Source organism: Anolis sagrei, chromosome 1 (genome assembly GCF_037176765.1).
Source record: "Anolis sagrei isolate rAnoSag1 chromosome 1, rAnoSag1.mat, whole genome shotgun sequence".
NCBI lineage: Eukaryota > Metazoa > Chordata > Lepidosauria > Squamata > Dactyloidae > Anolis > Anolis sagrei.
Window position 1 is genome coordinate 265,865,299 of NC_090021.1, and position 72,089 is coordinate 265,937,387.

General features: G+C 39.9%; 1 protein-coding gene across 2 annotated transcripts; it reads left to right on the plus strand.

The window, feature by feature from the left end:
• The first annotated feature begins 2,754 nt into the window (after window positions 1–2,754).
• Window positions 2,755–44,349, plus strand: TPCN2 (two pore segment channel 2). Of its 2 annotated transcripts, XM_060765492.2 has the most exons (26): window positions 2,755–3,067; window positions 11,260–11,321; window positions 12,559–12,635; window positions 14,109–14,286; window positions 16,095–16,211; window positions 18,044–18,097; window positions 19,577–19,683; window positions 20,415–20,487; window positions 23,369–23,468; window positions 23,925–23,990; window positions 25,179–25,243; window positions 28,004–28,101; window positions 28,235–28,316; window positions 28,444–28,530; window positions 29,659–29,778; window positions 31,200–31,259; window positions 31,352–31,480; window positions 32,028–32,077; window positions 32,632–32,731; window positions 32,825–32,896; window positions 36,003–36,076; window positions 36,982–37,072; window positions 37,208–37,290; window positions 38,094–38,175; window positions 39,771–39,856; window positions 40,643–44,349. In XM_060765492.2, the coding sequence occupies exons 1-26, from the start codon at window positions 2,944–2,946 to the stop codon at window positions 40,719–40,721; spliced, it is 2,316 nt and encodes a 771-aa protein (XP_060621475.2). In that variant the 5' UTR covers window positions 2,755–2,943; the 3' UTR covers window positions 40,722–44,349. The 2 variants fall into 2 exon arrangements, with proteins under 2 accessions (XP_060621475.2, XP_060621481.2); XM_060765498.2 differs by lacking the exon at window positions 18,044–18,097 and having other exon boundaries at window positions 2,803–3,067.
• Window positions 44,350–72,089: the final 27,740 nt, after the last annotated feature.

Below are 72,089 nucleotides of genomic sequence, written 5' to 3' on the forward strand. Positions count from 1 at the left end.
GGGTTTTTCAAGTTCTAATGCAACTATATAAGCTTGCCCTCAATGCTTCAATGTTTGGCACACAGTGGCCTACATGCATTTGTTGTGGACTGTAGTTCATGAAAGCTTGTGCTAGAAATTTATTTTAGTATCATAGGATTATAGAGTTGGAAGAGTCCTCGTGGGCCATCCAGTCCAACTCCCTGCCAAGAAGCATTCAAAGCAACCCCGACAGATGGCCATCCAGCCTCTGTTTAAAAGCCTCCACCACTCCAGGGCAGAGAGTTCCACTGCTGAATAGCTGAATAGCTCTCACAGTTAGGAAGTTCTTCCTCGTGTTAAGGTGGAATCTCCTGAATGTTTTATTACAGGTCTTTTCACATTTCTCAAGTATAACACTATGATTTCACTTTTACTGCTATGCTTTTCTTCTATGGAATCCTAGGCTTTGCAGTTTGGTGAGGTGCAGCTGCTGAGCTTGAGAACTTTAAATGCCACTTCCTAAACTGGAAATGTGAGAATCAACCTGGTGTAGTGGTTTAATCATTGGACCAAGGTTTGCTTCCCTGTTCGGGTTTGAAAACTGACTGGGGATCTTGGACAAGTCAAACTCTCTCAACCTCAAAAGAAGGCCAAGACAAATCTCCTTTGAACAAATGCAAGACATTCCCATGATAGATTTTCCTTTGAAGTAGCAAATGACTTGGAGGCACACAATAAGAATGAACAACAAATCCCAGGATTCCACAGGATAGAAGTTTTTCCTAATCTTGTCAGTCGAATCTCTTTCCCTGCCATTTGAACCCATTGCTCCTTGCGTCCTGGTCTCTAGAGCAGCAGAAAATCAGTTTTTCTCCTCTTTCCCAATGGGACACTCTTTTAAATCTTGAAATATGGTTCTCATGTTCCCTCTCAACTATCCTTTTCCCAGCTAAACATTCTCCAGGAGGAAGGAAAAAGAGAAGGAAGGAAGAGAAGGGTGGAAGAGAGTGGAGGGAGGGAGGAAAAAGAGATGGAAGGAAAGGCAAAGGGGAAGGAAGGAAAAAAGGATGGAGATGGAAGGAGGAATAAAAGAGGGAAGAAAGGAAGGACAAAAGGGTGGAAGGGAAGGAAGCATGGAAGGAGAAAGAAAGAGATATGGAAAGGAGGGAAAGAAGGAGGAAGAAAAAGAGGAGGAAGAATAGGATGGTGCGAGAGAGGAGGGCCTGAGGAAAGAGCCCAAGGGACAGCATCCGGCCCTCAGGCCTGGGTTTGCCTATACCTGGTTTAATGCTATGGAATGACGGGATACTACATACAAACTACAAACCCCAGGATTCCATTGCATCGAGCCATGGCACTTAAAGCGATGTGAAGGTGCACTCAATCTAAAGCAGGCATGGGCAAACTTGGGCCCTCCCTCCAGGTGTTTGGGACTTCAACTCCTACTGGCTGTTAGGAATTGTGGAAGTTGAAGTCCAAAACACCTGGAGGGAGGGCCCAAGTTTGCCCATGCCTGGACTAAGAGAAGAGGCTGTGATTGCACTCAGCTCAAGCTGGGTTCTTGCAAGTTTTCCGGGCTGTATGGCCATGACCCAGAAGCATTCTCTTCTGACCCACAACTATGGCAGGCATCCTCAGAGGTTGTGAGGTCTGTTGGAAACTAGGAAAATGGGGGTTATATATCTGTGGAATGTCCAGGAAGGGAGAAAGAACTCTTGTCTGGGTTGTTGTAGGTTTTTCTGGCTCAGGGCGGTTTACAAATGGCACAATTCAATGCCTACAAAACAAAGAACAATTAAAACATTTAGCATAAATAACATTTGATAAAATAAAATAAAACTGATAAAAATATAAATCCACAGCATCTCATTACTAAAATCATTACTCAATCACATTGTCCAGTCGTTCCGAAGATCAGAGTTTGTCTGTTACATTGCATTTGGGAAAGCTTGCTCAAAAATCCAGGTTTCAACTTTTTTAAAAAAATGTTAGGAGGGTGGGGGCCGATCTGATATCCCTAGGGAGGGCATTCCATAACCGAGGGGACACCGCTGAGAAGGCCCTGTCCCTCGTTCCTGCCAACTGAGTCTGTGAAGAAGGCGGAACTGAAAGCAGGGCCTCCCTAGAAGATCTTAGGGTCCTGGGCAGGCATGTAGCCGGGGGGGGGGGGGGGGGCTTGAGGGGCTTCAGCTCCCCCCCCCGAAATTCTCATGGTGGTTCACGAAAAGGCCTTACTAGTGCATTATTTAAACTGTTCATGATCTGATCACCATACTCAATATATCCCATATGCATGGGGGTATTGGGGTAACGATACAAAAGGTTTGCTAGGGTAGACTCTCTTTCACTCAGACTCAGCCCCCCCGAAACTCAGCCCCCCCCCCGAAACCCTCCCTGAAAAAAACTCAGCCCCCCCCCCCCCCGAATCGAAATCCTGGCTAGGGGCCTGGTCCTGGGGTTTATATATCTCTGGAATTTCTAGGGTGGGAGATAGAATTCTTGTCTGGGTTGTTGTAGGTTTTTCAGGCTATATGGTCATGTTCTAGAAGCATTCTCTCCTGACGTTTCACCTGCATCTATGGCAGGCATCCTCAGATATTGTGAGGTCTGTTGCTCCGTTGGAGCTAGGGGTGAATGTTGCACTTGCCCACCTTGATTAGCATTGAATGGCCTAGCAGTGTGGCTTCTTACTACCTGGGGTTTCAGGGGTGTGCATGAACTGCAGTCGCACGCCCTTGTAGGAGCCTTTCCAGGCTGGCCAAGAGCTGACCTGCGCCTCAGCCAAGACTCCCTCCAGCCGGCGCCGCCCCGTTCCTGGTTTGCAGGCGGAGCAGAGCTGGGCTTCGGGCTGAAGGCGGCGGATGCAGCAGCAGCAGAAGCAACAGCAGCAACAACAGCCCGGCTCCGCCTCCGGGGAGGCTCCCGCAGCCCTTTTCACTCTGGCCGGGCCCCGCTTCCGCCTGCCGGCCGCTGCACCAAACCATGAAGGAAAAGAAGAAGGAGGAGGAGGAGGAGGAGGAGGAGGAAGGCGGCCCCGGCGCCAAGGAAAGGCAGCCCTTGCTCCGTCCGAAGCCGCCGGCCCCCTTCTCTCGCCCCGCCGGGAACGGTGAGCCTCCGGGGAGCCGGGAAAGTAGGGCGCCTGGAGCCCCCGGGCTGGGCTCGCTCCCTTGGCCCCCCTCCCCCTTTGCCCTAAAGGACAGGTTCATTCCACTGCGTTCATTCCAGAGTGTAGACCAGTGTTTCTCAACCTTCCTAATGCTGCCGACCCTTAATCCAGTGCCTCATGTTGTGGTGGCCCCCAACCATAACATTATTTTTGTTGCTACATCATAGCTGTAATTATGCTCCTGTTATGAATCTTCATATAAATATCTAATAGGCAGGATGCATTTTCATTCACTGAACCAAAGTTGAGGTGGAGGATTGATTTTGCCGTTATGGAATTGTAGTTGCTGGGATTTATAGTTCACCTACCATCAAAGAGCATTCTGAACTCCACCAAGGATGGAATTGAACCAAACTTGGCACACAGAACTCCCATGTCCAACAGAAAATACTGGAAGGGTTTGGTGAGCATTGACCTTGATTTTTGGAGTTGTAGTTCACCTACATCCAGAGAGCACTGTGGACTCAAACAATGATTGATCTGAACCAAACTTGGCACGAATACGCAATATGCCCGAATGTGAACACTGGTGGAGTCTGGGGAAAATAGACCTTGACATTTGCTAGTTGTAGTTGCTGGGATTTATAGTAAACCTACAATCAAAGTGTGTTCTGAACTCCAGCAATGATGGAATTGAACCAAACTTTGCACACAGAATTCTCATGATCAAAAGAAAATACTGGAAGGGTTTGGTGTGTATTGACCTTGATTTTTCAAGTTGTAGTTCACCTACATCCAAAGAGCATTGTGGACTCAAACAATGATAGATCTGGACCAAACTTGGCACGAATACTCAATATGCCCAAATGTGAACACTGGTGGAGTTTGGGGAAATAGACCTTGACACTTGGGAGTTGTAGTTGGTGGGATTTATAGTTCACCTACAATCAAAGAAAATTCTGAACCCCACCAACGATAGCATTGGGCCAAACTTCCCACACAGAACCCTCATGCCTTGGGGGGACACTCTGGCATGAGCCTCCCTCGCCTCGCATGCTCTCCCTCACCCCGCACATGTGCATCATGCGCTGAACACGCCTGCTCTCCCCTCTCCGCGTGGAGTCTCAGAAAACCCTCTCCTTGGCTGAGAGGCCGGCCAATTACAGCCAAGGAGGGTTTTTGGTGGGAGGATTCAGCCTTCTCTGCCAAAGAGGTTCCTAAGACCATCAGAAATACGTTTTTTTCTGATGGTCTTTGGCATCCCCCCTGAAACCTCCTTGTCAGCCCCCCCCCCCCCCCCGGGGTCCCAGCCGCCAGGTTGAGACATGCTGATGTAGATGCTGTCCATTCGAGACCCTGCCATTGTACTTTTCCTGCTGGAGAAAAGATTGCGAGGCAGCCAAGGGAGTAATGTGCAGATCTATTCAGAAGCAGGTCTCATTGGGCTCTGTGGGAAACAGGGATGTGCATGAACTGCATTTGTACACTATGCACCTCCCACTACGCCCTGTTATTGGTGGAGTCTTTGCCTTGCAAATAGGTGGAGGGGTCACCTCTTCTTGCTGAGGGTCAAGGGCTACTATATGAAAGGGGGCTCTCAGCAAGGTGAGTGTGACTTGCTCAGGGTCACTCAGTGGGCGTTGTAGCCAAGTGGGGATTTGAACCCTGCTCTTCAGAGATGTCTTCCAATACTCAAACAACTAGGCCATGCTGGCTCCCATAGAGTGCATTTATGCCACCGAAATATTGCTCCCTTTCTAATAGAGGTCAGTAAGGTTTTAGATCAGGCATGAGCAAATGTTTTGGACTTCAATTCCCACAATTCCTAATAGCCTCAGGCACTTTCCTTTTCCCCCTCAGCTGCTTAAGTTGGCCCATGTCTGTTTTAGATGATCATACTGCACTGTTAAAGAGTTAGTGGTTGTTTCCTGTTGAATCTTGGGATTTGCAGTTTATGGAGGGGCCTTTAAAATTCTTTGCCAGAGAGGGCCTGGGCCTCACTGGATAATCTGCAAGAGGCAACCACAGGATTTAAAGTGTCATGCCAACTCTTTAAAACGGAGGGCCAGTTCACGGTCCCTCAGACTGTTGGGGGGGGGGGGGGGGGAGGCTATAGTTTGAAAAAAACATGAATTCCTATGCACATTGCACATGTCTTATTTGTAATGCAAAAACACAAACAAAAACAAAAAACAAACCCCAACAACAAAAGAACAATACCATATTTAAAATGGAGAACAATGTTAACTAACATAAACATATCAGCATTTTAATGGGAAGAGCGGGCCTGCTTTTGGCTGATGAGATAGTCATATTAATTAGGATTGTTGTTATTGTGTGCCTTCAAGTCGTTTCAGACTGAGGGCGACCCTAAGTCTAAAGTTTAGGCCAGGGGGGCAGGTAAATTACCATCGAGCCCATAGATCTTAATTTGAGGACCCCTGTTTTAAATTGCAGTGTGATAGGGCCGTACTGGTTGGGGGACTTTGAGACGTGTACTCCAAAAGTAAGTTTCAAAGCTCTGTTAGGAAACTTCCCTTGGTGACTTTCTCCTTGGTGACTTTCAGAATTCAGATTCCAGTGATTGGGGAAGTCATAAAAGTTTAGCATCACTCAGGGGAGCCTTAAGTGATAAAATGAAAGACTGGACATATAAAGTCCATTGTGGTGGACTTTATGTGTCACACTTAGAGTCAACAGTTGATTGTCTATCCCCACTACCAAATCAAAGGCCAGTTTACCTATTATCTCCTCAATCACTTTGTTAATTGTTTTTCTTAATTACTTTATGTTTGAATATTGTACTTTAAACATGACAATGATAGCAATAGTACACTGCCATTCAGTTCCCTTTTTGATAGGTTCCATCATTTCAAGGTAGCACAAAAGAATATTCTGTGTGCTGGTTCAATCATTCCCCAGTGGGATAAGGTTATCAATCACAGGCTTGTTTAGGGAACAGAGCCAGTTTGTATGGTTCTGTCCTCAAAAAGGAACCACTGGGGAGTTCAGGAGGGAACTGGTCAGGGAATTAAAGAGGATGATGGTGAGCTGTCCTCCACTTGGAAGCTGCTCCCTGAGGTGGTTGACACACCTTGTATTAATTGCAGGACCACTCCTGCTTATAGTTAGGCTACGTAGGCCTAGGCCCTACTTAGACAGGCTGGCATCACGCTAAAGTAGTGGCACCAATGGGTGGGAGGATTCCACAGCAGCAATGAAAGGCTGAGCATGCTTTGTGGCCACAGAATGCAATAATAATCATAATGAACTTTATTTGTATCCTGCCCTATCTTCCCAATGGGGACTCAAGGTGGTAAGCAACATACAAACAGTAGCAAACATTCAGTGCCGTAAGGTGCAACCAACAACTTATAAGGTAAAGGTAAAAGTTTCCCCTTCACATTAAGTCTCGTAGTGTTCAACTCTGGGGCGGTGGTGGTGGTGGTACTTATCTCGGTTTCTAAGCCAAAGAGCCAGCATCCATAGATGCCTCCAAGGTCATGTGGCTGGCTTGACTACACGAAGTGCTGTTACCTTCCCACTGAAGCAGTACCTATTGATGTACTCACATTTGCATGTTTTTGAACTTCTAGGTTGGCAGGAGCTGGGCCTAACAGCGGGAGCTCACCCTGCTCCCTGGATTCGAACTGCCGACCTTATGGTCAGCAAGTTCAGCAGCTGAGTGGTTTAACTCACTGCACCACCGAGGGCTCCTAACAAATAATAAGACTATCATAAATTAAATAATAACACATTGCACATTGATATCAGACAGTAATAAAACATTATATCGAATTAGACAGCACACAGCTAAAGATTACATTTTAACTGAGCTATTAAAATAGATTACGAAAAATTAAGATTAATAAAACACTAAAAACATTAAAATTGAAAAAAGATTAGAACCAGAGTAGCAGTCATTGCCATATTCTAATCCATTTTGTTTACGCCAAATATTTCATATGTTCTCCTCTCAACGTTTGTGAGCATACAAAAGTTTTTAATCGTTTTTAAAAAGAGAGCAAGGAGGGAGCTGTTTTAATCTCCTTAGGGAAGGAGTTCCAGAGGTGGGGGCGATAATGGAGAAGGCCCTTTCTTTAGTTCTCACCAGCTGTACCTGGAATGGGGGTGGGACTGAGAGCAGGTCCTCATCCATTGATTAAAGCGCCCGGGCAGGCTTGTATGTAGAGAGGCAGTAAGCCAAGTAGTCTGTTTCCAAACCATTTTGGGGCTTTAAAGGTAATAACCAGCACTTCGTATTTCACCTGGAAACTGACTGGTAGCCAGTGGAGTTGCCATAACATGGGAGTGGTTCTCTCTCTATACGGGGCCCCAGTTAGTAACCTGGCCACTGATCTTTGGACCAGCTGAAGTTTCAAAGGCAGCCCCACATAGAGCACCCTCTTAATATTTCGCAAAAAAGTTAAAACCTGGCTATATGAGCAGGCCTTCCCAAATGCAGTGTAGCTTTGAAACTCTGATCTCGGAACGGCTGGATAATGTGACTGGACAATAAGTGATTAATGAAATGCAGAGGACTTATGGTTTTTTATTATGTTTATTGATGTTAATTGTAATGATTTTTTAATCTATGTTAAATGTTTTTAATGTTTAAACTATTTTTGTACTGTTGTGGGCATCAAATTGTGCCATTTTGTAAACCGTCATGAGTCGCCCTCAGGCTGAGAATGGCAGTATAGAAGCGTAGTAAATAAATAATCAATAAAATAATCTAGACAGGATATAACTTAAAGCATGGAGTACTGTGGGCAGATCTGACGTCTCAAGGTACAAGTGCAGCTGGTGCACAAGCTTTAATTGTGCAGACACTCTTTGTCACCGTCGACACCTGGACCTCTAGGTCAGCGATGAATCCAGGAACATCCACAAGCTGCCTACCTATGTCTTCAGGGGGAGTGTTATCCCATCCTATACAGGTTGCTAGAATGTAGGCTGCTAGAAGTGGTCTAGCCAATGTAATTGTCTTTATGAGCACCCCAAATAACCAAACCAAATCTAAAGTTGACCAAAACCTGATTTGTAAACCTTTTGGTACTGATATTGGAGAGTGGTCCCTGGTCAAAAAAAAGCTTAGGAACCACTGTTTTAGATGATTCATTCTTGGGATCGATCTCAGTTCCATACTTTGAGATGTCACTTTCTCGGAATCTTTGCTCCACATACAAATCCACTCACAAAACCTCTTTTATTCACGAATGTGCTGTTTGGAAATCATTTCATGTATGTCTCTGAGGTGGAGACAGATGTCATGTTTTTGTGTTAGTATGGGATTGCTTTTGAAGTGCCTCTCTCCATTCAGTTGAAACATATCTGTGAGGTTTGTTACAGTTACAGAAGGCAGCTTGCATGGAGCCAGTTAGCTGTTGCCCATTAAATATATATAACTCAGCTCCAACCCACACAAGACCTCAGAGCTTATTTTGTACTTACAAATGTTTCTGTGTAAAATATTAACTAGGCCCATGAGATATGATGTTTTAAAAAGCCAGACCGCTTACAAACAGCAAAGTGGCAGATGGATGACTGAGTCAGCATTTGCTTTGCGGGTCTGCACACCTGTCACTTCAAACACTGAAATGGGAGCTGAATTAAGTTGCACTGGGGAACATTGGCTGAGAGTGAAGTTTTACCTGAAAGGGGGGTGAGAGCAGTGTGTGTGTGTTTGTCACATTGGAAGATGTGGAAGTGTATGGAAACCTCTGTTGAGGATGATATTGTCATATTTAGTAATCTCATCTTTAATAAACAAACCAGTTCAAAAGGATACTGGATATATCCCAGCCCTCTTGTGGGATGCACAATGGGCCAATTTCTGTGCAAGAGGCATATTAGATGTGTCAAGTAATAAAGCTATCTCTGTGCTGGTGGACTGTATGGTTGATGTCATTGTCTTTTTCTGTGCTATACAACACAGGCAAAGACTGTTGCTGCAGACTTCCTGCTAGCAATGACTTTGTCTAGCATATTTGTAAATGTTACACTGATCTGGATTTTCAGTGTAAATATTGGGAGGAGTGTGATCAAAGTTTGCACATAACATCAATAAATCAAGTTGACTCAGATTTATGATAACCCTATCCTAGGGTTTCCTTGGAAAAAACCTTATTCAGGGGAAAATTCCTCTAAGCTTGAGAGAATTGACCACTCCGTTTTTCATGACTGAGTAGAAATTTGAATCCAAGCCTTCCAGAGTCCTAGTCCAACATTTAAACCACTACAGTGTTCCCTCACTTATTGCGGGTGTTCCATTCCAGGACCGTCCGTGATAAGTGAAAATCCGTGAAGTAGGGACGCTATATTTATTTTAATATTTATATATTATTTTAGTATTCAGGGGAAAGCCTTTTCCTTTACAAAACCTTTCAGTCACTTTAGTTGAGCAGCAACTTTTAGAAAGTGCTCCACTTCCATTGGGCATATATAAGAAGCGTGCATGTGCAGTCTATCCCTCGTGCTTCCTTACCTGCTTCTGCTGCAAGTCCGCCCAATAAACACCTCCAGAGCCACTTCCGGGGACGTGGTAGCGCAGTAGACCACTTTGAGTCCCCCCAGGGGTGAGAAAGGTGGTATATAAATACTGTAAATAAATAAATAAATAAATAAATAAGACCACACTTTGTGAGTAGCAGGCCTTCCCTGCCACACGTTTGGTCCCCCCCCCTCCCAATTTTGGAACTCCCTTTCAGAGTGCTGTTTGTGATCTATAAAGCTCTGTAGGACTTGGGTGCAGACTGCTTAACTGTCTGCAGTGAGCCTGCTTGATTTTTGAGATCTGCTTGATTTTTGAGACCTTAAGGGAAGTACTGGATTTACTCAAGGCTAATGCACAGCTTTTTTTAGCTAAATTACACCACCAAAATGGAGGTGTGCATTAGATTCGATGGTGCATTAAAATCGAGCACATAAGCCTGTCTGCACCATTGGGCCTGTCATCAAGGAAGAAAGTAGCAGAACACAGAGAGGTTTTGAAGGTTTTGTGAATGAGACCAATTAGGAAGCTACACCCCTCTGTCTGGTGAAGACTAGTGAAGGAATAACTCTCAGGCAGAAGTCGAGGCTGAGGAACAGTCCACCTCCAGGCATCTTGGTGGCAGGTGCTTTGGAAAGCAAAGCCCAAGGATGAGTGGCCTTATCTCCTATGCTGGGCGGTCTAGAAAGCTTTGCTACAGACATCATGAAGTGGCTGTGGGGCAGGAGATGCTGGTCGGGGATGGAGGAGGGACAGCTTGTAGTGGCCATGAAAGGACTGGTAGAAAGCCAGCTTTGCACAGTTCCCAACTGACCTTATTCATGAGGCTTTCAAAATCGAGGGGGAGGTTTTGAATGTCTCATGAATTGGGCCAATTGGGAACTGCATGAGGCTGGCTGACGGAGGGGCATGTCTTCCCACCAGCTTTTTCACAGCTACTGCCAGTTTTCCAACAGCCTTTTTGCAGCCATTGCTAGCTTCCCACCAACCTTTTGGTGGCCACCACCACCTTGCATTACATTCAACAGCAAATCCTATTTTTTTTTTTGTAATGTGCACCTATTTCCTTTCAATGGAAGGCTATGCTGTCCATTCTTGTTCCTCTGCTGGAAGATTTGGCCATCAGCTGACTACTGTGAGGGGGCTATTTTAATGAGGGCATTATATCTTCCATGTTTTCTGTTAGCTCATTTAATTGGTTCAAAACTGTTTTTCACATAGTTGGTTTTTACTTGAATCATGGTTTAAGAGCAGGATATAAAATAAATAATTATATAAACAAACAGTAGTAAGTAGTCTTAAGTTTTTGTTAGTTATTGACTAGGGTTGTAAGGGATTAGGTTTCACTGATATATTTTCTCCTCCTAACTGATGTGTTGTGTTTTTACTCTTTGTTAGTTTGTTTATTCCAAGTGCTTTTCTTCTTGCCTTGAGCTCTTCAGCAAAACATACTTTTGGATGCTTTAAGACAGTGGTTCTCAACCTGTGGGTTTCCAGATGTTTTGGCCTTCAACTCCCAGAAATCCTAACAGCTGGCAAACTGGCTAGGATTTCTAGGACTTGTAGGCCAAAATACCTGAGGACTCACAGGTTGAGAACCACTGCTTTAAGACATCAGAGTTTTAAAAATGATTTCTAAAAACACGGTAACAGTATTGATGAGAACACACAAACGACTGTATTACTTTGAATCTTTCAGTTAAAGATGGCCATGAGCTCTACTTCAACCAAGCTGTAGTATTCATTGAAGATGCAATTCAGGTAATTTTGGCATGTGTTTTCTCTACGGGATTGTAAACATGACACAGAATTCTTTTCTGGAGAGCTTAGGAAGTTATTTTATGTACAGAATTGTTACTTTTATTTGTTACAGTTTCTACATATGGAATTCATCTTTTAAAAGTATCTCATTAGGGTATTTGTTGTATTGTTTTGTTACTTTCTGTTCCTTCTCTTCTGGGGGAAAGGGATTTTTGGGTAAAAAACAACTCAAAATGCCTCCCAAAGTAACACACAAAAATGACAACTAAATATTATTTGTTGTACTGAGTGAGCAGATTATGCTACAAAAGAAATATGTTGTTTCCCCCTTGTTAGCAAATATAAAGTAGTACGTTGCAGGCAATGTCATTAATTATAACATCACTACTTCTGAATTGTTTATTTATAAACTTAGTCTTATCACCTTGTCATAGCAGAATGCCTTCAATGTTTGTAGGGAATCTGAATTCATATACACTCAAATTTTAATCATGTTAATTCTAAATATTTTTAGTATCAGGACATTGAGGACAAAGAAGCCCCCAGTGGCTCAATGGGTTAAACCCTTGTGCCAGCAGGACTGCTGATCAAAAGGTCAGTGGTTCAAATCTGGGGAGTGGGGTGAGCTCCTGTCTGTCAGCTCCAGTTTCCCATGTGGGGACATGAGAGAAGCCTCCCACAGGATGGTAAAACATCTGGGTGTCCCCTGGGCAATATCCTTGCATATGGCCAATTCTCTCACACCAGAAAAGACTTGCAGTTTCTCAAGTTGCTCCTGACACACAAAAAAGCAGACCTAAAGCAGATACTTTGGCTTGCTTTGTTTTAGGAACTCTTTTTGGACAGCATAATGCAATAAAAAAAGTCCGATTGATAGCAATGGAATTCTTACCCCTCTATCTAGCTCTATGTACATGGGGTAGACACTTTTCAGATGAACTGTACTGGTCTTAGCTGTCAACATACAGCATTTCAAACAAATATTACTAGTCTTGTGTTTTTGCAATTAGCTGTAGTAAAGCTGACTACCTATATACTTGTATGTACTGAATATATACTACCTATATACTTGTATGTACTGAATATGTGCTTTGGCTCTGGCTTTCCTAATCATTAGCAGGCATTGCTTTCAATGAGTCAGAAGTGGCCTATTTAACTTTAAATACCTTGGCTTCCACATTTGAGAAACAATAAAATGTAATGCTTGAATTTACTTCTCTGATTTTCACCTCTCTAGTATCGTTCCATAAATCATCGGGTGGACTCTAACTCCCTGTGGCTTTATCGATGGTATTATTCAGAAGTTTGCCAAAGGTAAGAAATGGCTTGTATGCGTGCTGTAAACCATTACTATCTCTGATGATCACAGCCATTTCCTTCTTGTATTTCTGTAAATCTTTTCTTTTTCTTTTTTTTATTGCTTTTTCCTTTTTGCATTTTTCTACACATTTGAGAATACCCTGTAACACAGCTTCTATTTTTTCCTCTGTTATCCTTTGCAACTGATACACTTGCATATAAATTCTGCTACAGAGGGCACCCCAAGCCATTGGGAATCCGTAGGTGATACAGTAAGGTTCATGGGCACCTGTGCCGTTGCACCAACAGACAATGGCACAGGTGAAACACCAACAGAGAAAGAAGATTCATGTTAAAAGTATATGTTGTGACCACAAACATCATTGGTGCCCTCAGGTGCAACAACATTAGAAGAGCCCTTCTAGATTAAGCCACAGACCTGTTAAATCACAGTAATGTATGAGGGATAATCTAATATCTCACATTTAAAAAATAAAAACAGATGTATCATTGAGCAGTGCAACATTTTCTCTACTGTGGGGAAAATATTGTGACAAAACTGTGATGGAAAGCCATTTTGTTTTAGGCATCCTCATTTCTCCTTGCTTCTGTTCATGAAAGACACTCTCTCCTATTGACATGCCATATTTAATGTCCGGAGATATGCATTATTAATGTCATCTTTAATGTCCTGAGATATTCATTGGAGGCTGTGGTGGTGCAGTGGGTTAAACCCTTGTGCCAGCTGAACTGCTGACCTAAAGTTTGGTGGTTCGAATCTGCTAGATGGGGTGAGCTTCTGTCTGTCAGCCCCAGCTTCCCATGCGAGGACATGAGAGAAGCCTTCAACAGGATGGTAATACATCTGGGCATCCCCTGGGCAATGTCTCTGCAGCCGGCCAATTCTCTCACACCAGAAGCAACTTGCAGTTATCTCAAGTTGCTACTGACATGATTATAAAAAAACCCTGTAACCTAACTAATATTTCAGCGACAGTATTTACCTAGTAGTGTTCCATTCAAGGGATGTTCCAACCAGCAGAAGAAAGGGAGGTGAGTTTAACTTGTTCATCTTTCCCTCTGCATCTCAGTACAGTCTAGCTTGTCCTGAAGGGCTGCAGGACAGAAGGGCAGACTGTAGTAAGGCTGTAGGAGGAAGGCAAAAAGATTTCAGGCTTGTACAGGTAGGATTCCACCTCTTGTCTGGTTTCTGCTTTATCTAGCTACTATCAGCAAAGTGGTTGGAATAAAGTCCTTGATTGCTTTGTTTTGCTAAATATCCTAGGATCTATAAGGCTATCATCCACTGCTTTGTAATGACAAAAAGAAGCATTGAGTTTTGGCTCATAGCTGTTCTTTTTTAATGGCTCAGTTTTGACTGCTTCTGCTAGTAAAGCAATGGATAATGTGAATGCGCAGTTCTTTTGGCAAACCTTTTCAGTTTCCTTTTTGTTTAATTCACATATTTGTGTTCTCTTTCCTCCAAAGGATTTTGATTGCTACCATTACCCTAATCTTGATCCTTGCTTTCATCGAAAAGCCTTCTTCACTAACTGTCACATCAGATGTGCGATATCGCTTGGAAGCCTGGGAGCCTCCTTGTGGCCTCACTGAGAGCATTGAACTGCTTTGCTTCCTTGTCTTTATAGTGGATGTTTCCGTGAAGGTTAGTGAGCCCTAAAGTATATATTTAAAGTCATTTACACATATAGTCAGCCTTCATGTTTGTTTGTTTTAGCCCTTCAAATTGATTGATATGTTCTCTCCAGGAATCTCAAAGTCCTCCAAGAAGACTTTGAAATGTTTTCTCAGGTAAAAAAGGGTATTTTTGTAGTTTTCCCACTTTTGTGGAGTCCTGTGCCCCTGAACCAATGAAAGTGGAGGGCCTCCTGTGTGTATAGTTAACAAGTACCTATTTTTTCCTCCTTTCCTCCAGTGAGAATGTTAATACACAGAGCTCTCCTACTTTATAGCTTATTCTCACAACAATTCTTCAAGATAGTTTAAATTGGGAGAAAGTTGCAGGGCCCAAATCACCCAGTGAGTTTGAAAGTTCAGTGTGGACTTGCATTCCAGTCCAGTATTGTAATCACTACATCACATGGTATCATTAAATGACTGATTGATTGTTAACTGCACAATTACAATTAATGGTTTCCCATGAACTGTTTGGCTGGTTCAGTAGCATGACTTGATACTGCTATATTGTTAGCTGTCACTACTACCAAATGTGACATACACCAGTATGCAAGGATTACACTGCAGTCGGTTTTGGCATGAGACCATACCTCTAGCAGAGCCATTGAATGGAATTGTACCTCCTGTTTTCTTTCTAGCCACACATTCCTGTAAGGTCACTCTACTACCGTGATTTTGAAGAAATTTCTCAAACACACAGAAGCACAGCCTCTGTGAATTTTGTGCAGAATAAATCCTGAACTACAAAGATACTCATTCATTAGCCCACAATTTTCACCAGAGTATTCTTTCATTCGACAAACACATTTTGAAATATTTTTGAATGTTCGTTTCACCCCTATTCTGTTGTTTCCCTGATCAGGGGTGGGAATAATGTGGCCTTCCAGATATTGTTGAACTTCATTTCCAAGCAGAGCCCCCGGTGGTGCAGTGGGTTAAACCCTTGTGCAAGGCAGGACCGAAGACTGACAGGTCACAGGTTCAAATCCAGTGGATCAGCTCCCACTGTCAGCTCCAGCTCCCCATGCAGGGACATGAGAGAAGCCTTCCACAAGGATGGCAAAAACATCAAAACATCCTGGCATCTCCTGGGCAATGTCCTTGCAGATGGCCAATTATCTCACACCAGAAGCAACTTGCAGTTTCTCAAGTTGCTCCTGACACACACACACAAATCTCCAAGCATTCATTATCATTGAATAAGCTGGCTAGAGCTGTTGGAAAATGCAGGCCAATATGAATCCCAGCCCTATACTAATGCATTTAAAGACAAACTATAGTAATTTTCTCTTCTCTGATATTTATTGTGAAATTAAAGATGGGTGCTAGTAAAGTACTGGGAACATCTAATAATATTCTCTGTAATGACTCTATGAACTGTTAACCAGATCTATACAGTTTGGTCTTTGTGACTAATCACATGAGATTGCCCTTCCCAGTACCCAGAGCACGGAAAATATGTTGTCTGTTGGATTGTCAAGCCAATAGTCATCTTGGTTGTGGGATTATGCAAGTAGGTGGTCCTGAAATGGAATGTGCCCAAGGCCTGTCCATATTTGAGTAACAGATGAATTTTGATACAATTCCAACATAGGGCACCTGAATGGATAAAATGGTTTCCCTGAAAATTTATCACTTGAGTGATTCTTCAAATGTTACATTGGCTGTCTGTTTTCAGAAAAGGCATATGGCAATGAGTCATAGAGACATTTCCCCATTTTTTTTGTTTATGTTGCAGTGGCCTCACTGTTGTTCAAACTTGTATTGTTTCATCAGAGTTACCTCATAGGCTGGGAAGGATTTCGGAAAACCAAGTGGCTGATGGCATATATCCTAGTGCTAGTGGTCTCCCTTGCAGACTGGACTGTCTCCCTGAGCTCTTCCTGTGATGAGGTAAAGTGTGTGTGTATTTGTCAGTTTATGAAAACGAGATTGAATAAGGCTCAGAGAATGAGAGACAGAGCAATTGAATCAGAGGCTGAATGAAGTTTAATGGATTGAAAAGCGTTCAGGAAACAAATTTGTTAAATGTCCTATTTTTCTCCCATAAGGAACTCAAAGCAGCTGACACCATACATTAAAACAGTAAGCAGTAAAACTGTTGCTGAAGGCTTTCATTGCCAGAATTATTATTTATTTATATACTATATTTATAACCCGTCATTCTCAATAATTAAATAACATTTAGTTAAAAATCTAAACGAGATTAAAAGCAATTAAAACATAAATCTGAATCATCTATTGCAATTTATTAGTTGCTAAAGGCTTGGTCACAAAGCCATGTTTTCACCTTTTTTCTGAAAGTCAGGAGGGAAGGGGCTGATCTAATATCACTGGGGAGGGAGTTCCATAGCTGAGGAGCCACCACTGAAAAGGCTCTGTCTCTCGTCTCTACCAACCATGCCTGTAAAGGGCCTTTCTAGATGATCTCAATCTTTATAGAGCAGGGCCTTTCTAGATGAGATGGTTCATAGGGGAGATACATTCAGACAGGTAAGCTGGGCCAGAACCATTTAGGGCTTTATAGGGTAAAGCCAGCAGTTTGAATTGTGTTCAGTAGTAGATTGGCAGGTTATTATTAATTTACTTTTATCCCACTTTTTCTCCATGGATGGGACTCAAAGCAGTGTACAAAAAAATAGAAAAAGACAACTACATATTAAACAAAACTATCTACCCACCCACCCAACATATAAACAATAAATCCACACATTGCATAAAACACAAGTCACATAAATATAAATAAGCATCAAAATAATTACATATATCGGACTTTGAAGCTGCAAGGCTATTCAGTGCTAATCAAGGTGGCCAATTGTAACATTCACACTTGCCTCAAGGAGACAAGAGATCTTTCTCCCACCCCGGACATTCCACAGATATATAAACCCCACTTGCCTAGTTTCCAACAGATCTCACAACCTCTGAGAATGCCTGCCATAGATGTGGGCGAAACATCAAGAGATAATGCTTCTGGAACATGGCCATACAGCCCGGAAAGCTCACAGCAACCCAGCAGTAAAACTCTTGGCAATACAGGCAATCCCCAAGTTACGAACAAGATAAGTTCTGTAACTTTGCTCTTAAGTTGAATTTGTTTGTAAATCGGAATAGATACATTTTTAAAGTGTAACTCCATCTACCTATCTATCTATCTATCTATCTATCTGCATAGGGAAGGGTTAGCACCTCTTGGATAGCATAGGGACAGGTTAACACCTCTGTAGTGTTTGTTTTACTGTCTTTGCCCCCTTCAGAAGATTTCACTTCACTTTCTGTCCATTTGATTATTGGATTTTGAAAAATTCTACATGTTATGGAAACAAGGATTAGTGAGAAATCTTCAGTAGAAACACTCCTCTTTCAGGAGTGAATTTTCCCTCCGATGGGTACATTTTTCTCACTTTCTCCTTTCTCACATCATTTGTGTTAGGTATCACCTAACCCACATGATCTTCGCTCAGATCTCTCTTTTCTTACCACTGTTGAAATGGGTCTGCATAAACTAGTCTCATTCAAGAGTATCTCTGTGTGTGTACATGTGAAATGATAATGTGAAAACTCATTCCTTTGTTGAGTAGCCTTTGTTATTCCGCGGAAAACTAAAGTTACTTAGAAGTCAGCACATGGTAACAGGTTCTTCTCTTCCCATGTGTTGTGGTCACTTTTTATAGAGACAGAAAGCCATAATGTGAAGGAAGTTTATATTGTGATTGTTTTTTCAGGCCATGCTGAAGTCCTTCCGTTTACAAGGAAATTTTATCATGGGAGAATGGCAGGTGAAAATTACTCCTGCAGAAGCCTCTTCCCAATTGTAATAAGCCCGTTTTGTGGTTCAGGGTTTCCTGAGCAGGAGCATGCACTTGTGATGATAGTTGTTAAAATAGCCCTTTCTATTCATTTGTTCAATTTATTTTCTTTAGGTATTGATATATAATTATTGTCTTTTATGTCATATGGGAAATCAATTTTGGGGAGAAAAACCTTCCTTGCTTTGCTAACCTCCTGCATGTTCAGTCTATTAACAACTTCCTCATTAAACGATGGTTCCCTCTTCTCTTGACTTAGAGGACAATCCTGTGGTCCCTGAAGTGGTAGGACTGAGGAGTAACCCCCCTACCCAAGTTGTAGGCTGAGGTGAAAATTATGCAACATATATTTGTCCCCTGGAAACTTTTGTGATTCACAACACCTCCTAGGTTAATTTGCTTTGGGAGAAAAATGTCCCAAGTGCTCTCTAAGATTTTCTACAACATGATGTTAATGGAAATGACTTTGCCACTTTCCATTGCTAAAAAGAGTCTTTTGCCCCAGGGGAGCCAAAATGGCCCAAGGGCCCCAGCATATATGGCAAAGGTTCCCCTAAACCTTCTAGAGGGCATTTTAGGCAAAAATAGATTGTATTGTTATTTGTCCTCATTTGCTGGGGTTAGGGGTACAGCACCCCATGAAAGTAAAAAGCAGTGAATAAAATGGATATTTTTATTGTGTTTCTTGTCTATTGGTATTACACAAATCTCAAGCTGATCCTAGAATTGCACTGGAGGACCTAGAGAATCCTCCAGGATCTTCCCGGCCACTGTGGAGCTTTCTGTAGCTTTTTCTTGACAAGACCAACATTTTGAACCAGAATCCCAGGGAATTCTCCAGGATCTTTCTGTGGCTCTTTCCTTGATGAGACCAACATTTTGATCCAGAATTCCAGGGTGATATAGAAGTGGATTAGAGGTGGGGCTTGCCATCTCTAGTTCTTTCAGCCTCCCACCATGTTCCCAATGTGGGACACAGTTTCACTCTAACTTGGAGTGGCCTAAATTAAAACTCTGTCATTGCTTGGATTTTTAACAACCAGGACCAAAACACACCCCTCCCCGGTTTCCTCCCTTTTTTCTGTTTTTCCAGGTCTTCTCATCTCTCATCTCCAACCAAGACAAAAAGTACCTCATGGAGTTAGGCAAAGGCAACACGCTCTTAAATGTGCACACTGTTTTTTTCTGCCTATCACAAAAGAGCTGAACAAGGCTTTGAATATGTTGCACACTGCAGTACATAAACTGCTCTGTCATTTCAACTCCTTGACCATTGGATTGTTCTCTTGAAGTTTTATGTTTATATGTTCATGTTGTTCTTTTCGAAATGAAACTTTACTGTTTAATTGGACTTGTCTGCATGGACATTAAGAGACATCTGATTCAGATGCTGGGTTTTTTGTTCATGTTTTCTCGATTCAAAATCCCATTTCTCATCTTAAATCTTAGAAACTTAGAATAAGACGAATCCTCCGACCCTTCTTCCTCCTTCAGAACTCTTCAATGATGAAAAAGACCCTGAAAAGCATCAAGAGGACGTTGCCTGAAATTACAAGGTGAATTTTACCAATACCCTTCAGCAAGTAGTTATCAAAGAGATTGATACTGTGAAAATGTAGCAGCTCTTCCCAACATTGTTATCTATTTCCAAGGGAGAAATGGGGGAGGAGGGGTCTTGATGGTTTGACTGGGTGGTATTGAAAATGTGGAGAAGCTCAAAGGGGTAGTTGAGTTCACCCTCCATCATAGCAGCTGAAAGCTAAGGGCAGATTTGTGAATAGCTGAGGTGAGATGGAGGGATCTGTGGTTTGTTTTAAATGAGGTAAGTCAGAGAGTCAGTTTGATGTCATTGGAGAGTTGGCTTGATGTAGTCGTTTGAATTTTGAACAAGGTCTCCAGAGGACCAGAGTATGACTTCAGTGGAGTTATTGAAACCCAGTGGGTGGCCTTGGGTAAGATGCTTTCTTAGTCTTAGGCAATGGCAAACCTCCTTTGAACAGATGTTGCCAAGAAAACCTTCAATAGGGTCATGTAAGTTCTCAATAAATCAGAAATCATCTGAAGGCACACAAGGAAGAGGAATATTATATTACTTTCCAGTCTTCTTCTCTCAGATATGAATTGACATCAGTAAAACATTGTTCTTTGCTCAGGTATTTACTTGAATTAAGAATATTTTTTTGAAATATATATTCTGGTGTGATTGGATTATGCCATCTTTCCACTTGTACACACCTTGCATTTTGATGAAAGGATTAATGTTGATGTTTATGTTTTCTTCTACTAGTGTTATGCTGCTATTAGCGCTTCACCTGTTTCTGTTTACCATGTTTGGCATGCTGCTATTTGCTCGAACAAAGGTAACTAAGTAACATAGATGATTACTGTCATGGATGATTGTTTTCAAAAGCTGTTTCTCAGAAATGTTGGAATTAAAAAATTACTGTCTTTCTGAAATGAGCATTATCCCCCATTACAATTATGCATCGTATTATGATAGATCAGAGTAATTTTCTCCTTTTATTCCTCAATATGTGATTATGTTTAACTCTTGTTTATATCATAATCATATTAGCTATTCAACTGGTAATGCCCCTGAGTCTCAATTTCTTTCTAAATTATAGAGATGCAAGAGAAGATAATTGGCAATCTCTGCCTATTATATAATCTATATGCGTCAGTTCTTGGTATAGGCCTTTTCTTCTCATGCCATGTTCCTTTAAGAATCTGATTATCTTCCTACAGTTGAATCACTAGTTCTCTTTCACTATTTTCAATTTGACCCCTTTGCTAAAGTTTTGTTTCTTAGGGTGGCTTTATGCTTGTGTTAAAGCTTTCAAATGAAGGTTCACATCTCATCTTAATGCAGGGAGCTTTTGTGAATGTGCCCTGGAGGAAACTCTGATGAGGAATCATGTGAGAGAAATTGTGCTTTTGAAGCTCTCTAGCATGGTGGCATTTTTGCAAATGTTCCCTGGGTGTAACTGAGGTCATAAATCAGCTGTGGACCAATAATCTTTTTGAAGCTCAGGCCCTAATCATAAAGGATGGAGAGATTTGTCTTTATCATTCAATTTTGCATGAGCCTCTATTCTCTTACTCCTATTTCTCTAAACGACATCATTATTTTGCTTCCATTTTTGTATATTTAGAACCTGGAGCCTTATCTTGAGTCAAATCAGGGTCTTTTGAGCTGATTCTGGTCCTTTCAGAAGTGAAGAGAACAGAACCAAAGTTGAACTCTGTACAAAGTATTGGTTTTTTTAATCCTTGCGTGTTATCGTTTATTTGTGAGTTATATTAATTGTATTGTTTTATTTGCTTATTGCTTATTGTTTTATTGATGTGTTGTTGGGCTTGGCCTCATGTAAGCTGCTCCGAGTCCCCTTGGGGAGATGGTGGCAAGGTATAAATAAAGTTTTATTATTATTTTATTATTATAATATTTCAGAAAGCTGCACACGCTGTCTCTAAAAACATCATTTCTTTAGGTTATGTTTCTGTGAAAGTGTTGAGAAGATGGAGAGGAAGGGACTGCCTTTTAAAATCTAGGGCAAGTTTTTTTCAAGTTCAATAATAATTAGGCTTTGTGGAAAGGATGGTGATTCAGACAAAGTACTTTTCCTTAACCCACCATCCAATTCAGCTCTCTCCCAATTTTTTTTCCTATTGTGTACACAGCTTGGAAGTGACTAGTAACAAATAACTAATGCACTAAGACATTTGTTATGTCATTCATTTTGTGGCATTAGACCATTTTGGTTACTTCAGTAGTTTCTTTCTCTCTGTGTGTGGCCTCACAGTTTAGGTGTGTTTTGTCCACTGGTCAGTGAACTGTAACATTGTGAAAAAAACCAAAAGCTGATTCTTTTCCTTGTTCTTTGCCATCCCCTCAAAGCATTCTTTCTCCAAGATTTTGAAACATACTGTGTAATTTCATATAGCTATTTATTTCTTAAGATACTTTGTACATTTGCCTTAGTATAATATACAATTTCTCCTGCACATTTTTCCTTAAAACATATATTTCATTTTTCTGCACATTTCCTGTTTCTTGTCCTCTGGTTCTTTAGTACAGTAGAGTCTTGCTTATCCAACCGCCATTCATTCAACGTTCTGTATTATCCAACATAATCTGCCTTCCATCTGGATCCACAGCTGTTTGAAAACATTACAATGTTTTGGTTTTAAATTTGTAAATACAGTAATTACTACATAGCATTACTGTGTGTGAAATTGCTTTTTCTGTTGATTTATTGTAAAACATCATGTTTTGATGTTATTTTGTAAAGTCATAACATAATTTGATGTTTAATTTCTTAATCCCTCCTTATTATCCAACATTTTCATTTATCCAACATTTTGCCAGCCTGTTTATGTTGGATAAATGACTCTACTGATTTTTGTGTTTGATATCACAAATACTGTAATACTTACTATGTAATCCCCCCATCCTTCCTGTCTTTTAAGATTTTGTTTTTAAGTGTCGTCTTTCTGAAGTTTTATTTCTTGTTCCCTTTTATGTGTGCACACCCTATTGCAGTCAGTTTTGTGTGTATCATTACTTATGAGAGAGCCAACATGGCATTGCAGTTTGAACATTGGGCTACAAATCTGGAGACCAGGGTTTGATTCCCTGTTTGTTTATGAAAACCCACTGTGTGACTTTAGGAAAGTCACACATTCTGTGATAGAGTTGCATTAAGATTTCCATGTCAGAAATTACCATTTGGCACCCAAGTGTGGTCTTCCATTTGCTCCCAGCTTGTTTCTGCCAGGCAGGGACCTCTGTGTAGTCTTTATATCTGTGAATGTTTCCTCCCTTCACTCCCAGAAATAACTCACTTGCTTTTGCTTGCTGGCTATGAAGGAAATGCTGCAGCACATTCCATTGGTTTCCCTGTGTTCTATGTCATCATTGCTTTCCCCATTGTGTTTGCCTAACTCATGTAAATAAACAAGCCTTCAAAATGTAAGTAATCTATCAAAGTATATCCCTGCCCCCCAGATCCTGTTTGAGATACAAAAAACAAAAACAAAAGTAGTAAAATGTAACAGGAAAATTAGCAAAGAGGACTGCCTAAAAACAGTCTTTTGAAGCTAGATTTGTGTCCTGTAAGTATGTCTCTGTGTGTCTAAATTTGGACAGTAATATGACTCTAGGGTTATGGATAGTTTTTGACTGGTTCTAGTTGACTCTTTAGAATTCCTTTGTGTAACGACTTTGGTCTTTCCAACTAGGATACACAACAGGACAAAGAGTGGCAAGGCTATTTTCATAGCTTGCCTGATTCATTGACTTCCTTGCTTGTACTGCTAACAACTGCAAATAATCCAGATGGTAAGTATTCCCATTCCAAGGACATTTCTTTCCTCTTTTCACAACGAATAGAACTAAAATGGGCTCAGTTCTTCAATTGTGGCCATACATGGGGTGGTGGTATGTTTCCTCTCTTTTTCCCCAGAACAGTAGATGTAAATAGAGTCACCATTAGTCATGTCTCAGTCATGTTCCTCTCAACTTGCTGTGTATGTAGCTCCTTTAGTTCTAGTGTTCTTTAGTCAACACACTTTTAAATTATAAGAGTTACTTGAAATGGTGTATACCACTGAATGATATTAAATTAGCATACCTCCTAAAGCAACTCTATGGTACCGTCTGAGGAAAGCATACCAGAGAAGCTTGCAAATTCCTAGAGACCATTTTTTCCCAGGCATGAGTAAGTGAACTTCAGAAATGCATTCTGCAGTTATAGGAGTTGATTTGTCTAAACTTCCTTTTCTACTTTTTTCACAGTGATGATTCCTGCCTATTCAAAAAATCGAGCATATTCCATTTTCTTTATATTCTTCACAGTGATAGGTGAGTTGAGTTTTTTTCTTCAAAGAAATACTGTAGATATCTGCAAGACATTGACTAAAATTTCCATTTGCAATTTCCCCTGTATGTTTGCAGTCTCATCTTGAGTACTTCAAATAATAGACATAAAAACAGGGTATCTTTAGAAGATTTTTTTTTCATGTCAGGAGTGACTTGAGAAACTGCAAGTCACTTCTGGTGTGAGAGAATTGGCCGTCTGCTAGGACATTGCCCAGGGGACGCCCAGATGTTTTGATACTTTTACCATCCTTGTGGGAGGCTTCTCTCATTCTCGCATGGGAAGCTGGAGCTGATAGAGGGAGCTCACCCTGGATTTGAACTGTGACCTGTTGGTCTTCAGTCCTGCTGGCACAAGGGTTTAACCCACTGTATCACTGGGGGCTCCATCTTTAGAAGATGAAACTGAAGAAGAGTCTGGACAGACTCTAGTGCAGTGTTGGTGAAAGAGGTAATTTTCCAATTGTTGGGGTCACCAGGATGGACTGTAGTAAGGCTGACATGCCAAATAGAGAGGGAACACAAATGGGCATCTTAAGCAGTAGAAGTAGTATTGTTGGTATTCTTGGGTCAGTGAGGGTGCAAACACAATGTTGATTTTTTCCCCTTTATCAATTCCGAGTTCTGTAAGTGAGCCATGCTAAGGTGAAAAGCTTTATGGCTTTCTAATCCTGTTTCAGTGGCTAAGCACATGCCAGACAGAATGGTTTCTTAATACTTCCCAGCCATCTATTCTATTGTGTATTCATTAGTCTTTAACTCTTCTGACTCTATTTAAAAAAGAAACAACATTCCTGCTGGTTTCTCTGTCCATTTAAAATTTGTTGGGTTAAAATTTGCTATGGATCATGATATTATTTAAGATAGTATTTTAAAAAAATGAACTTATATGACATTGATTGATATCACTACGAATCCAGTTAGTTTAAATGTAAGACTTGTTCATTTCACCTTATACTCAGGTTCAACTACCTTAGTATTTTTCAGCATTTTTTTCTGCAAGTGTGTTAGAACAGATAAAGTTCAAAATGTGATATTTACATTTGTAATCAAATTTGCTGTAGAAAATGGAAGCTCTACCAGCTTCTCTTGAGAACTGTTTTTATTTTCATCTTCTCTTTCTAGAGAGACAAACATTTGTTGTTGTTTTTTAAAGAAATATTTTTCTTACAGGAAACTTATTTCTGATGAACTTGCTTACAGCAATAATATACAATCAGTTTCGTGGATACCTTCTGGTGAGTGACAATGAATGTTGCCTAATTTTGACAATGGGTTAGATAAGGGTGAAGGCATGAAGGTTAAATCCAAACAAGACTGAGGTAGTGTTGACCAGTAGAAAGTCTGGTTCAGGACTGAGTTCAAGGAGTTGCATCCCTGTTCTTTAAAAGATGTTGTTCTTACCTCTTGTGTTATCCTTCATGTTGTGTTGTCCTTGGATTGTCTGCTGATAGAGTGTCAAGAAGTATGTTTGCTCAGCAGTGTTTAGGTTCTAAATGACGATTGTTCCTGAACCAGCCAAATCTGAAAAGAGTTATCTATGCCTTGGGTACAACACATTTACACTATTGCAATCTGCTGTCTTGAAAAGCATCCAGAAGTTTTGGTGGGAGGAAAATATGGCACCAGGGCTGCTAAGGTGTTACTAGAGATCATATCTCACACCAGTACCAAACAAGCTGTGTTCATTGCAAGTTGTATTCTGGAATCACTTCAATATTGGTTTTAGTCTTGTCAATGCTACAACCTCATGAGGAGGAAGGTTGATGGGAATGGTGGTACAATGAAGTTGCCATTGTGTTGTGTGATGATTGAGTGGACAAGGCCCCATGGTTGGCACCTCCCAGTTACCACTTCTGTGTGACTTCAAGTCATCTTACACTTATAGTGAGCCAATCATAGGGTTTGCTTGGCAGGATTTGTTCAAAATGGGATGGGAGTTCTCATTACTTTCCTCTGAGAGGTTGTGATTTGTTCAAGGCCACCCACTAGGTTTCCTTGCCGGAGAATTTGAACCCTGGTCTCCAAACTTGTCCAACCTTCATCTCACACTCAAACCAGTACACTACACTGCCACTCTAGTAGAATTAATTTTGGACAAACCAAGGTTATGAACAGACATTTCCCACAATAAGATGCTGTTGTGGTCCCACTCAATCACATCAGTGTTTTAATTACAAAATGTATATGTGTGCGCATGTATTGTTTTATACTCCAGAGCACATCCTTATCTAGTCCAGCATTCTGTTCTCAAAGAGACCACCCAGCTGGGATGAACAAACTACATAATAGTAGTAATAATAATAACAACAACAACAACAACAACAACAACAACTTTATTTTTATACCCTGCCTCCATCTCTCCGAAGGGACTTGGGGCAGCTTACATAGGGCCAAGCCCAGTCGACAGTTAAAACATAACATGTACAAAATGCAATAATCAACATAAAACAATAAGCAACATTATAACAATAAAACAAGCATCAGAAACAACAAGCAATAGTATAATTCAAGTCTCATTGTAGGACAACGGTCTGGTGCACAGCAATTTAAATGTAGTTCTAATGATTAAAGTGTGTAGATGATAAAGAAGCCAAAGGATAAGATCAGTTTCAACTGGATAATTAAGAATTTGGGTAGAATTGTAGTAAGGTTCAATGACAAGACTTAGGTCATAGTTAAGGCCAGTTGTCCAGGGAATTGCCTAATCGAATGCACAATGGAACATCCACGTTTTTAGTTTTTTGCGAAACGTGGATAGGAAGGGTGCTAACCTAATCTTGTTGTTAGATATAATAAAGCAGGATCCTTCTGCTTGCACTTCTCAGCAGCAGATAACCCAGATAACATAGTTCCTCTCTGGAATTCTAGGTGGAATATAAAGGGAAGATAAAGAATCTGTTTCCTTCATAGTTTGTGCCTAATAAAAGGTGATACTTATCCAGAACCAGTACAAGTTTGTTACAGTGTCTTGCTAGCACATGATATGCTTCTTCTTCTTCTTTCTTTTTTTTTAAAAATATTTCTTCCTGTTCAGATTTTAGTATTATTGTCTTCATTCCTTATAAGTATTCCTTATAGGAATAAGGAATAGGAAAAGAGGAAAGAGGAAAAGTGTTCCTGCCATACATCAAGGGAACCACTGATTGCATAGGGAAGCTGATGAGGAAACACAACATACAAACAATCTACAAACCCACCAAGAAAATCCAACAAATGCTACGTTCAGCAAAGGACAAGAGGGATCCTCTCACCTCTGCAGGAGTCTACCGTATACCATGCAGCTGTGGACAAGTCTACATAGGGACCACCAAACGCAGCGCCCAGACACGCATCAAGGAACATGAAAGGCACTGCAGACTACTTCAACCAGAGAAGTCAGCCATAGCAGAGCACCTGATGAACCAGCCTGGACACAGCATATTATTTGAGAACACAGAAATGCTGGACCACACCAACAACCACCATGTCAGACTACACAGAGAAGCCATTGAAATCCACAAGCATGTGGACAATTTCAACAGAAAGGAAGAGACCATGAAAATGAACAAAATCTGGCTACCAGTATTAAAAAACTCAAAAATTATAACAGCTAAACAACAGAGAGGAAAAAACCAGGCACAGATTAACACCTCCCAGCAACAGATTTTCCCAGACTCAGGCAGGCCTTCAAATGCTAATGAAGGTGATCAGCTAAACATTCACACCTAACTGCAGCAGGGAAGAGCTCCTTGCCCCACCCCAGCCATTCCACAGATATATAAGCCCATTTTTCCTACTTCCAACAGACCTTCTCAACCTCTGAGGATGCTTGCCATAGATGCAGGCGAAACGTCAGGAGAAATGCCTCTAGAACATGGCTCTATAGCCCGAAAAAACCCACAAGAACCTAGTATTCCTTATATTTTACTTTGCGATCTGGCAAACTTTTCTGATATATTTTTGGTGACAGACTGGTTCTTTCTTTCTTTCTTTCTTTCTTTCTTTCTTTCTTTCAGAAATCAGTTCAGTCTTCACTTTTCCGGAGGCGGTTAGGAATCCGGGCTGCATTTGAAGTTCTCTGCTCTCTGAAAGAGACACCAATGAATAAAAATATGTAAGTCAAAGATACATTAAATATTTAATGTTATCTCACAGTTCTTTGGTTCATATCCTTGTAGTGTGTGAAGATTAGAGGAATTGAAGGCCAGTTGTTCCTTACTCAAGTACTTTACTTTTTTCTTACATAGCTTTCGTGTCCAGTCTGAGGACATGATTCAAGTACTCCAGAAAGTAAAAATGGATCCATACTGTAAGGAAGCCATCATTGTGGTAGGGATCTTCTTTTTTTATTTTCACTTTTAAACCAACATTGCTTTTAGGTGATAATGGAAAGTTACTGTCTGGACTGAAACATGAAATCTATATGTTTAAATACTTGTTTCTGTTGTACACACAGAAGCTGGAATCGTATCCTCCAGGTGGACTGTCAGCTGCTCAGTTCCAGACACTTTTTGATGAACTTGATACTCACAAAGTTAAAGAGGTATGGAGGTGGCATAATTCTTGTAGTCCTCATAAATGTGTGATCGGTAGGCTACTGAGTCTGCCTGGAGAATTAATGTTGTGCTCTGGTTGGAGAAATAGCTGTGATGTAGACTGCATCTTGAATGTCATAGCCACAGGAGCAAGTCTAAAGCTTGCACACCATCTTCGTGCCCTCAGATATATAATATAAAACTGGACTGTGTTCATTTGTGTAGACTCTTCCTTCTAAACCAGAGAAAGTTTATGAGGTGAAAGTGTTGCTGTGAATACAACTAAAGACTTTGAATTTGGTGAAATCTTATGTTCTGGGGCAGGATTCTGGCCTCCTAGAGCCACATTTTTTTGTACAATCCAATAGAAGTTGGCCCGCCACATTTATGGGTTTAACTTTTGGGGATTTGATTAATTGTGGACTTGATTTATATGTTTTTTTCTATTAATATCTGTATCCTCTAGTGCAATTCTATGGTCAACCTCTAGTGCCACAAGCTCTCATTTGTTTTTATTTTTCAGACTCTTTTTTTCTTTTCATTTTTTTGATGGAATAAAGTGATCACCCTTGATATCTATCAATATAAAAACTTATAGTTATACTGATTCTTTACCTAGAACTATTGAAATACTTGTAGTTAGTGGTGCACAGCTATCAAACAAAACTTGTTGTTTAGAGTTCAGAACAAGAGTTTAAGGTTTTTTTGCCTTTCTGTTTCTGATCCTTCCTTCGTTTCCTTGATCTCAAGGTCATGTTCTTTTAGTTTCCTGTTATTTTTTAATGTTCTGGCAAGAGTACAATTAGCCAATTTATCAAATGTTGTTTCGATTGTTTTATATGTAGGAAAACCGTACCCAAAGTAATGCTTGGGTGAGTGTAAAAGAACTCAGTGATGCATACATGAAGTTAAGTGTCAAATAAAGACTCCATTGATTCAGCGGGCCTCTCCATTTGATCTACTTCATTGTGTCTACATTATTTAGAACTAACAATTAGATCCAGGCCATATTCTTGAAGACTGCATATTGCCTAGAGATCTTTACTGTAACAGATGGTTTAAAATGCAGATAAATAAACATACATCTTGAAAAAATGTCAGATTGATGAGGCATGTGTTTGTTTGTTTTTTCCCAGCGCCCTACCATGCCAGATTATCAGTCACTTTTTCTACAGAAGATTCAGCTTATCTTTGGCCATCACTACTTTGGGTATTTAGGCAATGCTATAGCTTTAGCAAACGTTTTCTCTGTCTGTGTAAGTATGCAAATAGTATTATAATCTCTCTTGTCATTTGCTCTAAATTGACTCAACTTCTCTCATATGAGAACACAGATGGATTTTAGGGAAGTTCTACCATTCTCATCCCACTGGTGGTAGTCAGGTTTTACTTGTAGGAAATCCACAAGCAAACCATACATAGAAACACACAAAATGGATCACGTAGCTGTTATACAATGATACAACTAACCTTTTAAAACTTATAATGAACAATTGTATTACTTTTTGAGAGCCTGTGTGTTAAACTCGTGATCTCAGTCCAGACCTCTTAATCATGGAACTTAAACAATAACCTTAAGCCAGATATTCTTTCTCAGTCTGACCTACAGAGTAGGTTTGCTGTGTAGAGAAAAGTGCTATATCCTTCATCCAAAAAAGCTGTTGTTTGTCTCTCCCTCCCCGGCCACCTGAGATAAACTACATTGTAATTGGATGTAGATCTAGATCTTGGTGTTTGGTTACTTTTGCTCTTCTTTTGAGATGTCTGCAGATATAGCTGGAAGCTAGTGGGAAAAAAACATTTTATGGCTACTTTTCTACAGTGTTTTGGAAAGGTTTTCTTGTTTTCAGTAGTAACTAGTATTACATTACATTTCTGTCAAATGACACCTTTTGATTTCTTTACATATCTGCTTAGTGACATTGTTGATATAGTAGCTGTGAAATAAAAAGTATGCAGTTGATATTGTTTGACTGTTCCATTGATCAGTTTCAAAACGCAAGGCAGGGATTCTTTGGCGCTATTGGACTGCTATTGACATCAACTCGATTGGATGGTGCAGGATCATGGAGAAGTAACAATAATAGTAGGAATGTCCAACTGCAGTACCCATAGTTCAAGTGGGCAACTATTCTGGGGAGCAGGGGCTAATTTTTGCCTACCGATGGTCTTTTCAACTTATAATGATGTTTTAATTAATGTTTAACTGTGCTGTTGGCATCTAATGGTTGCCAGTTGTAAGCTGCCCTGAGTCCCCCTCTGGGGGTGAGAAGGACGGGATATAAATTTCTGAAATAAATAAACTATAAATAAATACTGACCCATCCACACCCAAACCATAGTAATGGGATGTCACTTCTATTTTGTCCAAAAACAGAAATGATTTTTTTCCTAATTGAGGGGTAGTGCAAGGGAGCAACATGTTTGTAGGAATGAGATTTGCAATGTTGCAACTAATTTTTCAAATGTTGTAGTTCTCCCCCTAATATTTACAAGTGGTGGCGGCGGCGTAGACTTGGGGCATTTCTCTCCCACTCCACCGTTGGTAGCTAGTTTTTACTTAATTAATTTTCTAAACAAAACATGTGATACATTTTTAAAGTAGTTTTCACACTTCTTTAATGTCGTATTTTTAAAAATCCAGTACCTATTGATTGCTATCTGCTTTTCCCCACAGGTAATCATGGTAATAGATTCAGATAAGCCACCTACTGAGCGGGATGACTTCTTTTTAGGGGTGAGGTTCTCTCTTCTCATCATGACATTTCATACATTGGTTCTTCTTTGAAATCACAAGTCTCAGTTGCATCTCCATTTTGAATTTTCAAGGTTATAAACTGTGTCTTCATTTTCTACTACCTCTTGGAAATGTTGCTGAAAATAATAGCGCTGGGATTGAGAAGATATTTGTCATATCCAAGCAACATCTTTGATGGGCTTCTGACCAGTGTTCTGATGGTGAGTATTGTTGAACAGCTTCCATTCTGTCCCTGTTTTACAACCAAAGTAATTGGAAACAACTTGATTGTTTGAGAGTACAGGATAGGAAAATAAATAACAGCCTGTGAATAATTTTATTTTATAAGCATAATTGAATATCATCTTTGAAAAAAAAAACTCCATGGGTTATAAAGAAAGTAATAGATTTCACAATTGTAATACAAGGACAGAGTAAATGCCCAGTGTGTTTTTGAATTAATGTAATGCATGCATATTACACTGCTCTTAGATATGCATGAAATGACATGTTAAAGATAGTTAACTTCCTCTCCTACCTTTTCCCCAAAGACCACATTGGGCAGGGCATTTATTTTGAAGAAATTGATCCCATCCTATGTCCTGATCTGGAGAGTCTTCCTACTTCTGGGAGGCTATAAGGGAGAGAGGAAATGCACACTGCCAGTGATACTCAGTCCATGCCCAGTTGGATATAATCTAGCATGCAACTTGAACTACGTATTCATTAATAGTTACAATTAATACATTTTGTCTCTTCTCCTCAAAGGTTTTGGAGGTGTCAACGTTTGCTGTGTATGGATTTCCTCATCCAGGCTGGTATGAATGTTTATGAACAGTTGTGGCTACTGATCAGTTGATACCTCCGGTGGCTTATCTTTCTGCCTCTTGTTAAAATATGGGGATGTGATGTGTTAGGATAGGAATTCACAAGCAAGACATCAAAGCTGAGCTTGGAGATGCTACTTTCTTGAACTACAATCTACCAACCAGCTGATGGACCTGGGGAAATGTCAACCAGAAATGTAAGATTTTCAAACTCTGATTTAAATCAGCTGCAAGTTCATGGCATGGGGAACAAATTACTGTCCTTTTATGGACTGTAATCCTCTCCTTCTTCTAAACCTTTGGAGGCTCATCCCTCTGTTTCTACTAAATCTGCATATATTCTCCCCTTATCCATGGGGCTATGTTCCAAGACCCTCAATGGATATCTGGATGCCCTTACTTAGTGTCGTCTTTATTGATTTTCCAAATAATGGCATTTTAAGTGACTAATGATTATTCCTGTAGTCTGCTAGAAGAGCTATCTCAGTTCATCTTGCTGGTCTTCTGGCTCTGCTTTTGTTGTAAGTCTCCTTGTCTTTTCATAGGCGTCCTGAAATGTTGGGCTTGCTGTCTCTGTGGGACATGGTCCGTCTAGCAAACATGCTGATTGTGTTCAGATTTTTGCGTATCATCCCCAACATAAAGGTACTACTGGGGTGCTATATAGACCTTGATATGAATTTGGTTATCATCTGAAAAAATATCAGGAGTGCTAAACACTATTTATCTTCTTTGCAGTTCATGTCTTTAGTTGCCAGCACACTGCTGGATATGGTGAAAAATATAAGAAGTTTTGCAGGGATCTTAGTGGTAAGTGGAAATGAATACATATACAAAATATTGTTGCCAAATAATTTTGGCAATATTCCAGTGTGAATCTTGGTGAAATTAGAACAGTTGTTTGTTTTCATAATTTTATGAGATTAATCATTTACAATGTCTGTTTTTTATTATCTCTTTTTCCTTTAATTCTTATGTTTAATTAATAAATCAGCTAATTGCACTGGAACTTGGTGCCTGCATTTGCTTCTTTTTTTCTTCCCATTTTTATCTATGCATTCTTTATATTAGAAGCTTGTAGCCGGAGGCTGATTTCCTTGTTGCTCATTTGATAGTCAGTCTGTGAACCATTTGAACTAAAAATTCATTAAATAAATGAAAAGTATCTCTTTTAGTGCCTGGGTATCTAGACATGTTGTTTCGACAACTGGAGTGTTGGAAATTTTCAATTCAGAGAAACCATTTATCTCCTCCAAGTTCCAAAGATTTTTCATTGGTTCCCAACTTTTTCTGCTTAATGTTGTTGTTATTAGAATTTCTCAGATGCCTTTTGCTATGCCATTCAAAGTGTGTTATGATTAATTGCCTTTCCTAACACTGTTATGAAGTCTTTTTAATACAACAAGACGCTTTCTGTGTAAGATACATCTCTGCATTAGAAAACTCCTACAAAGGACTTCCTATTTTCTCTTGCCTGAAGCATCACAGGTCAATTTCTCTTTTCTCTGTGAGAGTTAATATGAGAATTTAGGTAAAAGGGTTCTTCTTGACATTAAGTCTAGTCGAGTCCTACTCTTGGGGGTGGGGGGTTGGGGTGGTGGGGGGTGGTGGTGCTCATCTCCATTTCTACGCTGAAGAGCTGGCATTATCCATAGACACCTCCTAGGCAATGTGGCCAGCATGATTGCATGGAGCACCGTTACCCTCCTGCTGGAGCAGTATCTGTTTATCTACTCACATTTGCATTTTCAAACTGCTGGGTTGGCAGAAGCTGGGGCTAACAGTGGGAGCTCACCTCATCTTGTGGATTTGAACCAAACTGCCGACCTTTTGGTCAGCAAGTTCACCAGCTCAGTGGTTTAACCCACTGTGCCACTGCAGCCCTCTTTCCCAATTTATGTAGTGCCTATTAAAGCAGTTTCAGGTACAGTCCCTTTAGCATGTTGGAGATCTTGCTTCAAACCCTTGAATATTGCTTCCTGGGTTTTATTCAGTTGTTCAAATAAAATTAGATAATGGAGAATGTTGAGTTATCATGAAGCTCCACTTAATGGCGGATTTAGGAATTGCAAGCTGAAGACTGAACCATCATTCTTCAGAACATTTTGGCAAATAATTAAAAGACCTTTTGGTAACGAAAATTTACCTATTAACAGACATTTACATATTAACAGATGAATATTACTTTTGTCTAATTTTGTAGCTTCTATATAACTAGCAGTGGCAAATTTTGTATATTTTGAATGTATTACACGTGATTTGACTCTGATTACTTCTTATTGATAATGTGTCTTAAACTAATAATATTTGGTTTTTAAGCTAAAAGGGATATTTAAAATGTATTTATTTAAAACATTTGTATTCCACCCTTCTCACCCCGAAGTCAGTTCTCCGTATCCATAAGTCTACACCCATGAATTCAAATAATCATAGTTTGAAAATATTTGAAAAAAAAAATCCCGGAAGCGCATTTTGATTTGGCCATATGCTGAACACTACACCAATGTGTAGGCATACCCTGCTGTAGTTGCCTACCATTTCACAGATCCCTGGATTCTCTCTAGTACTTGCTTGAATTGTTTCCCATTTTATATAACACCACTGTATACCATGGGACTTGAAGATCCATGGAATCAAGCCCCAGCAGGTACTGAAAGCACCCCACAATAGTTATCATTTGAATCATAGTATTCAAATGTTGAGAAAAATGCAGCTTCTCTGTTGCATAAGGAGCACAATATTTTTTTTAAAAAAAAACGTTATTTATATACCGCTGTATCTCTCCTAGGGGACTCAGGGCAGTTTCCATGTAACAAAACACCAAAACATACAGAGTAAGCAAAACATAAGCATAAAATTATCAAAACAACACATATGCATTCAAAACCAATCTTACCCTGTTCTTTCATGCAAAATTACTGTTCGGGCCAGGATTTCAGATGGGCCTAGGTGAATTAAGAAGGCCAAACTGAGGCTTGTGAAGGCAAGACATGAGGGGACAAGGGGAATGGGTAAAGTGCAATAACCGGTCCCAACAATAGTAATAGTGGGGCTTGTGGCTGCTCAATAAAAGCAGATATACCAATAGTTACCCAGAGGCATCAGTAATAGTGATTATAAGGAAGAGAAAGATAAGCTGATGGCATCACAAAAATAAGAAAGGACAAAGGAGCAACCAGTTCCACTCCACCTTGCCTGGCAAAGAGGAGTCCCCAAAGCCAAGGCATTATTGAATGGATGGTTTGGTACATTGCCTGTTCCTTATATTGGTGAGGAACTTCCCCTAACATCTGATATTCTTCTGACAGATGACTTGAAGTAAACAGCATCCACCTCCTCCTGCTTATAGAAGTGGGAAAGTACTCAAGCTGTTTGTCCCAATAAGATTGTACCTTCAGAATATTTGGCTACTATCTTCAAAATGTTGAAGTCAGAAGGCATTCAAATATTCTGGGAGAACAGTGGAAGATGTCTTCTGTACAACAGTGATAACTCAGAATTCACATTGAAGGCAGATTGGGAATCCTACAACCCTTCAGGTGCAATTGGACTCTCAAACCTGATCAGTCCAACCAGCCTGGCAAGCAGTGAGGCATGAAAAGAGTTGTAGTTCAGCAATATCAACAGGGTTGTAGGTTACCTGCAGCTGCTTTTAGGAGATGCAAGGATATTAGGATCATGTCATGGGCTGAGTCTGTTTCTAGGAAGCTTTTATTTTACCTCAGCAATGTCATACTTTGAGAATTTGTTGCTTTGGCTACCTCTGCAACGGGATTAAAATGTGCAAGTTAACATTTTAGTGTGTTATGGCAACGATGGGCTTGAATTGTATAATGAATATTGTTTTTGGCAGTAATCCTAGCACCACATTAAATTGGTAGTAGAAGGTAACTAATGCCGACTTGTTCTATTCTAGGTGGCTTTCTATACATTTGCAATAATTGGCATGGAGCTGTTCGGAGGTACCATTGTTCCAATGGGGAACATCAGGTAAGACAGCTGTTAGCTTTGACTTTGAGAAGAACCTGTGACCATCCTGTGTTTTGTATGCCACCCAGTATACAGTGCTGTCCAGAAGTAGTCAACCTTCACCTTTTTATTGTGTTATGATGTAGAATTAAAATGGATTTAAATGGCATTATTTGAGGTACACATAATGCTCAACATTCTCAATGTGCATTTTTTATTTTGGCCCAAAAGTTAAGGAATCAAAGAAAACCTTGGGCCTCTGCACACTTTGCAGGAATTAGTGATGCAAATCTTTGACTTTTTCACTATTGCATATAAAAGCAAAAGAATTTCCCCACGAAATTCACCCTATATACAAAATTTCTAAAAATGGATTGATTCTATGGAGAAATATTGATAGATCCGGAAAAAAAACAAAACCCTGGAGAGTTGAAAGAGGGGGTGCCAGCCCAATTCCTGACTGTTTGTTATACAGAAAATAAATAAATAAAAATTAAAAATAATAAAACTTTATTTATATTCCGCTCCCCAAAGGGACTCAGGGCAGATTCCAAACATAAAAGGCAAACATTCAATGCCCGAACACAACAACAATACATCCATACCATATACAACCCAACATATAAATATGAATTATAAGTTAAATAAAAAGCACAGCCTGTTATAACAGATATAAGACAAAACATCAAATTGAAAAATGATCTTAAATTACATATTAATTGCTTGTATATATGTTTGACTTTCCATTATATGATAGGGGAAATATTTTGCCCCTCAAATATTAGAGCCATGTGGGATTGATTTCTCTGTCCGCTGCAAAGTATGCTAGATATGCCATGTTCCTGTTCTGTAGTGTTGTCTGGCCCGTGCAATATAACCTCGCACACTGTGCTGAAATAACATTACACGTATTCATCTTTTTGTAGTGGGGTCAACATAACAACTGGAAACACAACCTTACAGTGTGGCACATATGAACAACTGGAGTACTGGCCAAACAACTTTGATGATTTTGCTGTGAGTATGTTAATTTTTGCATGCTTGTAATTGCATCATTGGTTTGCATCATTGGTTTGTCTCACTTGTCTGTTCTCTAAAAATCACACATTAAAATTATATAGACTGTTGATTTTTCTTTCTTATATATGCCAGGCAGCACTAGTGACTCTATGGGACGTGATGGTTGTCAACAATTGGCAGGTTTTCTTGGAGGCATATTCCAGATATTCTTCTCCGTAAGTAATGGTTTGAAACTGTGTAGCTGGGGAGCATTCATCATCTAGCTTAAGCTAGGATTTCTCAAAATGTTATCTAAATATTTTCCCATAGGTAATATGTACTTGCAGTTGTCTGCTTTGGTGGGAAGATGTGGTTTGTTGTCAGCATGCTATTATTGTTTGTCTGAGAACAACAGACCAGAATCCTGGATTCAGATATTGTGATGTGCTGTCGTTTCCTGATTAGTCTTAGGCACTTGCACAAAGGTGGGGTGTATAGGTCATGGTGAAGTGGTAGCCAAAGATTGACAGTAAGCCATCGTCCCAGAACATAGGCAAAGGCAAACCTTTCCTGAATAAATCTTGCCAAGAAAACGATATGGAGGTGACTTGATGACACACAACAACAACAAGAACAAAAAACCCAAGGTTTTAAAAACTTTAATCTCTTATTGAGGTACAGAACCAAAATCAAGATAAATGGACTAGTCCTTAATCCGTAGGTTTCCTAACAAAAAAGTGACCTCATTGCTGGATGAAAATAACTTTTAAGAACTGCCTTGTAGTTTGTATTTGGGAAACCCTTGCATAGCAAGAAGCTGGCCAGAGTAGTCTATTCACAATGACAACATACATTGGTATGTTTTATTTTATGAGACTTATTTCATGAACTTGAAACGTGGTTAATCTTAGGTTGCATTGCCAGACAGGTAACTATATGTTTATTTGTATGTTCAAAACAAATTAATGTGTCATAATAGTCACTACTTTGATTTTTTCCTCATCCTCCCTCTCCCCCCCCTCCCCAAATTCTTTTTCAGATGGTCAAAGTTATACTTCGTCACCTGGTGGTTGTTTTCCTCTGTCATTTGGGTTAATCTGTTCATTGCCTTACTTCTGGAGGTAATGTTTGGCTTTCTGCTCAAATGAGTGCTTTTCATGAATACAAGCTAAACCAGATACTATTGTGCTCAAAGGCTGAAAACCTCCTGATGGAGAGATGGGACAGACAGGCTATACTAGGAGAGGTAGCTGGTTGAGTGTTTTTAGAATCCTGAAAATCTTAATTTTCAGGATTCTAAAGACACTCAAAGAAACTAATGATATTTGAAACCTGGATTTTAGGTACATATCAAAGAATCATGGCCGCCCATTTTCCAGATGAAGAAACTACTGAAGTCGGAATAGAGAACTAGAAAGTTTGCTACTTGTGTAGAAGCTGTGTGGTGCATGATCCTCCTTAACAGTGACATAAAGGAACTTAAAACTGGCCACCCACTCCACTTGGTTCCTATTTATGACCAAGGGCTGGATTTCTGGTCCATTCTTTCTGTAGTCCAGTGTGAGCTCCTTGGTCTTATTAATGTTAAGAACCAGATTACTGTCCCTGCACCACAAGAGCACCTCACCCTGAAAGGCAGACTTATGCCCTTCAGTGATAAGCCCCACCATGGTTATATCATCTATGAATTTGGTCAAGATATTTCTCCGATGGATGGAGGTGCAGTCATATGTGTACAGAGTGTAAAGAAGAGGACTCAACACATAGCCCTGTGGTGTCCTAGTAAAGACTTCCAAGTCTATATTTTACAGCTTCTTGCCCCTCCAAACATCCAAATATTGGTGAGAAAAAGATGAGTTGGAAAAAGATGTTGGAATCCTCCACTCCTTTAAGCCTTCCATGTTATCAAATGCTGTGTATGTGATGCCCATATACTCAGCATTAAGGTGTGATCATTGTGTTTTCAACAAGGATTTGTTCACCAGGTAGTTTGGTTGGGAAATGGAAAGGAGGAACAAAACCACACGAGCACACTCATTCTAGCATATTTTACCTTTAGGATTGTCTTTTGGAATGGGGCAAGAAGGCCCGTGGAGCTATAGGCTCGTGGGCAGGCCATAGGAAGGAACAAACTCCTCCACAGTGTAAAACTAGGCTTTTCAATGGCAATACTCATTTCCCAAGCTCTATTGTTACTACTGAAGGTCTTAGTTGGACTACCTTATATTGTGGCCCTCAGAAATAAAGTTCTTTCACACTACAACTTATAGTGCTGTGATTATACTTTAACTGCTCTGGTCCCATCCTGTGGATTTTTGTGGTTGACAATTTAGAGTGGGATATGTGGAATGCTCACCCAGAGAACTCTAGTGCTTCAGTTCACAGTATTCTGCAAGATACAGCTGTAGTAGTGAAAGTGGAGTAATCATTCTATAATTCTGTAATGGGAAAGGACTCCTGATTGTGATGGTTATTTCTCTGATTTGTTAGTTCTGGAGGTGGCTTATGTGAGAAGAGAATGTAAGTCATAGAAGCCCTAGCCATAGTTTTTATTGTCTACTGCACCCCAATTGCACTTACTATATTGCTGGAAATAAATTGCCTTCTGGGTAATAATGTTGCCCATATGAGTTGGCTACTTGCCTGGATAATGTTTTTGGATTGTCAAAGTTTGGTAAGAAGACCCATTGAAATAGCCCTTTTCCTCGAACTGCAGAATTTTATTCATAAATGGGACCGTCGCTGTCATCGCCCATCTCTCTCTGACATTGAATACCAAATGACAATGGAACTCATGTTCAGGTGAGTCTCAAGATGTGATAGGGAGAACATTTATTTTTTGTTCATATTTTAATGGAGGAAAAAACCCACTGAAAACTAGTTTATATATTCAAGTTGACCTCATGCATAAACTGAGGGCAGAATTTGGGACTAAAATTATAGATTTTGATAAGACCTGCAGATAAATCAAGGGTCATTTTGCAGAGAAGGGAAGGCATCAGTTTTGCCTCGGGACCAGCCACCCCTGGTTTTCTCCACCATTTCTCCACCTAGGCCTTCAAAAAAAAAAAAAACCAGAACCAGCATTAGGACAGAAAGTTTCAAGACTTATACCTGAATATAGCCATTGACAACAGAATTCCCACAAGGAATGTATTTTCTAAATTGGACAAATAATGCCAGGTGATTGCTTCCTTAATTGTTGGATATTTGCAACAATTCACAAATAATGTTTACAGTCCAGAAAGTGCCAGTTTTAGAATAATTAGTTCTAACTTCCTTGAATGCAATCGAATGGACAGCAGATCCTTAAAATACAACATCACTGTGTACCTTCTGCAAAAACATCTAGAATAACCAGGCAATATTTCCCAAAAGGATATAGTTAAACTACAGTAACTGTTTCAGGAGTGTGTTTGCAAAATTGGTATAAATGAGAGTCAATCAGAGAAGCGAAAACTCCCAGAAACAGATAGCACAGTCAGTGGAATTCTGGAGGATGCAGTCCAAAGAAGTAATTTCCCTGAGCTTTGGTACTAAGATAGCTGCCTGTTTGATTTCTAATGTCTATTGTTTTCTGATTGATAGGGATGTTTTGGAAGAACCTACAGAAGAAGAACTGATTGCAGAACTTCACCAGCATCCACATATGCATCTGTGTAGATGATACATGGATGGAAATTGATCCATCCTAATTTTTCCTATCAGCAGGGTTGTGGGAATTTTTAGCTGAAAGCAAAATACTGAAAGTCTTTCATTTTATTTTTGAATGCTATTATAATACAAAGGCCTCCAAAGAATGCCACCTCTTAACTGGATGGGCATTTTTGGCTGGACTGGGGACTGGTTTTTAGTTCTGAAAATGCACAATAGTGAAGTTTAAAAAGCAGCTTTGAAGGTGAAAATCTACTTTCAGTGTTTTTGGGAAGGCAAGTGGGACTGTTTAGGGGAGGTTTTTTAAAAGTGAAATTGTCAGTCCTGGAAGCTGCTAGACATGGCATGGCATATTAGCCTTTTTTGCCAGTATGTTTTTCAGAATGGAGGCTGAAGGGACCTCAAGTGGGATCCAGAATAAGCTGTTTGAGGGCCACATAGTACTTGTGGCCTAGATTTTGCCCACCTGATTTAAAACATTTTTAAGTGACCAATTTGATTTTATTTTAAGCTGACTTTTATGGAACTCTGGAATAGTTGCTAATAAAATCTGGCAGGTAATGTGGCAGAGCAACTAAACATTTTTTTAAAAAAAGCAAAGAACTGATTTCAGTGATGTTGCACTTTACAATGGAAAGAAGTAGAAGATTATAACCACTGTACTGGGTTGCTGCTAGCATTAAAAACAAAAAGTCCTCCAATAGGAGAACCTTCTATTCCAGTGTTTGTGTGGTGCCAGGGACAGTGCCTTAATATTGAGGAAAACGTTTTTATAAATCCTTGATTTTTTATCAAGCTGAGGTAAGAAATCTCATGCTGAAATTCATGATGTGGATTAAAGGACATTATGAAGTTGCATTATATCAGAATGAAGAAGAATGCAATGCATGTAATAAAATTGGTCAGAATATTCTTGCAGCCAAGTAGTGCTTATGCATGGCACTAAATCATAAGTTACTATAAATACAGAAGGGACTGGGTTAGGATCTTGCTAGGAGGGAGGGGACAGGAGACAGGGCTTTAGCTGCAGGTAACAGTACCATAAAGTGCACCATTAAAACACTGCTATCCCAAATGATGCATAGACAGGTGTCCGTCTGTGACCCACTGGCTGCTAGTCCACAGCAAGGCTCCAAAAATGAAAGCAAATACATCACAAATGTCTGCCATATCTGTTAGCTTGGGAAACTGCATTAAAATAGACAAATATAATTTAGATTGCCAGTGCAGAGTCATAATTTGCACTGTGACTGTGGTAGGTTAAATAAAACCGTCTCCTGTTTCTGTACTGTAGGCTCCTGAGAACTTACTTTAGAGTAAAAAAAGGAGAGAAAGCAGTTACCTATAGTTTTGAAGTAACAAGTAGTTTTGGTCTGTGAGTACAACTACTCTAAGGTCAGGTGCTTGAAGATTGTATCTCACCTGCACCACTTTCTTTGACATATTTCAAACATGGACAGCTTGTGGTCCTTCAGATATTTGCAGACTGCAGATCTCGGCAGCCTTGCAGTAATAAACAAGTTCAAGGAGTATTGTTGCAGGTTTTCATGGCTGGAATCACTGGGTGGTTGTAAGTTTTTCAGGCTGTACGGCCGTGTTTTAGAAGCATTCTCTTTTTGAAGTTTCACCTGCATCTATAGCATGCATCGTCTGAGATTTTGACCTCACAATCTCTGAGGATGCTTGCCATAGATGCAGGTGAAACATCAGGAGAGAATGCTTCTAGAACATGGCCATACAGCCCGAAAAACCTGCAACAACCCAATTGCAAAGAGGTGCAGTCCAACAGCATGGGGAGGCCTGCAGTTAACCATCCCTGATAAAAACAAACATTCCAGAGTCTCTACCCTTGTATTATGGAAATGACTAGCTTCATGTATTGTTCTTCTTAGTTTGGTCTTGTTTTGGTATTGGCATTTGTGTATCTCTCAGTATTTTGGGAAGTAGATGTATGGATGCTGGCTTTCATATAGACATACCATTGTCGGTTTGGGTGCCCTGCAAAAAAATTTAAAATACATCCTCAGGGAACATCTGTACTACATTGCTTAATATATGAGGAAGTATTTCTGTCTTGCAGTAAGGATGAGACCACAACTTCCTGCATCGCTTGTACCAGACTGCTCATAATGTGAAGCAATTAGAGCAGTTTGATATCACCATAACTGTCACAGTTCCATCCTATTCAATCCTGAAATGCTAGTTTCATTATGTATTCAGAATTCTCCGAAATGGAGCTTTAGTGCCTCCTCAAACTTCAAGTTCCAGGGTTCAGTATGATTTAGCCATGGCTCTTAAAATGGAACCAAAGTGTTATAATTATGTAGAGTGGAAGGACCCTGCATTTGGACTGGCTCTACTGTGTTTTAGCAAAAAGCAGGGTTTTATTGATTTTTTACTTCCAGAATCCCCCATGTTGTGGATACAGCTAGGAGATTCTGGAAGTTGTAGTCCAAAAAGTAACTTTTTCACGACATGGCAAATAATCTTGAGAGTTGAAATTTCAGTCTTTTTGTTTAGGCACTCCTATGCTTCATCTAAATATGATATAACTTAGGCCCTTTTGAGGTGCCTCTCTAGAACAATCTACAAGCTGAAATGGTATGGAGAAAATGAATACAGATACAACAGAATGTATTGGCATGTCCAGAGATCTTGAATAAGTTACTGGTTGGGGTACAACTCCCAGAATCCGCTAGCTAGCATGGGGATTGGTAAAGCCCTGCCCTCTCCTTTAAATTGTCTACCAGACTGTCTGTGTACCAGGAGAACAGAGATACATGATTTGGCAAAAGAAGAGATACATGATTTGGCAAAAGAAGTCACACACATATTTATAGCCATTTCATTTATAAACTGCATTTTCATTGACACATGCACAGGAACTTACATTATCTCATGTTCGTAGAAATATCTATGTGCTGCTTGTATTGAGTTCTGTTACTTGGCAGAATCTTTCCTCACCTGTACTACATCAAACTCAGGTAAAAGACTGCATTTTTAAATGTTTACCCTCAGATACCTAGTGTAAAAAGCTAGCACATCCTGGAGACCTAAACATATACCATAAGTAATAAGGACAGTAACACCATGCAGGTTCATTATATTCAAGCCTTCTCCTGGCATGCTAGTTTTATTTGCCCGGCTCTACGATTTGTAATTATAGCAAGCAAAATGGGTAAAATAAACACATAATATTGTTGCCACTATTTTTTTATACTGTGCCTTCATTCAATTAATAAGAAATGGGCTACATTTTTTCATAGCTTAATTTCATTGTGTTGCTATTTGATTTTTAAATGTATGTTGCGGACATACTTTACTTTACTTTACTTGAATTTACTTGAATTTTTCACTATCTTTAAAAGAAATTTGCATTTTTCTTATATTTATAATACCAATTGGGTTCTAAATGTCTTTCTTTATGGAGGTCATACTTGTTTCAATGTTGCTGTTTGCTTTGTGCAATGTGCCCAATTTACAAATGCAATATACATTCCATTTCCTTATTGCTGTTTTCATAGAGAAACCACTAAAAAGTATATATTTTATAGCTTTTTTACTTCATTTGTTCCATAAAAGTATGTTATCAGCACAAGTCATTTGTACTTGTTAAAAACAGTAAAATATTTTTGAAACCAGCCGAGTGTTGTTTTTGTTCTTATTTATTTGTTGTCTAGCTTTATTTTAAATCAGGACCATGTGAAATTTCTATTGTGCTTTAGTTTTCTAATCAATTTCAATGTTTTTCTAGTGCTAACATGATATAATAGGGAACCCTGGGACAGCCACACACTCTCAGCCTTAGAAGAAGAAAATAGGAAACCCCTCTGAACAAATATTGTCAAAATAGGGCCCTTCCACACAGCCATATAACCCAGAACAGCAAGGCAGAAAAATCCCACAATATCTGCTTTGAACAGGGATATCTAAGTCCACACTACCATATATTCCAGATCAAAGCAGCTAGTGTGGGATTTTATTCCGCTGTGTGAAAATGGCCATAGTTTCACCTAGGAGAAAGGTGGATATAAATAAAAAAAAATTAAAAACTGGACTACATTGTCATAGGCAGAATTTGGATGTTAGTGCAGTGATCCCCAAACTTCAATCCTCCAGGTATTTTGGACTTCACCTCCCAGCTGCTTCAGCTGCTTTAGCCAACAATCAGGGATTCTGGAAGCTGAAGTCCAGAACACCCGGAAGACTAGAGTTTGAGAAACATTGGAGTGAGAAGACATGTAGAAATGAAGTGATTACAACTTCTGTAACTGTAACACCAAGAATATTTCCCAATGCATTTTCTAAACACAGACAAGACATGTATGCACATATTCATTATTTTCTCACGCAGTTTCATGACAGTTGAGATTTACTGTTAGTGACACATGCAGGTGTAAGTGTCACTATGCATATGGAATGATTTTTTTAAATGATGCACATTGATCATATCCAGCTGGTAGTGGCACTAGTGAAATTGTGCATATGAGACCATTGTGTATGTGGTAGCGCATAACTCAATGGCAGATACTTACGCTTAGTCAAGACAATGCAATGTTTCAGAAAATATATTGTCTAAATGTTCAATAAAATTGCAATTTCTTTGAATGTTCAGAAACATTAACTGAAACTCAAGAGCAACATGAAATCCTCTGCATGTAGTTCAAATGTAATAAAATAAGGTTTCAATATGACATAAAAACAAATGACATAAATTGTCAGTTCTACAGGGCTGCCATATTAGCATCTCCATTTTCCAAAATCGCTCTATATCTCAAACAGACTGTAACTTTATCTACTTTTTTGCAGTCATTCTGATTCAATGTTCTTGATTTAAATTTTTTTTAAAATCATGCGGGGGATGCGGAAGTACTTCATCAGTGTCACAGATAGACGATGAAAGCAACAGCTCCCCTGGCGGCCAGAAAAAGTTAAATAGCCTCTTTGTATGTCTGTATATGTTGTATGTCAAAATTGGCATTGAATGTGTGCCATATATGTGTACACTGTAATCCGCCCTGAGTCCCCTGCGGGGTGAGAAGGGCAGAATATAAATGCTGCAAATAAATAAATAAATAAATAAATAAATAAATAAATAAATAAATAAAAAGCAGTATCAGTCTATTGCTCACCTACTACCCACCCAATCCAAAGGGTAGGGGGTTTTCACACCAATATTAAAATCACTCCACTGGTTGGCAATTAGTGTCAGTTATTACCTTTAAAGTCCTAGATGGTTTGGGTTCAAGTTACTAGGAGGATTGTCTTCTCCTGTACAATCTGCTGAACATACTCAGGTTCTCTGCAGGATATTTACCTCAACCAGCCAGGACTAGATTAGTAACTGTCCTTCAGAGGACCTTTTTGTTGGCTGTTACTAGGTCAGTGGTTCCCAACCTTTTTTTGGACCAGGGACCACTTGACTAGGGACTACTTTCCAACATTAATACCAAAAGGTATTAATTACGAATCTGTTTTTGGTCAAATTTAGATTTGGTTTGGTTATTTGGGGTGCTGATTCAGAAAGTTGCATTGGATAGACCACATCAGCTCTAGTTTCTGATACAGAACATATGCCATCCAGTAGCCACCATCTGCTCACCCACAGAAAAACGTATTTAATAATCTAGAACTGATGTGGTAGCAGTAATCTTTTTTGGGTAGTCAACCTCTCCCCTCCAGGGCCAGGCTGGTAGCACAGCTGGTTAATCAGATGCAATAAATCACTGCCGACCAAAATGTTGCAAGTTCAAAGCCCGAGTTGGGGTTGAGCACCTGACTGTTAATACCTGTTTAAAAAATAGCTGTTAAAAATTTCCCAGCTTACTGTCCACCTAAGCAGTTTGAAAACAGCTGTGAGCTGTGAGAAGAGAAATTAGGGACCGCTTAAAGCGCCATAAAAATGCCAGAGAACAAGGAGAAAATACTATGATCAAAAGACTCGGTGTGATAGTGGATGAAGTGACAGCTCCCCCTGTGGCTGAATCAAGCAACCTCCAGGATCCAAAGTGGAAGAACTGCTGACTGGCCTCTGTCTGTATGTCTTGTATGTCAAAAACGGCATTGAATGTTTGCCGTGTATGTGTTTATTGTGAACCGCCCTGAGTCCCCTTCGGGGTGAGAAGGGTGGAATATAAATACTATAAATAAAGAAATATCCCCATTGCCTCATCACTATAAGAGGGTTTCATGAGACCGGTTGCTCTCGTTGCTGCGTGGTTTTGAGGCAACGGTGTAGTAATTGTGAGGCCATGGACCATATTTTTGTTCCTAATGGACCACCGGTGGTCCATGGACCACAGGTTGCAAAGCACTGCCCTAGACTATGGAATAAGAGATTTAACAGATAAATATGCTGTCTAAATTCTAAAAAATGTTAAAGTCCTATATCTTCCAGTAGGACTATCAAAGCATTATGAAAAAAATAGCTGAGATTGTACTTAATACTTGATGCGCAATCAGTTATACAAGCTGTTTTATTTTGTAGCAGTCCAAACTGAAGATAGAGGAGAATTGGCTACTTGATTGTACTTTGCTTTTTAAAAAGAAATAAATTGACTATAATTTGACATTTTTATAGGTAAATTGTTTGATGTGTTTTTAGTTATATTTTGCATTTTAATTCTAAGTTGTATCCTGCCTCAAATCTTGGGGAGAGGCAGATAGAAAATATAATGGATGATGATGCAGCAAGTAAGGCCAAACAATGGGGTCCAGGAAATACTTTCTGTGCAGCCAAAACATAGATTATCTAGAAAGGTGATACAAAGTCACCACAGTAAAGAAGCCCACTAGGAATATTGAGAGCCTAATCCCTATATCCTAATAGCAAATGTGTGAAAGTATTGGAAGCTCTATTCTGATCCTAAAACCTACATGAGAACTGAGGATGAGAGTGCAGGATTGGGTTCTGGCAGCTTTGCCTAGCATTTCCATCCAGCAGAGAAGTGTGATTTTGTTCCAGAGAAGAATTGTGATGCAAATCTGTAAGATGATAGTGTTGAACTGCCATGGCTTTGGGTCATGTCAGTATGGCGGTAGCTCTTGACAATAAAGATCTTATTGAGGAGAGCGGGAGAGCCAGTCTAACCTGTATTATTTTACTCAGTTACATCTCCTTTCTGCATTTTGGGTTGAACTGCTTCCAGCCCTAATGTGCTGCTGAGCTGTTGCCAGTGCGCTTTTTATTAAGCAATGGTCTTAGAAAGTAAAACCTGAGTCTTTAATGTGGCCTCTCCTACCTGTTTTAATACTGGTGAGAATAATCTTATATTTCACCAAAACTATGTGTATTTAGTTTCTGGCTTCCTGGATAATTGAGGGTTCCTATTAAAAAGACTGGAACAATCCTGGCTATAGAAATAGGACTCTATATAGACCTCCTCTGTTTGGAATTAAAGGTGAAGGTGTTAAACTCAGACAATAAAGCTCAGATCAAAGTAGCCAACAGAAGGGGGCTCCGAGAAGAGCAGATTGTCCTTTCGCATCACAGAAGGTGCCACCTCTCTTTTGCTGTAATTGAATTTCATGAAAGAGGCAAAGCTATTCTTTCCCGGTGTAATTCAACCAGGCTCCTGGCCAGATTGACAAGAGAAGCACCTGCTCCGTTTGCTTTCAGGTTTGGGCAACAGACCCTGGTAGCCCAATGGGAGTTGGTTAATCCACAGCCCCAGCTTGTGGGGGCCATGGCAACACCTGTTAGCCAAGCAAGACGTTAACATCATGAATGTCTTAATATTATATAAGTATAGAGTTGGAAGAGACCACAAAGGTTATTCAGCCCAACCCTATTCTGCCATGCAGAAGGCACAATACTGACAGATGACCATTCAGCCTTGGTTTTAAAACCTCCAGACAAGGAGACTTTGCTTTGCTCCAAGGCAGCATATTCCACTATGGAACACCTCCCACCCTCAGAAGGTTTTTTCCCTAACATTCACGTGGAATCTCTTTTCCTGGATTTCGAGTTTGTTGTTCTGATGCTGTTATCGCACAAGGCTTATTACCATGTTGGAGGCTTCCTAGCCATGAATGAAAAAACTTACAATTGAATAACACTGTCATAAATTCTTTGCAAACTAATCTGCAGCTTGTGTTGAAACAGTTGTTTTTCAAAATGAGGAAAATCCATTTTAGGACTGCTAAATGTGTATTCCAGTAGTCTTCACAAGTCTTTTCTGACACTCGGTAATCTGAAGTTGCTTCTGTAGTGACTTTGAGACCAGTGATGTCTGTTGTAAGTGTGTTATAGGATTCCTTTTATCCGCTGCAGATGCATGTTCCCAATCTGTTCCCAATGCCACTTCTGGTTGGCAGATAGAGAAGATCTCTGGTTGCAAAGCCATAAGTTCATCTTTTCTCCCATATTGCTTTCTTTTGTTTTAAATTTAGGAAACTGCAAGCTTCTGTAATTGTATCAAGCCACTGATATGGATGTCGCCTCTTAAAGGTTTTCTTTCCTTGCAAGACATTTTGAAGAACATTCTACTCATGCATTATTTTACATCAGTAAATATGTTTTCAAAGTCAAAACAACATCTTCCATTGCAGAATGCACAAAATTGGAAAATGCTTTTAATTGAAAGTGCTAATTTGTTTTTAAATAATAATTCAAGTGTTCGCAGAACACTGAAAATGCAAAAGTACAGGGGTGGGCAGAGCAAAAGGCAGTCTTCTGAGATTGTGAATTCTTGGAGTTGTACAATTCTCAGAAAAAAAGAGACGGATGAAGATGGGGAATGCTCAGTTTAGGAGGAGTTATGTATTTGCAGCTGCGGTAAACTAAATGTGCTTTGAACTTTCGCGAAGCACTTTCAATAAGACTTGGTGTGGTAAGAGGAAGGGCTAGGCAGGTGTACTCTGTGCCAAGTAAGATCAGCTTGTAACAGCAAAACCCACTTTAGGTGCCTTGTGTGATAAAGGATTTGGAATAGGAAAAACAAGGTTATTACTTCTCCTTATGACATCCTTTCAATTATTTAAAATATAGCTATCATGTCCCGTCTTAATCTGCATTTCTAACCAAGCTCCCTATTTGACAAACTTTGGATTTTGTAGAATTGCTTTAGCAATGACATGCTTACTCTTCCAAGTGTATGAGCTGCGGAAGAACCAACCCAAATCCATAAAGGTCTAATAGCCTTTTCTGAATAGGGATGGAGATTTATTCCAGTGATATAGTGAAATAATTTTCATGGGTCAGAGGGCAGAAGGGTTTGAGCAATTATACCAAAAAGACTCTAGCATAAGTTGACCCGAATATAAGCAGAGGCACTTAATTTTACCACAAAACAAACTGGGAAAACGTATTGACTTGAGTATAAACTGAGGGCAGAAAATGCAGCAGCTACTGGTAAATTTCAAAATAAAAATAGATACCAATAAAATTACATTAACTGAGGCATCAATCAGAAGGTTAAATGATTTTGAATATTTACATAAAACTGTAATTTAAGACAAGACTGTTCTAACCTCCTTCAATGTAAATGTGCTTATGTATCCTTCCAATAATAACAAAGAGAATAAAATAAGAAATGTAATAAAAATAATAAAAATAGAGTAAAATAATGAAAATGTAATAAAAACAGTAATAAAAGAGTAAAATAATAAAAGCAATAACATAATAGAGTAAAATAATAATAACAATAATAAAGTAAAATAATACATGTAATATTACTACTACTAATAAAAGTAAAATAATAAACATAATATAATAATAATAGAGTAAAATAATAAATAACCTTGATTGGAGTATAAGTCAAGGGGGGCATTTTCAGCCTAAAAAGGCTGAAAAACTCAGCTTATATGTGAGTATATAGGATAAATAGCTAAAACATTTTGAGCTGTTCTGTTTTCGTGATATAGGAATCTGTATGGAAATTCTTTCTGTTTTGTTTTTGCCTTTGGTACCAATTCTTTTTGTTAAAGAAGTAATGTTCTGGAACACATCAACTTCATTAACTGTAGCATACCTGTAAGTTACATTCAAAAACTGTGTTTACTACATTTCCTTTTCCCCCCTGATGAACCATTGAATGCCTGTGTGCACACGTGACAGCTGAGAATGAATTTTTGCACATACCTGTATGTTAATTCTGCAGCAGAGAAAATGTACATACATTATTTTTTCTTATACAAGTATAGTGCTTGAGTAAGTTTATGAAGTGTTACTGTTCAGTTTCTGCAGGATTCTATGATATCCTCTTTTTTGGACAGCTAAACTGTAGTTCTGAATGCTGAGCTTCAATGTTTGAAATTTGAGGACTGAAGGAAAAATTACTTTTGGGGGGATGGGACAATACCCTCACTTGCTCCTCTCTTCACTATACCCCTTGGCTTAACCCTGTCTGCATGAAAAAAAGACACATAGAAAGCATCTGCTAGCTAATTGGCATTATTCTGGGCTTTAGTGTTATATGTTTGAATAATATATTCCAATATTTCCTTTACTTGTCCTTCTGAGCCTCATTCAAAGAATCAAATACTATCATACAACCAGAGGTCTGTTACTGTGAGGGATAAAAACTGGGGCCAATTTGTAGTTCATGCTTGGGGATGCTTATGCAAATTTTATTTTTCCTATCTTTATAAGAGTTGTCTGGATTCTGTGTTAAAAGTTTGACCGGGCTCCCCACCCCCCAAAAAATGCTGTGGAGAACTCCGTACAAGATAAACAGACCAAATGTTTTAAAATGTAGATGAAATGTCAGGCACAGTATTTTCCCCCTCTGGCAAGGCTACCTCTAATTCAGTGGTTACTGCTGGAATTTTTTTCTGCTTATTCCCCAGTGGGCCATGCTGGCAGTTGAAATCCAAAAAGGTCATTTTTCCAGTCCCTGACAGTTCACTTCATGGTATCCCAAGCATTCATAATTAATACAATTGGCAGTATTCTTACTTAAAACATCTTGGCTATTTCTGATACAGCTAGTTAGTTATGTTAGATTCATTAAGTATTAAACAAACATTAGCCTGACTGAAAGTAAAAATATTTTTACCTGCCTTGCTTCATATTTATTCTCATTAGATGCAGAGTTATAGTTTCCACTACAAGACATGGAAAAGGTGTTCACATAGGGCCTATTCAGAATCAGAGCTTGAGGAAGTTACTTATTAGAACAATAATTCCTGGAATCCCTTAGCCAGTGAGTCCAGCGGGAAGTAGTTACATACAACTATGCTTCTCAGGCTTTGGTCTTCTATTGTTTTGGCCATAATAACAACAACAACAACAATAATAGTAGTAATAATAATAATAATAATAATAATAATAATGTTTTGGAACACAATACACCAGACATCATGATTGTGGAAAAGAAAAAGGTTTGGATTATTGATGTCACCATACCAGGTGACAGTCGCATCGAGGAAAAACAACTGGCAAAACTCAGCCGTTAGCAGGACCTCAAAATCAAACTGCAAAGGCTCTGGCATAAACCAGTACAGATGGTCCCAGTGGTCATCGACACACTTGGTGCCGTGCCAAAAGATCTCAGCCAGCATTTGGAAACAATAAACATCGACAAAATCACAATCTCACCTGCAAAAGGCCACCTTACTTGGATCTGCATGTATTATTCGAAAATACATCACACACATACATCCCTAGATGCTTGGGAAGTGTTTGACTTGTGATATGAAATCCAGCATATATATCTCGTTGGTTGTGACATACTGTGTTTTTGTGTCAGTGAAATAATCATAATCATCATCTTTATTTGTATTCCACCCTATCTCCCCAAGGGGACTCAGGGTGGATTCCAACATACTATGGCAAACATTCAATGCCTACATAAAACAAACAAATACTGGCCAAAAAAGAAATCCCAGAAAAAAACCCGCATATGAAAATAACATTAAAACCTAACATCAAATTAAAGCCTAACATCAGTAAATTAAACCTAACATTGATAAATTAAACTACACATAGTCACACAAAATTATATAATAATATAAACTCTGAACAAAACATCCACAAAACATCCATCTAATGGAATAGTCTTTCAATCTCTCTGTGTTATTCCTTCCTCCAATTTCATGACCCCTTTCTCTGACTGAGTTGAATCCTGCTTTATATGTGATATGTTCCAAAGTAAAAGTTAAACAGATAGTAAAGGTTTCCCCTTGACATTAAGTCTAGTCGTGTACAACTTGGTGATGATGCTCATCTCTGTTTCTAAGCTGGTGTTGTCCGTAGATGCCTCCAAGATCATGTGGCCGGCATGACTGCATGGAGTGCCATTACCTTCTTGCCAGAGTGGTACCTATTCATCTACTCACATTTGCATGTTTTCGAATTGCTAGGTTGGCAGAAGCTGGGGCTAACAGTGGGAGCTCACCCCACTCCCCAAATTTGAGCTACTAACCTTTTGGTCAGCAAGTTCAGCAGCTCTGTAGTTTAACCCACTGCACCACCCGACGGCCCTAACTTGTAATTAACTGCTCAGAATTTTCCTGTGCTCTAACCAAGTAGTTCATTGCATGCCATCTCTCATGTGAGTGTCATCTTCTGGCACTATCTCTTGCTTCCTTTTCTGTTGTCTCATCATATAGTTTTCATGGTAAAAGACATTCAGAGGTTATCATACCTCCTTCTCCACAATGCTAACAAATGTTAGTTATGGTGCCACTGTTGTCTCTGAGAGATCCTCCAGATGGGTCATTGCCATTGCTGCTGCCGTCTAGCACTAGAGAAAATGTATATCACATGAAAAGCACTTCTGAGCTATGTGTTGTTACTGCCACAAGTGAATCTCTTAAAAACAATCAGATGTCCTCACTAATCCTGTGTGCAGTGTCATTGTATAGTTTAGTCACTTGGTGGCATCAGACTTCATTATCTATCAGTTCTTGTGGGTTTTTTCGGGCTATATGGCCATGTTCTAGAGGCATTTCTCCTGACGTTTCGCCTGCATCTATGGCAAGCTTCCTCAGAGGTGAGGTCTGCTGGAGCTGGGAAAAAAAGGGGTTTATATATCTGTGGAATGACCAGGGTGAGACAAAAGGCTTTTGTAAGTTGGGCTAGGTGTGAATCTTTTCAACTGACCACCTTGATTAGCATACAATGGGCTGACTGTGCCTGGAGCAAACTCTTCTTGAAAGGGTGATTAGATGTCCCTGCCTGTTTTTCTCTCTGCTGTTTTAATTTTAGAATTTTTAAATACTGGTAGCCAGATTTTGTTCATTTTCATGGTTTCTTCCTTTCTGTTGAAACTGTCCACATGTTTGTGGATTTCAATGGCTTCTCTGTGTAGTCTGACATGGTGGGTGTGAGAGTGGTCCAGCATTTTTGTGTTCTCAAATAAAATGCTGTGTCCAGGTTGGTTCATCAGGTGCTCTGCTATGGCTGATTTCTCTGGTTGGAGTAGTCTGCAGTGCCTTTCATGTTCCTGGATTCTTGTTTGGGCGCTGCGTTTGGTGGTCCCTATGTAGACTTGTCCACAGCTGCATGGTATACGGTAGACTCCTGCAGAGGTGAGCGGATCCCTCTTGTCCTTTGCTGAATGGAGCATTTGTTGGATTTTCTTGGTGGGTTTGTAGATTGTTTGTATGTTGTGTTTCCTCATCAGCTTCCCTATGCGGTCAGTGGTTCCCTTGATGTATGGTAGGAACACTTTTCCTCTGGGTGGATCTTCATCTTGACTCTTGTGGCTTGTTCTTGGTCTTGCAGCTCTTCTTCAGACATCAGACATTATCAGACAGGGCCTTCTCTGTGGTGACCCCTCAGCTGTGGAATGCCCCTCCCTCCTGACATTTCGTGAAAAAGTCAAAACCAGTTTTCAATATAGAACTACAGAACAACTGGATGATGTGACTGGAAAATGATTTTAGTAAGGAACCACTGGTGATTTATGTTTTTATTGGTTTTGTATGGTTTTTATATTATATGCGAAATGTTTTTATTGCATTTTATGTTTATTGGGGCATCACATTGTTGCCAACTGTAAACCGCCATGAGTTGCCTTTGGGCTGAGAAAGGCAGTATGCAAATATGGTAAATAAATAAATAAATAAATAAATAAATTCCTACCTCTAGTTGTTATAGGTTTGAGGCACTGCCATGTTAAAATTCTGAAAGGCAAAGCTTTTGTTTCTGGCATATCTTGTCTACTTTGTACTTCGCTGCACGCTGTTATTATTATTCTGTTTTGAATGGTTGCCACAATGTCATTGTGCAAATGCCATTATCAGAAAGCAGTCCACATTATGAAGGAATACAATGTGTTTCCTTATTGTTACCTAGTTGATGATAGTTATCTCCAGTCATAAGACAGAGCAGGTGTTGCCGTCCTATATTCTGAAGGTGCCATTGCAATGAAAAGGTCACAGAGTTGCTTGATGTCTCCTAAGGATATCATACCTACCAACATTTCATATGTGCCCAAGCAGTATCAGAGGTGGTCAAAATGGTGGAAGGAAGAGCACAATCTAGGGGAGACTGTAGGATTTTGCTTTTATTTGAGTGTACAGTGTACAAGCAAAACTCTCCCTGCTCCAGTCATCTTCCCTTGCTGAGTTAATTAAGTGAAAAGTACTTTTGGACTTTGAACTCAGCTTGCAGCAATTGATGTAAACTGAGGCAGAAGGAGAAAATGGGAGGTGATGGAAACTAGGAATTTAAAAAATACCTTAAAAGCAGGACAAAATTAGGACTGTATCTGCCAAATCAGGACAGTTGCAGGGTACGGAATATGAAGAAGTAGGCTGAGTGTCTTTGGAAAACATTGCATGTTGTTCCAGTATGTGGTTGGCACAGCATGTTCTGCAATAGGTATTTCTTTTTAATATATTTAAAATGTTTTGCAAATCAAACTTTAATTGCAGTGCTTCCATGAAACAAGATAAACACACTTGCAGCCCAAGTATTTCTGCCTGCAGGGTATATGCCAGAAAGAACAGTGAGAAATATTGGTGTAATTCATATAATTGTCTTTCTGTCTTGCTGCCATCTGTACATGAACTGTCTGTACCTTTCTATACTGAATAGAATGGGGGTGTAGCCATGTTGACACTACACCAGTTTTCAAGACCTATGGTGGGTCATGTAGCAAAAAAAAAAAAAAAAAGCCTGTACAAATGAGTTGGTGCAACTTCTATTGACATAAGCACACATTCTGCCTCTAAGTAGATTGCTTTGGTGAATGTGATTACTCTATTAGAAGTTATCTCTACTTCAAGTTCAGTGGTTCTCCAGATGTTTTGGCCTTCAACTCCCAGAAATCCTAACAGCTGGTAACTGTCTGGGATTTCTGGGAGTTGTAGGCCAAAACACCTGGGCTCCCACAGGTTGAGAACCACTGTTCTAGTTGGATCTATAACTAGAAAGATGAGAAGTCACCCTGATATTTTCTATTGGACATCATATGCAGACCATGGGTGGCTCCATCATTCATACTATGAATCACTTTACATTGCCTACAAGATGATGATATAGAGCTGAAGTGGAACATCTGTAATCTTGCATGCTCTATCTGAGGAGACTGTGGGTTTAACTTCAAGTTAGAGTCTGTCAAGGTGGCGTCTTACCTAGTGAAAAGATGTGGAGATCTGGAATATTTGCATGTTTCGTGATCTTGGCTTTAGGTCAGTAAAGGTCAGCCTACTATGATTTGCATGGGGTTATTGTAGTTTCCCTTATCAGTTTCACATTCCTCATTGAAGATAACACTTGTTGGATTTTAATTTTTTATTTTTTCCCCTTGAAGGACATTACTTCTGTCAGACGTTTGGTTCACAAATTTGGGGGGCTTTATTGGTGCTGTTCCAAATTGATCCAAAATGCTTTGAATCTTTGGGAGAGGTTGTTTAGAAATAAAGTATCTATATTTCACTAAATCTGAGGGCATCACATTACACTTCAACTGCCATGGCAACATCCTATGGATTCCTGTGATTTGCAGTTTAGTGAGGCACAAGATCATTCTGACAGATAGTTTTAACGATCCCTTCCTAAACTCTAAATTAAATCCATGACAATTAAAGTGGAATTGTAGGGCAGCATAGAGTAAATGGTGCCTGGAGTTTGCAGTTTCTTGAGGGACTGGATTTCTTTGGCCGATAACAACAACAACAACAACAACAACAACCTTTATTTATACCCTGCCACCATCTCCCCAATGGGAACTCGGGGCAGCTAACATGAGGCCAAGCCCTTTTAAAAATACAATACAGCACAGTAAAATACAAAATACAAAAACAAAATGCATCAAAACATAAATTACAATAACACAGTGACATAATAAAACAAATTCACACAGTATAAAATTGAACTGGATGGGCAGGCCAAAGAACAGAAATAAAATTATAAAACCCTGGGTGAGGTAGGAATAGGAAGAATGTAAGTGAGAGGGGCTCAAGAAACTGAAACAGGGGGTAAGGCTTTCAGTTAAGAATGGGGGAAAGTGTGTCATAGTGGCAGCACTATAGATGGGGCAACACAAATAATATAGATGATCACTCTCCAATGGCACATCAGAAAAAAACATGTCTTCAGATTTTTCTTGAAGTCTGTTAAGGAGGGTGCTTGCCTAATCTCACCAGGTAGCCAGTTCCAAAGACGGGGAGCCACAACAGAGAAGACTCTCTCCCTTGTTCCCACTAGTCTTGCCTGTGATAGAGGAAGAGGTGAAAGGAGAGCCTCCCCGGAGGATTGGAGAGATCATGCAGGTTGGTAGGAGGAGATGTGGTCACGGAGGTAGGCGGATCCCAAACCATTTAGGGCTTTATATGTAATGACCTGAACCTTGAATTGGGACCAGAAGATGAACGGCAGCCAGTGGAACTCCTTAAACAGCAGAATTCCCATTATCTTCACTAACTTATAAATACAGGGAAGTTGCCATGGCTGTTAAAGAGGAATCATAGCACTATAACTGTGTGTTTTGAAAGGTCGCTGAGGCATGCCTTACTATGGCCAGAAACAAAATTTAATCCCTCATCTTTTTGGGATACACAAAGTTGTAATTTGTATTATATCCCCATTAGCGCACTGTGGCTACCAAAGGCGATGTGCCTACGTATCTCCACTGTCACAGCTATTTTGGCAGTGGAATGTTCCAAGTCTAGAACAAACATTCCATCACACTGAAATATTGAGGCTGTCTGGCTTAGTGTTGGAAAAATGATGTTAATTACTTTTGTGTGGGCATGCCCATTGGTCATTATCAGTCTCTAGGATGCCACTTGTATTTCAACACAACCTTTCCAGCTTCATTGGGATAGCCAAGAGTGTGATTTTGAACAAGTCGGTCTCAGTGAGAAAGTGGGATCTTTCTTCAATGAAAAAGTGCCTGGCATAAACAGGACAGTTTGCAAGAGTGGGGCAGCCGGTGGCCAAGTTGGGAAGCGGAGATCAGAAATCAGTGCTTTGATCAACTATAAAGCATAACAACAGCTGTGTTGAGAAGGTTTGCTGTGGTTTAGCTGGCATTTATCTCTTTTGCAAAGTGAAGGCATTGTAAACCGGTAAAAATTAACTGCCAGAGCACAATGCTGTTTTTGTGACTTTGGAATTCAGATAAAGCCTTGCTACTCTTGGCAGGCTGATGAAAAGAACGGAGCATTTGCATACAGGTGAGGCCAAGGGGGGAATGGAGTTCAGGTCAGTGCCAGGTATGCAAAGGGCCTCCAGCTGTGAGGGCCCTCTTTTAGTCAAGCTGGAGGGCAACCAATGGCAGCGAGGAGCAGGCAAAGTGTGGAGCAGGCATTTTTTTTCTTTTGGAAAGGGGCAATACCTAGAAAGATCATTGGATGGCAGCAAAGCATTTGACACTTGTAAACTTCGCTTCAGAGCATTCTCACCAAATCCCACATGGTGATTTCCAGGGATTGTCAATCAGCAAGTTGGAGACAGCAGACCTGAGACTACATCCAAGCTTGCAACAAGTTGGCTCAAAACACACTGGCATGCCTTTTGAACAGAAGGAGTTCTGAGCTAGCCATTCTCAGACATGATCACTCTGAACCACTGTTAAATAACTGACTCAGACTCTCCATCCCTCCAGTGGAAAGCTGCCACCTTTCTTCAAGGAAGGGTTTTGGTGCCTTTAATAACATATGCTGGGAATGCCTAACCTGTTGGATTTCTGCCTCACACACCCCCAAACTCCTGCCAGATAAAGCATTTGCATTCCAAATCTTTTTTGTGGTTGACAACCCAAAATGTGGCAGTTATATTGGTTCATCTTCTTTAAGCCATACACAAAAGGACAAAGATCAAAAGCAAAGATAGAGAAACTCAGGCCCCTTCCACACAGCTGAATAAAATCCCAAATCTTTTGCTCTGAACTGGAATATATGGCTGTGCGGACTCAGATAACACAAAGCAGATATTGTGGATTTTGTGCCTTGATATCCTGGGTAATATGGCTGTGTGGAAGGGCCCTCAGTCATGCCATCAGCCAGAGCTTAGAAATTTTACTTTTGGGGACAACTTCCAGAATTCTCCTGTATGTGGCCATGTTGGCAGCAAGATTCTGAGAACTGTAATCTCAAATGTAACTGGGTTGTTGTAGGTTTTTCAGGTTGTATGGCTATGTTCTAGAAGTATTCTCTCCTGACGTTTCACCTGCAGCTGTGGCAAACATCCTCAGAGGTTGTGAAGATGCTTGCCCACAGATGCAGGCGAAACATCAGGAGAGAATGCTTCCAGAGCATGGTCATGCAACCCAAAAAATCCTACAACAACCCAGTGATTCCGGCCATGAAAGCCTTCGACAATCCAAATGTAACTTTTTCAGGTTCTAACAAACTCATTTACAAATGACTGTTGGGAACTTGAGGTCCTTAAAAATGTTAAAATCAAGTCTTCAAATCTAGTATAATATATGAGCAATTCTTACATAATGCAGAAAGCATAAAGTTAGAATTAAAAGATTCTGATCCATGAATTCTTTTTGAACATCAGAACTGAATGCACAGCTTTTCCACCTAGAAGTCAACTCCTTCCTCCTGTCCAGCTTGTTTAGTTTCACAAATGTTTTTGTTGTGGAAATGAGTGAGGGCCTTCTCAGAGGCTTCTCCCAGGTGGTGATTTCAGCAGTTGATTGTGTGCTGGGAACAGGACTTTGAACTGACTGGTGGTGCATGCATTTTAAGAAAAGTGCTTTTAAATTGGTGACTGCAATAGTGTTTTAATATTATGATAATTCAGTTATGTCTTAACGTTATACCTTTCTTCCCAGTTTTATTTCAACATGTTTAAACCTTGTTTTGATTGCCAACCATATATATCCACACTTCAGAATTATATAGTGTTTTGATACCACTTTAACAGCCATGGCTCCCTTGCTATGGAATCCTGGGATTTGTAGATTTTTGGGTACACAGATTCTCTGATATAGAGTTCTAACACCATAGTTATTGGAAGTACACTAAAGAATGTTGGAGCCATAGCAATTTAGGTGGCATCAAGCTGATAATTTTGTAGTTTAGTACACACCAGGAAGAAAGGCTGTAAAGTCAGCTGGTAGGCTAGGGAGACAGGTAGACTGACAGATAGGTGACAAATAGAACCTTATACTAATAGGAAAAGGGTCATAGTTCAGGGGCAGAGAACACACTTTCTATGCAAAAGGTCCTATGTTCACTCCCTGACACTTCTAAATAGTTGTTGGGAAAGAAAACTGTCTGACACACTGTAAACCTGCATTAAGCATGGGGAACTCACATGACTACAGAGGTTATTGGACAGCAAGTCCCACTATCCCTCACCATTGGTCATGGAGGCTAGGGCTGACCGGAGATGCAGTCCTACAACCTCTGGAAGCCTCATATTTCCAGTCTGTCCCACCTGATACAGACAGTACTGAGCTAGATGGACCAATAGTCTGACACACTGAGAGACTGTGTTCTAGCTTCCTATGTAATAGGGCTACATATCACTTTGCAAACAAAGAGAAAGACAAACCCTGCCTTGAGGATCTTATAAATGAAGAACAGCAAGATTAGACATGGAAGAGTTTAGATAAGGTAGGATTTTAGTATGACTGCATTTCTGGGTATGCTTAAGCCACAATTCCTTAACAAGTATGTACAGATTCCTGATTACTATTGTAATTAAAATAGGTGTTCAGCAAAATGCCATATAGAATAAGAGATTGATTATACTCCATTGATGGTTGTCAACCCATGTAGCAACTTTCCCCCCTCCCTTCTTACCTGCTGGCTTAGAGAAAACTACAACAAACAAATTGGTTATTTCAGCTTGGCACCAAGAGTTGCTGGTTTGGGTCCTGGCAAAAGCAAGCTGGTGGAAATTTCCACAGCTCCATCTGTGAAAGCTCTTCTTTCCAAGTTGCTATTTGAATCAGTTGTATGTGAACTTAGAGACAGCCTGGCGATGTGCAAGGGAAAGATCCTTCCATGGCATAATGGCATAACATTGTGAATGTTGATTTAAAAATTATAAAGAAATTGGCCAGAGTCTTCACTACCAAAAGAATTATATGCAAAACCTACTGATCCTTGGCCTTTTGCAATGTTTTTAGCATGACATTTTGCAGATATAAACCCATTTCTTCAGATCTAGCAAACAGTGAAATTAAGGCCTCAAGTATAAAGCACATTTATGATCCTGAGATTGCATGGCAAATTATGTTGTGAGGTGGCATGTTGATGGCCTCCAGGAACACAGGCCATGGTAAAATGGGCTTGGCACTGTGTTTCAAGTCACAACACATGCAGGGCTAGAGCTGTGAGCTCTTTAGGAGCCTCATCACAAAAGCCCATGGATTTGCCATGCATTGTGGTGAATCCATGGGCTCCTGGTGAGGTCTTGGAGAACACGTCACTCCACACCATGCATTGCATGACTTACTGTGACCCCCATACCATGGGGGAAAGTGTTGCTACCCAGCTTCCCCCCATTGCTGGTAATGCAACATGGAAATGTTCCCATCTTGCCGTGGCAGTGGCATACACCACTTGTTCTCCCCTTTCTGGACAGAGGCCAGCCAGAAGTACATATACATTGTGTAATGGGCTCTGTCCTGAAAGGGGAGAACAAGCTGCATATGATGGGCTAAGTAGCCCATCTGATGAGGTTGTGAGATGAGTCCACCACTTTACAGTTTCTGTTTTCAACCCACACTCCCATACTAGTGTGAGTTTTGCTAGTTGCAATGGGGCTGGGAATGATTTTTCTCACCTTTACTCCATATTGTATCCATGAAAATTTGATTATTGGCTAAGGGTGATATCCATAGGCAGGTATTGGGAGAAGAATCTAAGAGTTCAGTGTATTCTTTGGCAACCCTTTTTTGGTGTAGTGCAGAACTCAAGAATGGTCCCTTTAGGTCAGTGGTCCCTAAGCTTTGGTCCTCCAGGTATTTTGAACTTCAGCTCCCACAATTCCTAATAGCTGGTAAACTGGGTGGGATTTCTGAGAATTGAAATCCCAAACACCCAGAGGACCAAAAATTGAGAACCACTGCTTTAGGTTCTATGAAAGAAGCTACCCTTGAGGACTTAGTTTCTCTTACAGAGTCTTGGGATTTGAAAAGGTTTGCTTTCCAGTAAACAACCAGCCAGGGTGGGCAACCTATAGCATTGGATTTCCATCAGGATAAAGTATTTTGCCCAATGGAAAGCTGAGGGGGTGGTCACAGGTTGACACCTAGCCTCAGAACCCTATCACTTTGCTCCTCTTTACTTTGGCTCATCTGCAGGCACAACCGATTTTAATAGGCTCTAGGTCAGGGGTCCTTAAACTTTTTAAACAGAGGGCCAGGTCACAGTCCCTCAAACTGTCGGAGGGCCAGATTATAATTTGAAAAAAAACATGAATGAATTCCTATGCACACTGCACATATATTACTTGTAGTGCAAAATACACTTAAGAGCAATACAATAATTAAAATGAAGAACAATTTTAACAAATATAAACTTAATAGTTCAGTGGAAAGTGTGGGCCTGCTTTTGGCTGATGAGATAGGATTGTTGTGTGCTTTCAAGTTGTTTCAGATTTAGTTTGACCCTGCGCGAGGGCCGGGTAAATGACCTTGGAGGGCCATATCCAGCCCCTGGGCCTTAGTTTGAGGACCCCTGCTCTAGGTCAATGGTTCTCAACCTGTGGGTCCCCAGGTGTTTTGGCCTACACCTCCCAGAAATCCCAGCCAGGTTACCAGCTGTTAGGATTTCTGGAAGTTGAAGGCCAAAACATCTGGGGGACCACAGGTTGAGAACCACTGTTCTAGGTCAAACCAAGTGGCCTCTTTTTAACCAAATTCTCTGTACCTGGTCTTGCTAGTTCATTAGTATACCTTGTTGGGAGTGTGGTGGAATGCAGTAATATCGATAAAGATGCGAATCATGTTCCTTGCCCTAAAGTTTAAAAGAGCTGGGCAAGGTGATACAAGTCGTTTAGGTCTTTACAGTAGTCAGTTAGTATTGGTGTTTGAAAACAATAAATTTATTTACCAAAATTCAGTTTCTTTGAGTTCAAAACTCTCTAAGAAGATTCTATTTCTTATATTTGTAGTAGTGAGGCATATATGTAGTGTATATGCAATAAAGTTTGGGCTTGGAAGGAATGCGATTATATTTTAGTTCACCTTACTGTAGTTGTGTAAGCTTGACTACAACTGGCAAGATAAACATGGGCTGCCTCAGAATCTTTTGCTGAGTGCATATATGACTAACAAAACTGAGAGAAAAGGGGAAGATAGATCAATTTACCTCTCCAGAACATTAAGAAAACGTACTGAGATTTATAAGTATGGCCACCAAAATGGAAACCACAAGAAGCCTAGAGATTGATGAAAGAAAAAAAAAGGATCATTGTATACATTTTGGAATAAACTTTGAAGTACTCTCTAGGAGATTAAAAATGTTTCTATTTATGTATTTAAATCTTATCTGACCTGGTTGCATTGTTTCAGTACATTTTGTGTAAATGTCCAGGAATACATTTACATCATTAATGGAGATATACCTGCACTATGCGTGATAAACCTCCATCATGATCTGTGGAAAATTCCACCAGCAGTCCTCATTCAAGGTTGTCCTAAATACCCATCTCTGAATGTGTGTTTCTGAGAGAGAGAGCAAGAGAAAGGGAAGGGGGAGAGAGGGATGTATGTGTATATATATGTGTGTGCGCACACACACACACACACACATGTCTCTCTCCCTCCCCCCCTCTATATATATACATATATATATAGTGAGGTGCCTGTGGACACTGGTGGATGAACCCAACATTAATACTGTGTATAGTAGACTCATTGAGATTAATGGGATTTAGTCATCATCCCTAATGTCACACCTGTTTCAGTGGCTTCCTCAAGCTAGAAATACTACTGGATTTTTCCCAGACTTTCACTTACAAAGTTTGGTTTTCTGTAGAGAATTATATGTTGACATAAGGTTGGATTACTGGTGTTATAGCCAGATCATTTCACAGTTTACCTAATCAATTCTTCATTCATTTGGAAACCTTGGGTAATTCAGGAACATGCTTGAATTTCAAGATTCAGGACACACAAGAGCTCATTCTCTAGTTAAATGTTTCCCGTCTAGTGTTCAGATAAAACTTGAGCATCGGAAACACTGGATTTATTCTGTAGGTTGAGGACAGGACATAAGCTTAGAATGACATATTTTTTTCATCTAGCCAACAAAGTTGATTAACTTTAATAACATTGCCTCTAATGTTTCATTATAATCTTATTTTAAGGAAATGTTTGAGCATTTAGCATTTTTTTCCCACAGCACTGAAACAATGTGCCTTTCCTTGCCAAATATCACATTCACAAATATCCTCTTCATTTCTGCAACTCAAAAGGTAAGTTTGGAAGTTTTCCATCATCCAGCTGCCAACTTACCATCATAGATTATTATCAGGAATCATTTGACTGAAGCATCTGACATATTGGAAGGTATGTTCCTGGCTCTCTTTGATTTTTGCTGTTGCTCCGATTCGAGTGCCAAATAATATCTTGCACAATGCATTGTAAGCTAGCACACGTTGTTGCCTTTTGACTGTAGTGTTTCTTGCATAGAGAAGACACATACGTATGACAGGGAAACCTCTAAATAGCATGGGACCCAAATGTCTACAGGAATGCCATTCCTTATATTATAATTTGAGGTCAGTGGGGAGAATTCTTTTTCAGGTCTAATGAGTGCACTTTATATCAATGAGAGACAGAAACTTCTCGGTGTAAATATGGAATGCCATCCTAATTATGAAATATTCTTCAATGGAGGTTCAGCTAACACGAACTTGTCAACTCATTTTTATTTTCCAAGAAATTTTAATGGGCCAGTTTTGTCAAACTTATTGCAAGGCTTTTTGTTGTTGCTTTGATTATATATTTTAGTTTTTTCATTACCTTTACATGGACCTGAATCCTATTTATTACTAGAGCTTCTGAATCACTGAATACTAGTAAATAGGTACAACAGATTGTTGGCATTCTGTTTTCCACAAGCAAGGAAGTTCATTGGAAAGTTAGACCCTTCCACACAGCTGTATAAAATTCACATTGAACTAGATTATATGGCAGTGTGGACTCAGATAATCCAGTTCAAACCAGACATTGTGGATTATCTGCCTTGACATTCTGGGTTATATGGCTGTGTGGAAGGGCCCTTAGTGGTGAGATACCCTCTAGAGCAGTGGTTCTCAACCTGTGGGTCCCCAGATGTTTTGGCCTACAACTCCCAAAAATCCCAGCCAGTTTACCAGCTGTTAGGATTTCTGGGAGTTGAAGGCCAAAAACATCTGGGGACCCCAGGTTGAGAACCGCTGCTCTAGAGATAATATAGTGGGTCCATTACATCTGTGGGTTTAACTTTTGTGGATTTGATTATTTGTGTCTCTGATTAAAATTTTCCAATACACTTCAATGGCCAACGCCTGCTGGGAATTAACCATAGAACCAAAATGAAGAACCTAGAGAGAACACTTCTGTGAGAATCTCTGGGTCCTCTAGTGCAATTTTATATCTAACTTCTTGCAGAAGGACCTAGTACTGGAGGACCTAGGGATTCATTGAGAGTGTCTTCTTGGATTCAATAATAATAATAATTTATGGTTTTTCACTTATGTGAGGATCATGTGTCCCTAACCACAAGGAATGTAGAGGGCTGTCTTAATTGTTTGGGGTGCTCACTTTCTGTTTTGCTTTTGCTAAGATGGATGGGAAGGGGCAAGGCTAGGATATATAAACCATGTTCTCACTACATAATTTCCCCTCTTCCAACAGAACCTGCCTTTGGCTATCCCATGGATGAGCTCAATTTTCTGCTTGAGTTCTCCCTCTGTGGTACTGCCAGACAAAACTTAATTACAATCATTGTGTCTTCCTCATGCAGTGATATGAGGTGGTGTCCATACAATAAGCCTGTTGTATTCCTCCTATATTTTTCAGCTGCCTCTTTCTATCCTGTCCTCACCCCCAACTCAGAAAATCCATTAAGGAACAAAAAACTAAAAACTAAAAACCAAAAAAAAAAAAACCCCCAACAAAAAACAGGAATAGCAGTCCGGTAATGTTGCTAGTATGGACAGGAAAAGGAACAAGTGAGGCACAGTGGGAAAATTTGCCACTGTGCAAGATGGATTACATGTGTAGCAAAACCTTCCTTTTCATTGTTTTCTCTACATTTTGTTTTCAGTCCTGATTCATGTTTTATCCTAAATGTTTCATAGATGACTGTGGTTAGCTGAGGGACAATTCAGGAAACATGTTGCCTGTATGTTTGTAGGCAAATTGTGAAGATTGTTAGAATGGGTTTTGAAAATGGGCTGAATAAGGTTGGTTAGAACTGTTCATTATATATTTTTATGACTTAATTATGTGGCAGCTACAAAAGTCTATGTGATTCAAGGCTGCATCAATAGGGGGTCCCATGACATTATCATATGGGGGAAGAATCGGCAGCATGCTTCACTTCGCTGCCATTTTAGCATGCCCATTTATACTGCTACGGCCCAGCTTCCTTGTCTGAACGTATCTCCCTCTATGATTCACCTTGAAGTTTATGATCATCAGGGGAGGCCCTGCTCTTGATTCCGCCACTCTTGCAAGTGCGATTGGCGGGGACAAGAGACAGGGCCTTCTTGGTGGTGGTCCCCCATCTATGGAACACACTTCCCAGTGAAATCAGGGTGACTCCCTCTCTCCTCTCCTTTAGAAAAAAGCTCAAATTGTGGCTTTGGGACCAAGCATTTGAGCAGCTGACCGAGCAGTAATTGCAATGACTTATGAGCACTGACAGTGGAAAGGCCTCAGACTGGAACTCAGGATTCTGATTTGGTTTTGGGATTTGGGCTTGTTTGTGTTTTAATATTTTACTGCTTTAAATCTTTATGTATATTTATAATTTTGTTGTTTATCTAATGTTAATTTGTTTTCTACTGTGATTGTTTGTTGCTGTTGCCATCTAATGGTTGCCAGTTGTAAGCCGCCCTGAGTCCCCCTTTGGGGGTCGAGAAGGATGGGATATAAATGTTTGAAATAAAATAAAATAAAATAAAATAAATGGAACCTGATGGCTTCCATTACACTATGCACAATTACTTCCGCGGGGCTCTGAGCTTAAAGGGGCGGCAAAGAGGAGCATGCCACAGAGGTGGCAATGTGGGAGGCTTCCAATGTTCTGACAGGAAGAATGGGGGGAAAGCCAGATAGTTAATGTTTTCCCCCACGAGATGATCAGCTGGTGAGTCAGGCAATACGTGGTGTGGGGCGACAAGTTCCCCATGCTCTCCAAAGTGCACCGCTGGATTTGCCACAACGTGTGGTGGTTCCAACAGCCTTTATGATGAGGTCGATAATCCCACTCTATTCTGTGTTGGTTAGCTCTCACCTGGAATAATCAAAGGTATGGAAGCCAAGCCCTATGTGGAGTAGTTTTGGGAGCTAGGTATGTTTAGCAGGGGAAAAGAACGTTGATAGGGGACATGCTCCCTATGTTTAAATATTTGAAAGGATGTCACATTAAGAAGGGCGAAAGCTTGTTTTATGCTATCCCAGAGACTAGGACATGGGGCAATGGATTCAAATTGTAGGAAAAGAGAAAGCACCTAAACATTAGGGAAAACATCAACATCACAGTGGAATATGCTGCTTTTGAGTATAGTAGAATCTCCATTCCCATCTATGCTGCCATATAATGCAGTTTCATAATGGAGTTAAACTCCATTATGAAACTTTTTAGATATTCTACTCTTGATCCAAAAATCATGTTTTTCTTAAGTTCTCACTTCTCTCTGTGGTTCCCCTAATCTCATTCCATGCCCCTCTTTTATGCTATTTTTACCTCTGGCCCCTTGAAATATCCCGTGATGCCCTCTGAGGAATATATGGCCCAAGGTTGAAGAACTCTGCCCTAGAGAATAGAAATCATGCACGTTTGATGGTGTAAGTCTATAAAATTTGGTCCCATTATCCACAAATTTGATATTCATAGTTTTACTTTCTTATGTTTTTTAAATTCCCCCAGAAGTGTTTGAGGGCATCTCGGAGTCTTCCAGTGCAACCCTATGGTATGCTTCCAGCCCAAGCATAGTCATAATATAGGGTTGACTATTATCCATGGCTTCAGGTATCCGTGGGGGACATAGGGGTTGTATTGTGCCATCTTTGTGTTATTCACAACTACTAAATGTCCATGTATCCTATTTTCTCAGTGTTTGTTTAAGTATCAAATACAAAGAACTAAAATAGTATACTGTGCACAGGGAGTGAAGTTCACATGGTATTAAAACCAGCATCCAGTATTAATGCTGAAGTAACCAATCTTTTAGTAAAGTAGTGGGTTCGGACAGACCTTTGGAACATTCCTCAGCTCCTGACCTGATGTAGGAAGAATCAGTTCCCAAAATTAGCATATAAATTGACCAGAGTTAGCAGCCCTTTACAACATTATCTTTCTTTTGCGTCATGGCAAACTTGCTATTTTTATTTATTTTTCTAATTAATGGGGGTGGCAGGAGGGGAATTATCAACTTTCCCAGCCTCTTGTCCTGGCTTTGCTGAGAGGGAATATTGGAACAGTTGCATAAAATGCCAGGAACTCTACTTCAGAATTAAATTCATTACAAAGGGATAATTTATTTAGGAAAACACAAGAATACTTGTGATGTCCCAAAAATAACAAAAAAGCAAAATAAAAAGGTGGTATCTGCTTTTAAAAATTATTGATGAATAGTTCTACACAAATTATTAATTGGAGCAGGTTTTCTTGTTTTATTTTGCATTTTAAAAGGCATATTCTCCCACTTTAAGAACAGTCTGACATTACTCCAGCAAAGTACAATAATTTGGTTTCTGCTTTGATGTTTCAAGCATAATAGAGGAGTCAAACCAGTGGTTTCAGCTAAGTATTGCCTCGATCGACTGGCAGTGGCTTCCCCATGTTTCTAGAGATGATTGGACCAAATTTATGATGTCCTGTCTACAAAGTTGCTCAACCCCTGAGCTACTTGCAAAGTACTGTCTTTGCAGGTGTTCATATTCTCAACTCCAGGAATGGAGAAAGTGTAGCCAACATTTCACAAATGAACGCCAGGATACATACGGGCAAGCAGCATTACAGTGTGGTTAAGACTGTAAGAGTAAGGGAAAACACACATGCTTGGAAAGGCTGCAGAACTTTGCTTTTACCTGAGCCTAAAAGAAATGACAAGATTCTGACTCCATCTATCTTCTTGCCACAATGAACTAAGTTGAAGTAAGTGGAGGAAAAACACTAAAGGAGGTAAGAAGAACCTGGACCTTTTAAAAACAGCTGAAAAGTGGGTTGGCAGAGGATCAATTGCTGTCAAAGAGGAGCACCCTTACAGCCTGTTGTCCAGATATTCTCACATTAACACTCTATTTGTCCTCTTGCAGACCTTTGTATTTAAACTGGACATGAGCTGTTCAGCTCTTTAGACACACAATATGTTCAACCAAGGTATGCCCACCATCAAACAGGACACATGTACAAGAAGATCTCTGATTGCAGTTGAAGGGAATCTATGAATCATCTCGGAGGCTAAGATTGTCCAGAGAGGCCCTGCTCTTGGTCCCGACTCCTTCGCAGGTGCGACTGGTGGGGCTGAGAGATAAGACCTTCTCAGTGGTGGTCCCTCGTCTGTGGAATGCCCTCTCCAATGAAATTAGATTAGCAGCCTCCCTCTTGGCCTTCAGAAAAAAACAAAAACATGGCTGTGGAACCAAACATTTGGGCAGTAAGCAGGACAAGAAAAGAACACGGATTATGTGCAATTGTTATTTGATACTGGAATGGCCTCAACCATACTTTTGGATCATGTGAATTTAATGTTAATATCAATATGTTTTGAATCCCTTGTTTTAATGTTTAAGTGTAGTTACGTTTTATGATTTAATTGATAGTTTTATGTTACTTTTTTTTATGTTAGGTTTTCATTTTTTGTAAGGCATTGAATTTTTCCATGAATATGTTGGAAACCACTTTGAGTCTTCCCTGGGGTGAGTAAAGTGGTATGAAACTGAAATAAATAAATAAATATTATTTCCTGCTGTCTTCTCTTAAACAAGACTGAAAGCGGCCCACAACACTACAAGCAACACAAATTACAATTTAAAGCTATAACATATTAGCATTAAAATAGAATTAAACATAAAATAGTTAAAACAAATTGTTAATAATCACATAGAACAATTGCAAATTGTAAAAATGGTTAAAGCACTACATAGCACCCCCTGGCTTGCTTCTAAAAATTTTCTCCTTTAAAAGCCTGCCTGAATAGAAAGGTTTTAAGGGAAAATCCAATTTGCACCTCATGGAATAGGAGGCATGTTGCCTCATAAATTCTTAATTTGTGAGTCTTGTGATGCATTTTGCAGAGAAAGTGTGAACAAAACCAGTTAATTCAAAGAATAGAAGGAGAACATCAGCGGGAAATGAAAAAGCTCAACCAGAACAAAGTTGTCAGAGTTTTGTATATCTATTCCTAATAGGCTAGTAAAGTTTTAAAATAATGATGGCCCTTCACTCATTGGGTGGAGAAGAGTTTAGCCTCTACTCTACCCTCAAAGGAGATATTAGCCATTCCTGAACTGCAGTATGATCTGTCCTAGACAAAGCCAGTGAGTTGTATTTTCTTTTGAGAGTCTCTCTCACATGTGACTGGGATGATGGAGAGGTTTTGAAAAATTTTTTTGTTCTCAATCTTGGTATTTACCAGGGCCCAGAAATGTTAACTTTTTGTGTTGTTTCTGTCATTTTTATTTCTTTATTCATTTGTTTATTCACATCCCGCTCTTATCTGTATGATAGAGACACAAGGTGGCTTATGACTCCCATAATGCCATAAGCAGTAATTCAAAAAGTAATCGCACCCCCACCAAAATTCCCTCCTTTGGTGTTTATTTGATTACTTAAACCTTAAGTCGTACAATAGAGCCAGAATATGCAATGTATAATCTTGCTCATAGATTAATTTCAGAAGTCCTCTGACAATGAACAGTCCAGATCCCTAGTAAAGTTTATTTTCTCCTCAGTTGGAAGCCTGATGAGCGAGGAGTATGTGTTTGAGGCGAGAGAAGGAAAGCTGTCGGTTCCACCCACTGGTTCTGACCCTAGCCTTGGCTCACTTCTGCCCACATTTTGGCAAGATGAGCCCTGACAGATTCCCATCAAGGGAATGCAGCCCTCAAGGGAAGAAAGGTTGCCCACCCATCACTAAAGTATGAAATAATAAATAAGTATATTCTTTCCCTCGCTTCAAGTGAACAGTTGTAAGGAAAAGGCATCATCTCCTCCAGTTTTGAACTCCAGAAGATCTCATCCTAACATAATTGATTGGCATTTGGTTTTCCCCAGAATATCAGAGTTGCCAAATGTTGTTTGTGCAAGCAAAAAAAATGACTCCTTGCTTCATGTAGTATGCTTGCTGGCTTTGGCTTGATAAATGACTTTGCTGGAGATGTTCTTCAAGCGTATCAGCGCATCTTAGTCTAGACCTGTTGCACTTTTCGCTTTTTGCTGTTTATGGCCTTTTCCCTTGATGAGGATGAATCAGCTGAGATGGTGGTGGCTGGCATCTTTTAAATCAAATGGGTGGGCCATGGAATTTGCTCTCTAGAGCCACCCTTGGAGGTAATGGTAATCAGTTCAATGTGTACTTTGACTTTGTTTTGATCAGATTCTTGCAATCCCCACTTCTCTCCACTCCCCAGAAAGATATTAAAGTGAAAATAGTGTCCTGAGGACATGACGTCTGATAGGCTATCAGGAGCCTGGCTGCTGTATGACGGATCCATAAGCTGTCAGCAAGACTGCGGAGCGGGTTGCCAAGAAGGTGAGATGCCAAATACCAGGTGAACATCTTTGCCAGCTTAGCACCTCCGAGCCATGTGACGGCCGCCTGGCAAACAGTTGCTTTTATGCTGCTTGCAGGAAT

What these genes read in the sequence shown, in the direction of transcription:
- TPCN2 (XM_060765492.2), top strand. Translation starts at nt 2,944, where the DNA reads ATGAAGGAAAAGAAGAAGGAGGAGGAGGAGGAGGAGGAGGAGGAAGGC. An exon ending in GTAAGGAAGCCATCATTGTG is followed by an intron (nt 28,317 to 28,443) that starts GTAGGGATCTTC and finishes TTGTACACACAG; the next exon opens with AAGCTGGAATCGTATCCTCC. An exon ending in TCATTGCCTTACTTCTGGAG is followed by an intron (nt 38,176 to 39,770) that starts GTAATGTTTGGC and finishes CTCGAACTGCAG; the next exon opens with AATTTTATTCATAAATGGGA.